Consider the following 72,089-nt stretch of genomic DNA (forward strand, 5'->3'; position numbering starts at 1 on the left):
GCCGATTTTGTAGTAGAAACTACTGCACCAATGGAAAACATTGTTGAAGAGCCAACTATACCAACCATTTGGGAAGTATATGTGGACGGTTCGAGTAATAAAGACGGAGCAAGAGCTGGAATTCTTTTGAAGAGTCCAACAGGATTCATCATTCGATATGCATTGAGATTTGCATTCGAAGCTAGCAACAATGAAGCAGAATATGAAGCCCTGATTGCTGGGCTTAGATTGTCAAAAGCATTGGCGTGTGAGATGTAACTATTTATAGTGATTCTCAGCTTATTGTCAATCAAGTTCAGGGTGAGTATGGTATTAAAGAACCTCGCTTGCAGAAATATCAAGAGATTGTGCAAGCATTGCAAAAAGAATTCAGGAATTTGAAGGTATGTCAAATTCCACGGACAGAAAACACAGTGGCAGATGAACTATCCCGATTAGCCAATGCCAAAGAGAAAAATTTAGACCCTTCGGTCTACATTGAAGAGATAACATTTCCAAGTTATCACAAGAAATAAATTTCCTACATTGAAGTAGAGCGTTGCTGGATGGATCCAATAGTGGAATACCTGAGAGATGATAAACTACCAGAGGATTCAAAAGAGGCAAGATTAGTCAAGGTACGATCGGCAAGGTTCATTATGCAAAATGGAAGGTTGTACAGAAGATCTTATTCTGGACCCCTTCTGAGATGTCTAGGTCCTGAAGGAGCAAGAATCGGCTCGGCCGAAGTACATGAAGGGATTTGTGGCCCTCACATGGGTGGATGAGCCCTGGCCCACAAAATCTTAAGACTTGGGTTATATTGGCCTAAGATCCAACAAGCTGCTATGGAATATGTTCGCCAGTGTAGCAATTGTCAAGTCCATGCTACAGTATCCAAACGCCCAACGGAAACCATGACGTCAATTCTAGATCCCATCCCTTTTGCGATGTGGGGAATCGATATCATGGGTAAATTCACCAAGGCTTTAGGCGGAAGAGAATATATAATAGTAGCAATTGACTATTTCACTAAATGGGTTGAGGCCATCGCCTTGGCAACAATCACTGAAAGAAAGGTGGAGAAGTTTATACTTTAGTCAATCATATATCGCTTTGGGATGCCGAAGATAATTGTTACTGATCATGGTACCCAATTTGACTGTCCACAATTCAAGCAATTTTGTGGAACTTACATGATCGAGCATCGTATGTCATCAGTGGCATACCCCCAGAGTAATGGACAAGTAGAGGTTACTAACCGAACGCTACTTGAGGGAATAAAGAGAAGACTTGAGGCCGATAAAGCCTTATGGGTCAAAGAACTGCATAATGTACTGTGGGCCTACCGAACTACGGTTCGAACACCCATAGGAGAAACTCCATTCAGGTTGGCTTATGGATCCGAAGCATTGGCACCTGTGGAAGTAATGGCGGGAACACTGCGGGACAGAGAGTTCAAAGAAAAAGCGAACGAGCAAGGACTGCTTGATAGTCTTGATTTGTTGGATGAAGTTCGGGCAAAGGCAATAGCACAAACTCAACATTATCAACGGAGGATAGCGTCACATTATAATACCCGAGTAAGGAATCGTCGGTACTTAGCAGGGGATTTGGTATTGAGAAATACGTTAGCTTCAGATCCACGCCATCAAAGAAAATTGGACCCTTCTTGGGAAGGACCATATATGGTTATAAAACCAGTCGGTTTGGGAGCTTACAAGCTGAAGAACATGACAACCCAGAAAGAGTTGGATCGTTTGTGGAATGCCAGGCATCTGAAAATTTTTTATCCTTGAAGATTATCAATTTTGTTCGTGATGTAAGAAATTTCAACTCAATCAATGCAATTTTTGGTTTCAACAACTATCTTTTGATTGGGGGGCATCATACACCACACTCAAGAACAGATCCAGACACAAGGCATCGAATGAGAATTCGAGTGAGTCCCTTCACGTACTTATTGTATTTTTTCGGAATTTCTTAAGTCAAGGCATCGGATGAAAATCCGAGTGAGTTCCTTCCACAAGGCATCGGTTTAACACCCGAGTAAGTTCCTTATTAGACTTATTGAATCCGGAAAATCTCTAAGTAAAGGCATCGGTTTAAAACCCGAGTGAGTTCCTTCTACAAGGCATCGGTTTAAAACTCGAGTGAGTTCCTTCTACAAGGCATCGGTTTAAAACCCGAGTGAGTTCCTTCTACAAGGCATCGGTTTAAAACCCGAGTGAGTTCCTTCTCAGACTTATTGAATTTCTCCGGAAATCTCTAAGTAAAGGCATCGGTGTAAAACCCGAGTGAGTTCCTTCTACAAGGCATCGGTTTAAAACCTAAGTGAGTTCCTTCTCAGACTTATTGAATTTCTTCGAAAATCTCTAAGTAAAGGCATTATAAGACCTACTGCAACAATGACTCAAATGACTAGCAAAGTTCAAGGATGAAGTTCAATTCTTTATTTCTTAAAACGACCAGAAGAGGCCGACCTTTACAACCAGCATATATAAAAACAAGTGCTAGGGTACAATCTTCAGTCAGTCAAATAAGAAAGACATCATCAAGAAGTTACAAGATTGAAAGAACTTTGCCAGAAGTAATACAGAGTCAAGAAGCAACACAAATTCAGGAAGAAGGAGAATAGAGTCAGGAAAAAGCATGTTATCAAAATCCTCTACAATTCCATACTCTTTATCCAGCTTGATCGGAAGAAGTTTGATCTCTGATGAAACCTGTACTTAGGCCAAGTTCTTCATAACTGAATCCTTGGAGAGGAGCATAAGGAGGGGAATCATCGAGATAATGCATGATATCAGGATCCAGGGGCGGAGGATCAATCTTATCCTTGGTCCAGTCAGGGGAAGGAAGACCCAGCTTGGCAAACACTTCAGGATGACAATCAGCACTGAAGGGAGTCGTGTCGAAATGAGGATCTTTCCTTAATATCGATTCCCATACTTCGTTTTCGCCATCCCAGTATGCTTGCAAGTTATAAGCATTCAGCATGTCAACAAAGGGCTTACTGTGCAAATACTTGAAGATGCAAGTTCTGTGAACGTCAGATGGAAGGGATTCGGGCAAGGGAATGTTAGCTTGCCTTTGTGGTAACACTTCAGATCCTTTATCCCTTGACTTTCCTACTTCTTGTTCCAACCGCCGGATCTTCTCCCTGGCATCATCCAAATCTGAGTGGAGACGCTCAATCACAGAGTTCTTTTCTCCTGCAACCTCCCAAGCAAATTTCCTAAGGCAAGCAATTTCAACGTCCTTAGCTTTGGAGTCTTCCCGAAGCCTGGAAACTTCATTACTCAGTTTACTGAGTCTAGAGGCTGCTTCCACTTGGTTGTGGAAGTTGCCAGTGAGACTCCTGCAAACAACTTCCTAGTTAGACAGGAGTAAAAGAATAATCTTCAGCATCAAAAGATAATGAAGAAAAACTTACATCACCAGTGACTTCATAAAGTCATCGTCTGGAAGTTTGGAAAGAACTCTGCTCTGGCTAGGCATTTGAGCAGCAATGCACCACTCCAACGCTTTGTCAAACTCGTTTGACACTAATTCAGACTTCCTCAAAGGAGGAGAAGGATGAGCTACATCAAGAGAAGGATGAGCTATATCATCCGCCAACTGACGGTGCTTCCTAGTGGCAAAATCCTTCGGCTCCAAAGAAGGAGAGGAAGAGGATGCCAAACAAGCACTAGAGTTGGAAATAGAAGCAGCAACTGCTGGGACCGCGCCTTCGTCAGATGCCAACATAGTTGCCTCAGATGTCTGAAGGGTCTCCTTCAAAGAATCCCGAATGGTTTCTTCAACAGTGACATCAACAGCACAGGCAACGATGGAAGGATCAAGATCTTCCTGGGAAGATCGAACGGTCTCTTCAGGTGGAGGGAGCGTAGAAGAAACATCAAAAACGTGGGAATCTTGATCTGAAGATTCACCAACAGTAGTCTCCTTACGCTTAGAAGATTCATCAGATGCAATCACCGCACTGGCAGCAACCTGCGTCGGTACTGAGATAGTCTTCTTGCAGGACTTTGCCCTAATAAAGCTCAGATCGATTCTAGGAGGCACTGCAAGTACAGAAAAGGCAGTATCAATACGAAAATCCAACAACATTAAAAAAAAGGGAAAACCCTAATTCTCAAATACCCATTAAGTGAACCCCAAGTATTACTACTGTGAAGTTCACTCAGGGAGAAGGAGAAGAGATTCGTGACATGGGCAAAGTAAAAGCTTACTTGTTCAGATGCTGATCGAAAATATTGCTGGAATACGAAAAGTACGAACGCGGCAAATGAAGACGGAATGTCGTTTTGTTCTGCAAATCTAACTTGCAGATAGCAGGATAAATGAAAAGTACCCTTGAGGAACTTAAATAGCCTCAAGAAGTGAGGCAAAAGTTAAAAGCCAAAGGCAACCGAAGGACCGGATCGAAGAAACGCTTCGAGTTCTTCAAAAAGTAAGGTCGACGGTCAGAGGAAGGCCACGTGGAAATATGCACCTGGTACGAGAATACCTCAAACCGTTGCGCCACCACTTAAATGATATTTATTTTTCCAACTCGTTGGGAGAAGTGAGTGGTACACAAAGGTAGGGAAACTTTTGGACTTCGTAATAAATGAAGGAGCAGTTGAGAATATGTAAAAGCTGGAAGCTGAAACATCTCTCCCGAACGCCTCTTCACGATATCCCAAAGGTCATCCCTCGTCAAGATACAAGGAGTTAAGTGATAAGTGATAAGTTATATCATTTATATTTTATTTCCAAGACAAGCTTTTGGAGATAGGAGGAGGAAATATTAAGGCAATCATTGGAAAAGTTCTATTTTCATTGATTATGGAGGGTCAAGCTTTACAAAAAAAAAAAAAAAAAAACCCTGACTACCTAAGACTCTTCTTCATTATTGACTAAGGAATCTTTCGCAGGATCGTCTTCATCAGTCTTCTTTTCAGCAGCAGGCTGTGAATTTTCTCTTCAAGGGGTGGGGAATCAGCAAGATATTCCTCATAATTCGGGTCAGCTGGAAAAGGATCATCCTCTCCCAAAGCCCAGTATGGGAAGGCCAACTTAAGCTTCCCAAAGACTTCTTTGTGACACACCTCACGAAATGGAGTATTGTCAAAGGAAGGATCAGATTCGAGGATCTTTTCCCAAACATCATTCTGCCCCACGCGGTAAGCTTGAAGGTTGAAGGCGCCCAGCAGTTTAGAAAAAGGAACGCTGTTCAAATACTTCCGAACACAATCCCTTCGAAGCTCTGGTTTGATGTGTTCGGGTTTGCTAAGAATGGCCATCTTCAGTATACGTTCATTCTCTATGGCCTTAAACTCAAGACTGTCACCGAATAGCGTGGCAGCTTTCTTCTGTTTCCTAGCCTTGCGCTCGGCAGCAACAGCGCAGGCCTTTGAAGAATCGAGGGCCTTTTTCAAGGAATTCATCTCCTCATCGTGCTTCACCTGCAGCTCTTCGGCTGTTGCCTTCAGCCGGTCTATTTCAGAATTGGCCTTCGCCAAATTCTCTTCACAGGTTTGCAGCAAGGAGCCATTGCGACCAAATCGGCTCAATGCCTCCATGTGTTGGTAAAAGCTCAACACAGCATTCCTGGGGACGAGGAGATCATCAGAAGAACTCATAAGAAATTATGAAAAGCAATTAATGAAAGATCAGGAGGGACGGTACCTTGTGGAGTGACTAACAAGGGCATCATCGTCCAGGGCTTCAAAGGCCTAACGATCAGCAGGCAGAAGACCAAGAGAACTCCATTCTGCAGCTTTCTCAAGGTCTTGTGTTGCCCTATCAGTCTGCTTCAGTGTCGACTGAGGGATGAAGATCTCATCACAATCTTCATTCTTTTTGGATTTTTTCTGGGAGGAGGCATCAACCGAATCGTGCTTCCTTTTAGTTCGAGTGGTGGAGGAGATACCAGACTCTTCCACCATTGGTTTTTTCCCTTTTCCCGAAGCATCAACCACGGGCTTCAAGTTCCTAATACCCTTGTAGGAAGGGTCGGGAGAGGGAATTGAAACCACTTGTTCAGTAGTCAAGGCTCGAGGCGACCGTTGCTTAGCTGTCACAATGTCCCTAGCAACCTTTGCCCGAAGATTTTCGGGGTTCATTCTTAGTGGCACTGCAAAGAAGGACAAAAATCAGGATTGCAAAAAGACATATCATTCTTAGAAATTGAAGGATGATGGTTAAGAAGCTCACGATGAGCTAGTCCCCAGTACTGGAGGATGGAGTTGTATTCCATCTCATATCCATGTATCTCTTGATACCATGGAATTGATTTGATCTTCCTGACAACCGTTTTGTCTTCTTTGGATAGGAGAAGGACCCAGTTACCCTCAAAGTATGAAGTATACTGTTTCCAGACAGTCAAGAAGTTGAGATCTGATTGAGGCGCTCGACAGAAAAAATATCGCTTGCGCCATCCTTTGTGATTGGAAGGGCAAATTCCTTTAGCAAGAATGTTGCCCCTCCAGTTAAGCTTAGTTTTGTTGCGCTTGGAAAGCACACCCCAACCGGGAGGATGGGAGATAGAAAGAAGATGAAAATGCACAAAAAGAGCAAGAGAAGGCGTAATGCCAAGTTCAAAACATAAACCCAAGAAGCCGACGATGAGACGCCAGCTATTGGGAAGGAGCATTCCAGGGCAAATATCCCAGTGATTCAGGATGGCTGCAAATAAAGGATTAAAGAAAGGAAAGCGAACCCCGCTTTCCAGTGCATCTATATATAGGGAAAATTCGCCTGGAAGGGTCGAATCAACCCTCTCATCAGGGTTTGGAGCCCTAAGTTGGTAAGAGGAAGGATAATCAAAACCCTGAATGGCCAAAAGAAGAGTTTCCTCCTTATACGAGGAGGCAACAGAATCAGGTCTACCACTAGTTTTGGAAGTTTGTTTTTACTGCCCAGAAGACTCTGCGGTCACCCTAGGAGTCATGGATGGTCCAGACTCAGGAGGAACGGAAGAAGTTTCAGCTTTTCCTTCTAATCTCTTCTGGTTAACTTCTACGAAGTCACGCCAGAGAGCAGTTAGGGTTTTATTATCACTATCCGACTGCTCAAAGGGAAGGGAAACAAAGGCCTCGTTACAATTATCACTATTACTAGCATCGGGCACAAGGAAGCTTCAGAAGAAACCCTATTGTCCTCCATTACTAAAGTCTCAGTACGGTACAAAAAGAAAATGAAAAACCTGGAGACAGGAAGTTAACTTTGCAAAGGGATCAGTAAACTTACTGATTCAATAAGGCAAAAAGCTTGAGAACGAGAAGGCGCGAAGGAGACGACGAGGTTTCAAAATTCCAAGACAAGAAGAATGAAACCTACGAAGACAACGAACCGCTTTTAAGCACCCGCACGAGTGTTCGAGGATGTGAGTGATCGAGATTGATTCAGCATCGACGATCGAGATTTAAAGACGGTTTGAAAGTTTGAACTCACGAATCCAAAACAGGCGTTCGGAAACTGTCGCTTGGGTTATGTGAGCCACGATTGTTCGACTACAAAAGGACGTGTGGCATCGCCCTCACAACGCTCGAGGAAAAAGTGACCACCGCATTAAATGTGATATGACATTTAGTGGGATATGCAAAGACTATTGCTTGACGAGGAACCCAGTTAAAAACCAAGCCCTCGGGATCGACCGAACGCTTGGTCTGGGGGGCTCGTGATGTGGAGAAAATATGATCGAACCTGGTTCATACTTGGTTTGACCTTCGACTCAAGTCGGGACGAAAGGAATTGACTCGCTTCATAGCGAGTCGGGTCCAGGAGGTAGCTTGCTGAGGAAGAAAACTAAATCAACAACAAGCACGCCCTAATCCAACTTATGGATTAGGTTGATGATGGCAAACACAACTTGGCGGCTGTCACTTATCGCTGTTGAAGGGATAATCATCAGATAACCGTGAGGTTATCTCAGGAGTCCTCTACTAGTTCAAACTAGTAGAAGTCTATCGCTCAACGGATCTAACTATTAGAATCCAACGACTATCCGAAGAAGGCTCAAATACATCCAACGAAGAAGATTCGAAGGTACACTCTATATAAACATCACTTACCTACAAGGTAAGGGAGGAGATATACACACATTTGGACATAAACACTCAGATGCTTATGATCTAAATCGTTTTCCAGTTATTCATTCCTTAGCTCTACGCTTCTAGCAGAGTGTGGTTAAGTTCATCGACTAACTTAGCCTTCGGAGGTGAACTCCCGACCCCAGTGGTCGAGCCACATCTGACGCTTTCATTTTGCAGGTCATTCTAAGGAGATCTAAGGGCTAAGTAGATTTTGGACGCATCAGAAGCAAATTTTGTTTATATGATGATTTTGATAGCCTCACAGATACTATACATATCGATGCAATAGACTCATTTAAAGATAATAATTGAAGATTTGGTTATGTTAATAGAGTTCAAATAAAAATAAAATTGATATTATATTAGTTTGTAATTCTTTTCCCCTTAAATCCCATCTCATATGTTAATTTGTCTAAAATTTGATTTTTTTTTCTATTTATTTTATATTGACTTTCCACATTTTTTTATGTGTGTGTGTGTGTGTTTTTTTTTTCCTTCATTTTGATGAATAATGTGAATATTTCCTAATGTGCTACGACGAATATTATACTGAGAGAGTAAAAATATTTCTCTTATTCAATAATGCGTAAGCCAATGTTCGTACAATAATTGGTAATGCAACATTGATTAAGAGCTCCGGAAGAACTAATCTATTATTATCTGGAGACCAAATTGGCTATAAATAGAGCATTATTTTGTAGTAAGTCTCAAAGAAACTTATTAAGTTTCAAAGATATTTATCAAAATAGTTATCATATGGAGACTATAAATAATGGTAAAAGTGAATATCTATACATTACTACAAAAGAGTTAGATCTTGTCTCTCAGTTTGTATTACATGAATATTCGTATAGTTAAAACACATGCTTTGGTAAATCAAAAGAATATTGATTCCGATAACTTTATTATTTGGCATGATCGGTTGGACCATCCCGGATCAAATATGATGTGAAAAATTATTAAAAATTCATATGATTATTCATTGAATAACCAATAGGTTTTTTCAATTCAATAAATTTTCTTATACTGCTTGTTCTTAAAGAAAATTTATTAATAGATCATCATCAGCTAAAATTAGATTGGATCCCTTATAGTTTTTGAATGTATATAAGGTGAAATATATAAGTCCATTCACCTATAATGTGGATCATTCAGATAATATATAATTTTAGTATGTGCATTTATAAAATGGTCACATGTATGTTATTATGAACTCGTAATTTGATATTTGCGAGATTGCTTACTCAAATAATTAGATTAAGGGCACAATTTATAGATTATAAGATAAAGAGAATTTGTCTTGATAATGCTGGTGAATTTATATCTCAGGCTTTATGATTCCTGTATAATAATTGAAGTTATAGTTGAATAATCTATTGCTCATTTTTATATCCAAAATGATTTAGCAAAACGATTTATTAAATGTCTCGAATTAATAGCTAAATCATTATGAGAAGAAAATCTCATGTCAACATGGGATATGTTATTTTATATGCAACATTACTTGCATGTATCAAGCCAATAAGTTGCCATAAATTGGGGAGAAAAAAATGTGGGAAAAAAAATGTGGGCCCCATTTGTAGTGGGGCGAAGGAGAAGAAAAGGAAATAAAAGGGTTCTGTAAAAAAGTGATAGTGGTGGGTCCCACTTTTAACTTTTCCAAACTTTTCTAGAAAATCCCGTCAAATTTGTGGGGTTTTAAAAAGGCTTGGGGTGAGAAAGTTGGGTTGCTACATCACCAGACAAGTTTCATTGATTCAAGGAAACTTGTCTCTCACTTCCCACCCTAAGCAACCAAACAATTTACACTTTTGGAATTTAAAAGAAAGTAAGAAAAGTTTGCTTTTTTCAAGAATTTTCCCACCCCACCTTTATTCCAACAAACAAACGTAGCCTTAAGGTCAGAAGCCAAATATTTCTACTCTTAGAATTTTTTGGACGTGCGGTTTATGTTCCAATTACTTCACCACAGAGTACAAAGATGAGTCCCCAAATAAAGTCGAGAATACATGTTGATATGAATCTCTTTATATAATTCAATATATTGTCAATGATTGATTGGAGATTTATTTAAAACTAGACTTGTTGATTATAATTTTGATGAATTAGTTTTTCCAAGATGAGGGGGAGATTCTTCACTCATGATCTTCAACAAAATGATGAATCGATGTTCATTGAATTCGTTCAAATGATAATTTGACAGATTTATTTACTGAAGCATTGCTTACTTCAAATTTTGAGAAATTGGTATATGAGATTATGATGTGCATACTCAAAGATACTCAATAATGTTATTATCAGGGGGAGTAATATACGTGTTGCATTCTTTTTCCCTTTACAGGTTTTGTCCCACTAGGTTTTCCTAGTAAGGTTTTAATGAAGGAGCTACCAATATGTGTTATTTAAATATGTATACTCTTTTTCATTCACTAGGGTTTTTTCCCATAGGGGTTTTTTTCTTCTTAATAAGGTTTTAAGAGGTACATTATCTATTAATGAACATCCAAGGGGGAGTGTTATAAATAATATTGATTATGGATATCCATCACCTCCAAAGAGATCATACTAAAAGATGTAACTTCTAAATGAAGATCTCAACCATCTCATGGTGCGATATTGGCAATCCGCATTCCCATATTAATCAAAGATCTTAGCAGTCCATCATCATTCTATATCAAGATCATCTTATTGTGTGTGAGAATCATATATTATATTTCTTTGTAGACTCGATATTTCCATATCCAGAGAAAATGCTAGTTCCATTATAAATATATAATAAATAACTCAATAGAAGAGTTGAACTCATCTTGTCTTAATTTTCTTTATTGTCTTGAATATATTTCTTCATTTTATAACAAGGTACAATTAATACAGCCTATTTTTTGAAAAAAAAAAAAGATTTAAAAAATTCAAAAGCCAAAAACAAGTTGAGACATGTTTTCAATTTTTCTAGAAAAATTATGTTCTATCTTCTTCTTTTTTTTTATTTTTTATTTTATTTTATGGTGGTGGTTCTTAAAACACATGTGACTCTAGTAGTTATAAGTGACATTAAAATAGTAATTTACTTTCTTTTATAAATTTTTTTTTTATTTTCCTCCTCTTTTTCTATTAGATTTTTAGGCTTTGTTTGCTAGAATAAAAGTGGGGTGAGAAAAATTTTGAAAAAACAAACTTTTCTATGAAATCCCAAAGTGTACTTTGTCTGGTTCACTAAGGTAAAAAAATTGAGGTGGTATGCTAACTTTTCCACCCCATGCCCTTTCAAAGCCCTACAAAATAAGAGAGATTCTGTGAAAAAAAAAGTGGAAAACAACAAAACAAGACTCACATTTAATATTTTTCCACAAAATCCCTTCATTTCCTTTCTTCTCCCCCACCCCATTACATATAGGGCCCACATGTTTATTTTTTCCACCCTTTTTTCTCACCCCACCTTTGCAAACAAATTGAGCCTTAATGTGCATCTGGTAATGGTCTTTTCTGATAAGATGTTCTTTGCGAGAATGGTTTTCTAGTGTTTTTATGAAAAACGGTGGTCTGAGCACAATTTAGACAATTTGGTAAAATTTGTGTTGATAACACTTGAGATGATGAATACTTTTTATTAAAAAAAGAATTCGTATAAAAGCGGGAAGGAGTTCGAAGTTGTGTTTGAATGAAGTTTGGGTTGAATGTCCCTCTTTGAAGGAATTTTGACTTGCTTTTTGTTTTTGAGAACAATGAAACAAGTCAAAGTTGTTTTGCAAAAAGCTTTCTTAGACATGTAAATTGGACAGATTTGTTTTTTGAAAATGAAAGAACAACAACCCAACCAAATGCTATTTTGTGCTGATCTTTAGCGTTATGAGAACGCCAAAAACTAGTCCTTGGTTTGATACCAAGCAAGCAGGAGCTATGCTATTTTTGTTTGAGATCGAAACAAGTGTCTCCGAAGCCATACCATAGCCAACCCTCCTCCATTGAGCAATTGGCGCTAGCCCTTAGGCCCCCAGCAGCCGATGCCGACTCTACTGGCCAGACAACCTTAAGGTTTCGATCCAAATTAGTTTGGACACAACCAACTCTATCTGGATTTTTCAAACACACTTGGTAATGGGAATACAATCTTTGTCAATTCTTAGTGTGAGTGCCCAGTAACTATTGGCGACTACACCCTTCAAGAATGTCGACAAAGGCTCTTAGATATAGGAAGAAAGACAAAGGAATTTTGGTTGGAAAATTAAGGTAAGCTCTCAAATGCCATATTTCCACTCCTCTTTGCTTGGCTAGAGATTTTTTGTTATAATTCTTTGGTTTTGAAGAAAGTAAAACTTTTCATCAATCAATTTAGTTGTACTGGGCTAGTCATGTTGTCAAGAACTTGCTGTTAGCCTAAATGACAAAAATTTTCATGATTACTCTACATTTGTTAATTCTGCGCTACAGGGAGAAGTTTTAATTCTTACATTTTGCACTTGGGATTTATATTATTTGCATTGTACTTGGGAACATTCTAGTCCTACAAGGCTAGGAGGTTGGGAGAATTGTGGGTTACTTGAAGATGTATCCCTAGTTCACAGTGTGTGTTGGGTATGACTCATGCTTCACATTGTGTTGCCGACAGACACGAGTAAATTTTGTATCTCTTTCTTCCTTGTTTTATGTTTGATTGTGTGTGATTGATCGCTCTAATCCTAACATTTGGTATTAGAGCACCAGGTTCTGCGATCAGGTTACTTTTCTTTTGCATATTAGAATTTGAAATAGGGTTTTCTTGGTGAAGAATAATCCGCAAATTTGTCTGTGAAAAATGTTGATTGGTCAATCACAAATCAAGGTGGAGAAGTTCAGAGGAAAGGGTTTTGAATTATGGAAGTTAAAGAGGCTTTGCTTGTAAATAGAGATTTGTGGTACGTGGTTGAAGACAATAAACCATCTGTGCTAGCAAAAACTACTGAAGATGGATCATTTGAGGCGGCTATATCTGTTGACATGAAGGAATGGATAAAGAACCATCGGAAGGTTCGTAGTCTAATCTAGATGGGCCTTGCTAATAATGTTTTGGTGAACGTGACTTCTGAGAAGACAACAAAGGATCTCTAGACGAAGCTGGGAAGCCTTTATCAAAGCAAGTCACTCGTGAATAGGCTTTTTCTGTGAAAGAAGCTACACAATATGGAGATGAGTGAAGGTGATTCATCTTCTGAGCATTTAAATGAATTTAATACTATATGTGGTCAACTTGCATCTATAGATGTTATTCAGGATGAGAAAGATAAAGCTTGTACTTTACTTTGTCACTGCCTAACTCATGGGAGCATGTAATTATTTCGATTGGTTCTGGTGCAAACTATCTTTTGAGACTGTAGTTGCAGCCATGTTGTCCAAGGAGATGAGAAAGATGGGTTCTGAAAGAACCATGAATGAGGCTCTAGTGGTTAGAGGGAGAAGCAGTGAGAAATCTAAATTTCGGTGATAGAAGTAAATCTAGGGGAAGATCTAAAATCCCAAGACAAATTTGGAGTAAAGTGTTGGAAGTGCAAAAAGGTTGGACATCTAAGGAAGGATTGCAAAAGTAAAAGTTAGGCCCAAAAAAGAGAGATGAGGTATCATCTTCTACTACAAAGAAGGACAATGACAGTAGCATAGGAGATTTGTACATGGTAGGTAGCTCATCTCAGAGTGATTGCATAATTGATACTGGAGCATATTTCCATATGATACCTCGTAGGGAATGGTTCTTTAGTTATGAGCCTGTGAAAAATGGGGTTGTGACAGAGGTGCTATCATTGAATATCAAAATCATAATCATTAACCAATTCCAACCACCTATGTTGCAGCATGTTCAACTCCTTCTAGGTGAAGAAGTACTTCAAACTTTTATGATCAGTGTAGATGGCAATTCTTTCTTCGAACAAATAATGGCGCCAAATCTGTAGAGCAAAGATTACTACTGCTAACTCCAGATCGTGAGTAGGGTAGTTTCTCTCATAGTCCTTCAGTTGCCTAGAGGCATACGCCACTACTTTTCCATGTTGCATCAGCATGCAACGCAAGCCAATCTTTGATGCGCCTATATGAACTGTCAAACCATCAGAGTCATCTGGTATAGTTAACACTGGGGCACGTGTTAGTCTATCCTTCAATTCTTGGAAGTTCTTCTCACACGCTTAGTCCAGACGAATTTCTCCCCTTTTCTAGTAAGCTTAGTCATTGGAACAACTAATCTAGAAAAGTTCTCAATAAACCTTCGATAGTAACTTGCCATTCCCATAAAACTTCTAATATCGGTCACAGTCCTTGGTCTATCCCATTCTTCAATTGCCTTGACCTTATTAGGATCAACACGAATTCCTTCTGCTAAAACCACATGGCTGAGGAAAACTACCTCAGATAACCATAAGTCACACTTGCTAAACTTGCCAAAAAGTTTCTTCTCTCTCAATCTTTGCAAGGTGAAATTAAGATGTTCAACATGTTCCTCTTCATTCTTCGAGTAGATCAAGATATTGTCTATAAATACGATCACAAATTTATCCAAGACATCATGAAATACTTGGTTCATCAGATCCATAAATACCGCAAGAGCATTTGTCAAACTAAAAGGCATAACATTGAACTCATAGTGACCATACAGAGTTCTAAAAGTTGTCTTGAAGATATCACTAGGCTTCACCTAAGTTGATGATATCCAGACCTAAGGTCTATCTTCAAGAACACCATTGCTTATTTTAGCTGATCAAAGTGATCATCTGTTATGGACAGCGGGTACTTATTCTTGAGGTCAACTTATTTAGCTCTCGGTAATCAATGCATAGACACATGCTACCATCTTTCTTCTTTACAAACAAAACTGGAACTCCCCAAAGTGAAATGCTAGGTTGGATAAATCCTTTTTCTAAAAGCTCGTTCAGTTGGTTTCGTAGTTTTTTCAGTTCAGTGGTTGTCATTCTATACTATGCTTTTGACATAGGAGTGGCTCTTGGAATCAATTCTATGGTGAACTCAAGTTCTCTTTCAGGTGGTAAACCCCACAAATCTTCTGGAAAAACATCCATGAAGTCTCTCACTACTTCGACTTCCTCAAGTTTCTTTTCTATCTTGCTTTCACTTTTGGATGAAGCATTAAGTGATACACTTTCCAGCAATGCATTCACTTGCATTGTCACATCCACCCAGCCGGTACCCTATCTGGCATACCCGAGTGTGTGATCCACAGCCCCAAAGAACAAGTATCGAGGAAATCATCCTCCCACATATGCAATAACATAATCATGAACAGAATATAATCATTGTGAAATAATATAAACAAGAGATCCAAATAAGGAAAGAAATGATAATGAAATCAGAGTGTGGAAAATAATACCAAATGTGTATATAATCAAAAAGGAGTAGAGTGAGGCGGAATCTCACTCCACAGTTACAGCGGAATGTAGCTCATAAGTCAAAGAGAAAATACAATTGTTCTCAAAGGAAAGTAAAGAAATGATAATCAAACTAAATTAAGAGTCTTCTACTTTATAAAGAATGTCTTCATAGATATAGACTTCATCAATCAAACTCGGACGTTCCCACTCTACGGTAGGGCTAATCATGGTATGTAACATGATCTGTGAAATCCAGCCCAAACCTAACCAGGACACCCTATTTGTTTTGGGTTAAAGAAAGGGTTGTTTAATGTTAGACCTTGATTTCAGTGTTTTTATCTTTGGAAGCCTTAGGAAGTCATATCCGACCTTTTTCCTTAGAGTAGACCCAATGTCCCGAAGTGAAGGAAGAAGTCCTTGTGGGCCCTCTTTATGGAAGACATGGTGTTTGACACAAAACCCATGGACATTGACGATGATACCCCTTACTTGGGTACATTGTCGGTGTTTAGTGAAAATCTGCGTATCGAAGAGGGTTGAATTAGTTGAAGTACCAAATGAACTCCCATGTACAATCCAAAGATATTTCCCAAAACTAGACTTCTTGATGGACTTGTAGGAGAAAACCCCACTCAATTTGACCCCGTATAGCCCTCCGAATCCCTGTCCGAAGTTGCTAAAGTATTTCTGGATTTTTTGCTGAAACCTGTTTTGGTTGATCCTCTTTGGTCGATGCCATCAACCGAAGAGCATCGACCAAAGTTTCCCAGATTCGAGTAAAAAATGCTGTTGGAATATTCTCTCATCTATATATTCTAGCCTCGTGTTTTGAGCCCTATTACACTCATTTAGACCACTGAGAATGAGAGTGAAGCTTCCCAAGGCATTCTCTTGGTACTTGTGAAGGATTCTTGCCCCCAATCATTGCAATCATTGTCTCTTGACCCCATTATCATCTTCTAAGGTATGAGTCTCTCTCTTGCTCTCTATTCTACTCACTTCCCTTCTTCTCTTTACTGATGAGACCATGGCCAAGGTGTTGCAACCTTGCAAACACCTTGCCATGAATGTCTCTTCCCATTTATACTTGTTTTTCCTTCATTCTTGTTATGCCTCACTTGCATCTTGATCCTTGCATATGCATTACCATGATTCTTTGCTTAACAACTTGATTTCTTATAGTAGACTGAAATGTGGAGTATGATTAGCCTAACTTTTGGCTTGCAATTGATTGTAATCTTGTTCCTAACCCATTCCCCAACTTATTCTCTAGCTTCCCTTTCAATTACATCGATTTCTCATGAATGCTAGGATTCTTGTCTTTAGAACATAGGACCTCAATTTGGGGGTTTTCATTTGGGCCATTGGATTGTGATAATACTTTCTAGGAAGTGTTCTTACATTGTTATTAATCATCCCTCCAAGTTTCGGATCGATCCGAGCCCCGGAAGACCGATTTCAGACCAAATCACCAAAATCCAACTTGCTGTCCGAAACCACTTTTGGTCAATCCTCTTTGGTCAATGCCATCAACCAAGGAGCATCGACCAAACATGCTGCTGACAGCAACCTTGCTCCGTTTTGACCTGTTCGACCTCCGATCTTCCTGATTTCTTCTCTAATCTCTTATTTATGTTTGTTTAGGGTCTTAACACTATTATTGGATCATTCCTTTGTGACTCTTGGATCGTCATCAACTCAACTTAAGGTAAGGATGGTTATCGCCATAAATACATAGGCTATGTGCTTATGTCTCGATGCTCATAACTTAGTTAACATAGCCTCTTAATTACTTTTGAATATCATAGGACTGCTATACATGTTTTAGAACAATAGTATTGTGATTTCATATACTCTTGTTATAATGATTTATTACTCTTGCTACTTGTATGTATGATGGATCACTTCGATGTTATGATTTAACTTCTATCATGATGATGTATCAAATGTATGCGATATGATGGACTTGAGTATGTGATTGCTTAGGTATAACTTGGGATTGGGGAGTGTCCTATTGACGCTTCTGTCCTTGGGCATCAGAGGGAATAGTATGGGATGTTCTCTGAAGATGCCTATCGACACTTTCCCGGGTTATTGGATGACATACATAGGATTGTCTAGTTGTTTGGCTAGGATGTCCCTGTCGTATCAAACCCGAATCGGAAGGGCATTGAGACCGAACGACCTGTGGTAGGGTATGATTTGATGGGCGTTCAAGACCAGTAACCAACCCGTGAGAGGACATAAACCATGCTACGGATACCCGAAAGGGGCCATTTATTGGTAGGGTTGCAAATAGCTAGACTTGGGCTCACGGGCGCTCAAGACCGGTAACCAATCCGTGAGAGGACGTGAGAGCTTCCCATTTACTATTTATGGATGACCAATAGGGTTGATGAGTTCGTAATCCAGGATTACGCTGACTCTAGTGTGAAGGATACCGGAAAGGATTGCCCAAGGCGAGGAATGGACGTATTTGGATCTGAGTTGATATGACGGAGTAGATGACTTGCATTGGGCCAGGCTTTACCCTGACATGCGTCAATACTTATACCAAATGGTGATGTGAGAGAGTGGTGACCGAATCCCTTACCATGGTTTGAGAGGACTTTATCCAACTACCACAGTAGACTCAAGATACGGAATGGGTTGAGGGGGAGTGATTGACGACCCAAAGAAGTATGGTGCTCTGACTTAAAGCATGTCTACCTTAGAGACTAGCATTCATAGAGTTAGAATCATACTTGCATGTGTTTCATAACATATTGCATCATGTTGTGGTTTGTATCATATGGCTTATGTTTTATGGAATAACTGCCTTGCTGAGTTCTTTTGAACTCACTCCTTTTTGCAACATCTTTGTTAGACTCTATTGCAGGTACTACTACTGTCGACTTTGACAATCAACACTCTGAAGACCAAGTTGATGACCCGTACCCCACTGGTCATGGTGTACAAGTTGATAAAGACTAGTAGTCCGAGTTTGAGGCTTATCTGGAGCAGTTCAGTTTTGTAATTATGTGTTAGGGATGGGATATCACCTCATCCCCTTTTTACCCTTTTTATTTGATTTGTCGAGACTATAGTTTAGTTTGTTCCTTGGTCATTTTGGGAGCCGATTGTAACCCTTAATTTTATTCGATCTACCTTCCGCCAATGTTGTAGAGGGAATTTCCACCTCATCTCCGCATGTTGATCATTCATTTTATTGGTATTGTCACATCCTTCCAGCCGGTACCCTATCTGGCATACCCGAGAGTGTGATCAACAGCCCAAAGATCAGGTATTGAGTAATCAACCTCCCACATAAACAATAACATAATCATGAACAATCATAATAAAAGTGCGGAAGATAAACCATAGATCCAATAAGGAAAGAATGAATCATAAATAAATCAGAATACTAGATATAATCAGAGTGTCAAAACAGATAAGTAAAGTGAGGCAAAAAAAAATCCCACTCTACAACCAGCGGAAAAGTAGCTCTAAAAGAGAATAAACTAGACAAAATCTAATCCCAGTAGCAAGTACAATGGGTAACTAAATTGTTCTCCACTTTATAGACAACATCCTTATAAGTGTAAATCTCATAAATGGCACAAGGACGCTTCCACTCAATGGTCGGACTAAGCATCGTACGGAGCATAACCACTCGCGGGATCTTCAGTGTAATTGTGGTAACCGCAATCACCTTCCTGGAGATATGCCTCTTCGCCTTGCGCTTCTTCGTAGGGACCGTCATAATACTCGGCACACAGAATAGTCTAACAAACATTGTACAATAAAGGAATGAGTTTCAAAGAAACTCAGTAAGGCAGTTAAATCCATAATAACATAAATGGCTGGATTTCAGAACAAACATAAATGCAATATGATATGAGACAAGCAATGAATGAATGAATCTAACTCTATGTATGCTGGTCTCTATTGGCAGACATGCTTTAAGTCATAGCACCGTACTTCTTTAGGAAGGTCTCAATCACTCATCATCAGTTGGTAATGGGTCCGGCATCCCTCGGGACATTCCATGGCTGGGGGTTAAGTCACCACTCTCTCACATCACCATTGGTCTAAGTACCGGCACATGTCAGGGTAAAACCTAGCCAAATGCAAGTCTTCTACTTAGTTACATCAAGTCAGATCCAGATACGTCCATTCCTCGTCCCGACGATCCTTTCCGGTATCCTTCACACTAGAGTCCTCATAGTCCCCGACTACGGACTCATCAACCCTATTGATCATCCACATATGGTAAACGGGAAGCTCTCACGTCCTCTCACGGGTTGGTTACCGGTCTTAAGCGCCCGTGAGCCCAAGTCTAACCATATGCAACCCTACCAATAAATGGCCCCCACAATGTGATTCCTGTCCTCTCACGGGTTGGTTACCGGTCTTGAGCGCCCATGAATCCCCATTGCTACCACGGGTCGTTCGGTCTCAATACCCCTCCGATTAGGGTCCGACATAACAGGACATCCTAGCCAAACACTACTAGACAATCCTAGATATGTCATCCAACAGTTTAGGAAGGTGTCCAGAGGGCATCTCCGGAAACATCCCATAATATTCCCGTAGTAGTCCAAGGACAGAAGTGTCAAAAGGACACCTCTCCTTTCCAAACCATACTTAAGCATACACATGCATCAATTCATATCATCACATATATGGTAACTTCATATATGGAAAGAAATCAATAATTACAATCACTTTGTATATAATTGATAAGTAAATCATACATGAGTCAATTCAATATGATTAAGCAATGCTACTGTAATCAAAGTTATGCAACGGTAGTATATCATTGCAAGAATCTAATTTAGGAAACAACTCAATGATATTCAAATATAGAAACTAGATTCATGCTATCTATGTAATTAAGGAAATAACCATCCTTACCTTTTATAACTCGCAAAGGAATCCTAAGAAATCAAGTAAGATCTTGGCAAACTTGAGAAGAAGGTCCTAAACAAGTGTATACAACATATTAGGAAAGATCCCTAACAGAAAAGATACCAAAACATCCAACACGGACCAATTCTGGAGTTCTTGTACTCATTGGTCGAGTGGATTGGTCGACTGGTCCAGTCGACCAATTAGTCGACCAATGCAGACCGTAGCCTAAAAAAACAGAGTTTTAAGATATGAAATCCGAATTTGGTGGTTCAAAAGGGTACTAATCAAGGGGTAAACAACATCAGTAGTATTCTAACATATAGGGGACCTCAAAACATTAATCAAATCAAGACATCAAGATCCAAATTAGGAAACAAAAAGTTACCATAATTAGATCAACCATGGATCTTGATGAATTCAAAATAGAAATCAAAGACAAGAACAATAGGAGGATGGGTCATTGCTTCAGGTAAAGGTATCATGAAAAGCATACTTAGATCTTCAAGGAAATAGGCTTAAAAGCATAAATCTAAATAAGGAAACAAAACCTACCATATATGTAACTATCATGATTCATGAAGAACACATAGTATGGTAGAAGAGAACAACTAGAGATTGATAGATCATGGATCATGAAAAGAAAACACAGCAATTAACTACTAACATGCTCAATATAGAAGATCCAAGGAGATCAGAATTCAAATCAGAAGTTTAACAAAGATTAGATCATGGTTTGATCATGATTCCTTCAAAAGCTTGCAATGATCATGGTTAAGATCATTGTTCTAGCCTTTAATCCTTAGGATGATCATGAGAGACAAGTCCAGAGATGTTTGCAACAGAGAATGCAGCATCTCCTCTACTGTCTCAACTCAAAAAGGAAAGAAAATAAGAGATAGAGGAGAAGAAGAGAGTGTAGACATACCTTTTGATGAAAAGGAAGAGTTTTGACGAAGATCCGTCAAGAAAATCACCAAGGATGCAAGGGAGATGACTTGCAGAGGTCTTTGGTTCGTTCCAAAGAGTTTGGAGGCAGCAAATACGAAGTAGACTCAAGATTGGACTTAAATAGAGCAAGAAAAACCTAATTGCCAAAGACAGCACTCATTGGTCGAGTGGATTGGTCGACTGGTCCAGTCGACCAATGCTGACAGCAATTCCAAAACAGGGAATTGAAGACCCAGATCAAATCCAATCCTAAAGGGGTTTTGCACACATGTCAAGTGACTTACCTAATAGGTAGAAATGCCTTCAAACCAAGATAGAGAGCACTCCAAGTCCATCAACTAATCCGATCTTCATCAAGATTCAGTTTCCATAAATAGAACTTCATCATCAACTCTCATGGATTCAAAGCCAGACACCAAGTCCTACACTGGGATGGCCCAAAGCTGACTTCTTACTTTACTTTGGGTCATTGGACCTACAAATAACAAGGTTTTCCGGGTCAAGGTTAGGGCTGGGTTTTACATTCCCCCCCCTTAAAGAAATTTCGTCCTCGAAATTGAAAGCGTACATGTGCTTCCAAAGAGGTAAGGAAACATCTCCTTCATGTCTTCTTCCTTCTCCCAAGAAGCTTCTTCAGGGGTATGGTTCTTCCACCGAATCTTCACCAAAGGGATGGTGCGATTCCGCAGCTGCTTGTCCTTCCTATCCAAGATTTCTGCCGGTTCTTCATCGTAGGTCAAATCAGCACTAAGTCCTTCAGGTGCTTGCTGCAAAATGTGTTCCGGATTCTCTATGTATTTTCGGAGCATCGAAATATGAAACACATTGTGAACACCAGCAAGAGGCGGAGGTAATGCTAATCGATACGCAACAGGTCCAACCTTTTCTAAAATCTCGAAAGGTCCAATGTAACGAGGGCTAAGCTTTCCCTTAACATTGAATCTCATCACACCCTTCATTGGTGAAACCTTCAGAAATACTTTCTCTCCAACTTGAAATTCCAAATCGGTCCTTCTCTTATCAAGCATAAGATTCCTTGTCTTGACTGGGCGAGACTTAATCCTTTCTCTTATCATATCTACCATAGCACTCGTAGCTTCAATCATTTCGGGACCTAAGACTTTTCTTTCACCTGTCTCGATCCAAGTACAAAGGTGTCCTACAAGTACTGCCATACAAAGCCTTGAATGGAGCCATGCCCATTGTTGCTTGATAACTGATGTTATAGGCAAACTCAACCAAAGCTAGGTGTTCATCCCAATTACCACCCATATCCACCACACAAGATCCGAGCATGTCTTCCAATGTCTGAATTGTCCGCTCGGATTGTCCATCGACCGTGGATGATGAGCTGTACTCAAGTTCAATTGGGTTCCCAAGGCCTTCGCAAACTATTCCAAAACCTTGAGGTGAACCTAGGATCACGATCCGAAACAATACTCAATGGCACACCATGCAGACGAACCACATTATCCACGTAAAGCCTTGCTAGCTTATCCGCAGTATGAGTGATCTTCATAGGAATGAAGTGGGCTGATTTGGTCAACCTATCAACAATCACCCACACAAGTGTCATTGCCTTTACTTGTCCGAGGCAAGCTAGTCACAAAGTCCATGGAGATATCCTCCCACTTCCAACTAGGAATAGGAAGAGGTCGAAGTAATCCAGATGGAGGTTGTCGAACGGCTTTCACACGTTGGCAAGTCTCACACTTGGCAACAAAATCATCAACATCAGCCTTCAGACCAATCCACCAAAAATGTTCCTTCAAGTCCTTGTACATCTTGGTGCTTCCGGGTGTATAGTAAAGACCGACCGGTGTGCTTCCTTCAATATTTCTTTCTTAATTTCTTCGTTTGCAGGCACACACAGTCTTCCTCTAAACAACAAAGCACCATCCATGGATATACCAAAGTCGGGGTCCGACTCAGTATTCGAAGAAATCTTCTCAACTTTGATCAAAAGCTCTTGATCAGAACTCTGCAGAGCAACAATCTTATCTCTAAGACCAGATCTTGCCGTCATGGCAGAAAGAATAAAATCAGAATTCTCAGGGACGATTTCCAAATCAAAACTCTCAATAGAAGACCACAATGGTAAACTCAAAGCATTCAAATCCAAAGTCTTCTTCTCCGGTTCTTCCTACTAAGAGCATCAGCAACAACGTTTGCTTTCCCAGGGTGATCCCGAATATCACAATCATAATCGGAGACTAGTTCCAACCATCTCCTTTGTCTCATGTTCAACTCCTTTTGGGTAAAGAAGTATTTCAAACTCTTATGATCCGTGAAAATGGCAATCTTCTCACCGTAGAGGTAATGTCTCCAAATCTTCAAAGCAAAGACAACAGCGGCAAGTTCTAGATCGTGAGTGGGGTAATTCCGCTCATAATCTTTCAATTGCCGAGAAGCATAGGCTACGACCTTGCCATGTTGCATCGAGACGCAACCCAATCCAATCTTTGACGCATCGGTATAAACTGTCATACCACCGGAACTATCGGGTATAGTCAAAACCGGGGCACTTGTCAATCTATCTTTCAACTCTTGGAAATTCTTCTCGCAAGCGTCAGACCAAACAAACTTTTCTTCTTTCCTGGTCAACTTAGTCATAGGAGCAGCCAACCGAGAAAAGTTCTCAATAAATCTTCTGTAGTAACCCGCCAATCCAAGAAAACTTCTTATTTCCGTTACTGACTTCGGTCTTTCCCAATCAGCCACAGCTTGAACCTTTTCAGGATCGACACGAATACCTTCGGCTGAAACTACATGACCAAGGAATACCACTCTCTTAAGCCGTAAATCACACTTGCTAAACTTAGCGAACAACTTCTTTTCTCGCAACCTTTGCAAAGTGAAACTTAGATGACTCGCATGCTCTTCTTCGCTCTTGGAATAGATCAAGATGTCATCAATGAAAACAATCACAAACTTATCAAGCACATCGTGAAATACTCGGTTCTTGAGGTCCATGAACATCGCAGGAGCATTGGTCAATCCGAAGGGCATGACTCTAAACTCGTAGTGACCATACCGCGTTCGGAAAGCTGTCTTGAAGATATCACTAGACTTCACTTTCAATTGGTGATATCCGGACCTTAAGTCAATCTTTGAGAACACAACTGCACCCTTCAACTGATCGAAGAGATCATCAATTCTGGGCAGTGGGTATCTATTCTTGATAGTCAGCTTATTCAACTCACGGTAGTCGATGCACAAGCGCATACTACCGTCTTTCTTCTTGACAAACAAGACCGGAGCTCCCCAAGGTGACACACTAGGCTGTACGAAACCTCTATCAATGAGCTCATTCAACTGATTTTGCAACTCTTTCAACTCAGTAGGAGCCATCCTATACGGAGCTTTAAATACCGGAGCGGCACCAGGGACGAGATCAATAGAAAACTCAACATCCCTGTCTGGAGGCACTCCCAATAGATCATCAGGGAAGACATCAATAAAGTCACAGACAACCCTGACTTCATCGACTCTTTTCTCCACTTTACCCTTGCCTTCAGATGAAGCATCATCCACTAGGGCATAGACTTGCATCAGTGCGGACAACACCTTCTTACAAACCCTTCTCTTTTCCCCCTGAAATTCCAAGACCGGACTTCCACAAATATGGAACTGAATCTTCTTTGAGGAACAAAGGAACTCAGCTTTGTGGGCTGTTAACCAATCGATTCCCAAAATAATATCGAAGTCCTTCATGTCAAGAATTACAAAATTGGCTTCCAAGTTCTTCTCACCAATCAACACAGGACATTTAGATAACCCCTTATCTAGTTTCACAACAGGACCAGTAGGTGTACTAATCAATAAACAACTAGACAACTTCTCAGGGATTAGGTTAGTCTTCTTGATGAATGCGAGATGACATGAACGAATGAGATGCACCCGTATCAAATAAGACAAATGCGGAAATAGAAGCAACTAACAATGTACCTATAATCACTTCATGGCTTGGATCCTGCTCAAGATCGGAAATACTGAAAACTCTACCGAGAGGGGAGGAGTAGGAGCACTCTTAACCACCGGAGCAGCTCGTTGGGCGGGCCGCTTCGGACGAGCACGAGCGAAATGACCAGCTTGCTTGCGGTAGAAGCAAACAGGATTGCTTGGATCCAACAGGGGTGGCTGCAACAGAGGGCTTTTGAACAAAAGGCCTTGCACTTGCACTTGCACTTGTTGGTGGTCGGTTTCCGCCATACTGTCTAAACTGGCCGGGCTGCTGAAAACCCGTGTTCTGACCTGCACTCTTAGGCTGAAAGGTAGGAGTGGGGTAGGGTGTAGGTCTCACAAAACGACGGTCATTACGATCCACCAAACCAGAATTCCTTGATCGCCAGGGCTTTTGCACACGAGCACTTTCCTTCTCTGTTTCTTCCAACTTCTTCGAGTTCGCACCACTTGAGCATAGCTCACTATAGGCTGGACTATGAGGTAAGCTTTAATGGCGGGCGCAGTCCTTTGAAGAACTTCTTTGCTTTGGCGAGGTCATCCTTCGGAGAATCTAGAGCAAAGAAATGAAGCTCCTCGAACTTCGTTGGTACTCCAACACGGACAGAGATCCTTGTGTAAGAATCATGAACTCGGCTTCCTTCGCATCTTTTACCGCCTCGGGAAAGTAATTCATACAAAAAGCCTCTTTGAACAACTCCCAAGTTACAACTCCCGCATGCAAACCTTCCAAAACAGGCCGAGTGGAGATCCACCATGCATCAGCTTCTTGTTGCAACTTCTATTCAGCAAACAGGATCTTCTGAGCTTCCGAGCATTGCAGATGTCGGAAAGCCTTCTCCAACTCACGAAGCCACTTATTAGGAAACAAGGGGTCCTTGGTAACTCCGGTGAAAGTGGGTACTTGCATCTTCGGAAAACTCTCCATCAAAGGAGTATGAGGAGTTCCAGCTAAACCTCCCGCGGATCGGCCGGGCATTATGCGAGAGTCATGAAACCCACCAACATCTCGGTTGAACCGAGCTGCTTGCTGCTGCATCATATTGCCCATAATATTGGCAATATCTCGGAAACTTCCAACATTCGGGGCACCAGGTATCTCATGGGTACCCTGATCAACATTAGGTATCTCACCACCTCCATGAGGTATTTCACCACCTCCTTGAGGTATTTCACCACCTCCTTGACCACTTTGGATTCACCACGCCCACTTCTCGGAGTAACCATTCTCGCAAAACCGAGAACATCAAAATACCGAGTTTCGAAGTTTCAACATAAACCACAAGTCCAAATGATTTGAAAACTTAAATCATGCTTAAATATATCCATATAGTCATCAAACAATAATCCATAAGGCAAAAATCACTTTTCCAAAAATTCAACAGCAAAAGAGGTCTTTGTGACCATTGGTCGAGTGATTGGTCGACTGACCCAGTCGACCAATGAGTCGACCAATGCGACATGCAATGCGAAAATTCGCATTATAAGCCTCATTTCCACATTCCAACTTCATTCTAACTTCTTTCAAAGGTGAGAGAGCTCTAGGGAAAGTCTCCAAAAGTTCTCACAAGTGTTCTTGAGGTGTTTTGGTGCTTCAACAACAACACAACAACACACAATCATCACAAACAAGGTAAATCTCTTATTCTTTCTTCCATTTTCATCTTCTCATGCTTGCATTTCAATCAAAACCATGCTTTGCTTGTATCCAATGCTAGAAATCATGCTTAGGAATGCTTAGAAACATATTCCCTAGGTTTTAAACACAATGCCATGCATAGACAACAAGTTTTAACATATTGGTGTTCATCTCGCAACGTTTTCATACCGAAATCGTTATCTTTAGAAAAATTTTGTTTTCTCTCAAACCGCTTGAAATTTTCGCACGAGATCAAATGCTACATGCTCAAGATGACATTGTATAGGTCCATACAATTTGATTTAACCAATTTCAACTTTTCAAAAATCCAATTTTGACCTAAATTGCAAAATCCCCAAATTTCCTTCTTGCTGAATTTTTCGCTTTAATCCAAGTTTCGATCGATTTTCATCAAACAAACTTCATAGACATGAAATTCCAAGTATTGCGCACATGCTAGTATGTTCAAATCAAATTTCCCCCAAATTTGAAATTTTCCGAAAAATTACGAAAATACCCTTTTGGCTCAAATCTTAAGGTAGCACTAACTGGAATTGTCTCTTGTTTCTTTCACAGATACACACTATGCAGAGGGGAGGGCAAGGACGAGGTAGAGGTCGTGGTCGCATTGTAGGTGCTCTTAGGGGGGCAGAGGTCGGGTTCCTTCGAGCCTAGACGGGAGGTTAGGAGACCGGACATGTTTGACACACCTCGGGCCGAGTTCCTGTACGAGGCCTACTTCGAGTCATCTGCAATATCGAGATGGGACGTCTACTTCACTTACGCCAGCTCGAGTCTTTAGGATTCGGCAGAGATTCGACACATTGCAGTGGACTCATCTCTTCACAAAGGATCTGCCGGTATACCCGGAGCTAGTGAGGTTGTTCTTCAGCAACCTTACCTACACAGAGGAGGCTCGAGGCCAAGGACATCCACTTAGACTTGTCCTAAGGAGCGGGGTCTTCCGGACTCGGATTCGCTTCTCCACCCGGGCACCGGCTGAGATCTTGCGGGTTCCTTACTATCCACCAATGTGTGTGGATACCTGCAGGAGCAGATCCGGACAGCCATCCGATGTCGTACGAGCTTCGCGAGATATGCTCTACGCTATGGGATAGCCGTCGATGCTTCACTCCGTGGACCAGCGGACGGATGACGGATTCTCGCACGGATTATCGGTCGCATAGTCGGCCGAAACATTATGCCGAAAGCCGGACATCACCATCGGGTCACGGTGATGGAGGCCTTAGTCATCTACCGCATCTACATGGGCTTCGAGATCGATCTCTCCTACATCATTCAGCAGGTCATGCTTGGACTTAGTTCTGCGGCCTAGCATGCGGAACCTTTGCTATGGGAGGCTACCGACCTTGATCTTCGGGCATTTCGGGGTGAGCTTCGAGGATACACCGGTGGACACCGGTTCACGGGGATACTCTATTGGGACTCGGACCATTCGTCGGATGAGACTGCAGCGATCGAGAGAGATCTCCTGGTCCGGAGGGTGAGGATGATGAGGAATCGGAGGATGAGGATCGGGAGTCGGAGGATGGAGGAGAGGATATCGGTCCCGATAGTGATGATCAGGCCGGAGATGATGCAGATATGCACGAGGCTGAGCCGGTGCATCACAAGTTTCCTTCATCACACTTCGAGGCGGGTGGCCCTTCACACGCAGTTCCGGAGACTTCGGATCTTGGGGCACAGATGAGATCGATGACTTCCATGCTAGAGAGGATGGAGGTCGGACAGAGCAGATGTATGAGAGGATGGAGTCACGACAGGATAGGATAGAGCATCGGGTGACTCGGCTAGCGGAGGAGTTCGAGAGCATACAAAGATCGGAGAAGATCACCTAGATAGACTGTACCCTAGGATTTCCATTTATGCATTTCGGATGTAATCGTTGTAAAAACTTTTGAAATTAATGAAGTTCATTTTGTTTCACTTAATTATTGTATATTATGCACCTTTCTTTTCCTTGCATTAGTGACATTTGTTCAAGTATAATTATGGTATGTTATTCGGAAATGTTCTGTTATGCCTCAAAGGTTAAGTTTCTAATTAAGTGTTCTATTATTCACTTCTAAGAGTAGAAGAGTCATTTCAGATCAATGACTCAGGAATGTTCAGTTATTGTCTTTTGTGGTTAGGATCTCCTCGAACCTTGGGCTCTCGATACCAATCATCACATCCTCCCAGCCGGTACCCTATCCGGCATACCCGAGAGTGTGATCCACAGCCCGAAGATCGGGTATCGAGTAATCAACCTCCCACATAAACAATAACATAATCATGAACAATCATAATAAAAGTGCGGAAGATAAACCATAGATCCAATAAGGAAAGAATGAATCATAAATAAATCAGAATACTAGATATAATCAGAGTGTCAAAACAGATAAGTAAAGTGAGGCAAAAAAAAATCCCACTCTACAACCAGCGGAAAAGTAGCTCTAAAAGAGAATAAACTAGACAAAATCTAATCCCAGTAGCAAGTACAATGGGTAACTAAATTGTTCTCCACTTTATAGACAACATCCTTATAAGTGTAAATCTCATAAATGGCACAAGGACGCTTCCACTCAATGGTCGGACTAAGCATCGTACCGAGCATAACCACTCGCGGGATCTTCAGTGTAATTGTGGTAACCGCAATCACCTTCCTGGAGATATGCCTCTTCGCCTTGCGCTTCTTCGTAGGGACCGTCATAATACTCGGGCACTGCAGAATAGTCTAACAAACATTGTACAATAAAGGAATGAGTTTCAAAGAAACTCGGTAAAGGCGATTAAATCCATAATAACATAAATGGCTGGATTTCAGAACAAACATAAATGCAATATGATATGAGACAAACAATGAATGAATGAATCTAACTCTATGTATGCTGGTCTCTATTGGCAGACATGCTTTAAGTCATAGCACCGTACTTCTTTAGGAAGGTCTCAATCACTCATCATCAGTTGGTAATGGGTCCGGCATCCCTCGGGACATTCCATGGCTGGGGGTTAAGTCACCACTCTCTCACATCACCATTGGTCTAAGTACCGGCGCATGTCGGGGTAAAACCTAGCCAAATGCAAGTCTTCTACTTAGTTACATCAAGTCGGATCCAGATACGTCCATTCCTCGTCCCTGACGATCCTTTCCGGTATCCTTCACACTAGAGTCCTCATAGTCCCTGACTACAGACTCATCAACCCTATTGATCATCCACATATGGTAAACGGGAAGCTCTCACGTCCTCTCACGGGTTGGTTACCGGTCTTAAGCGCCCGTGAGCCCAATCTAACCATATGCAACCCTACCAATAAATGGCCCCCACAATGTGATTCCTGTCCTCTCACGGGTTGGTTACCGGTCTTGAGCGCCCATGAATCCCCATTGCTACCACGGGTCGTTCGGTCTCAATACCCCTCCGATTAGGGTCTGACATAACAGGACATCCTAGCCAAACACTACTAGACAATCCTAGATATGTCATCCAACAGTTTAGGAAGGTGTCCAGAGGGCATCTCCGTAAACATCCCATAATATTCCCGTAGTAGTCCAAGGACAGAAATGTCAAAAGGACACCTCTCCTTTCCAAACCATACTTAAGCATACACATGCATCAATTCATATCATCACATATATGGTAACTTCATATATGGAAAGAAATCAATAATTACAATCACTTTGTATATAATTGGTAAGTAAATCATACATGAATCAATTCAATATGAATAAGTAATGCTACTGTAATCAAAGTTATGCAACGGTAGTATATCATTGCAAGAATCTAATTTAGGAAACAACTCAATGATATTCAAATATAGAAACTAGATTCATGCTATCTATGTAATTAAGGAAATAACCATCCTTACCTTTTATAACTTGCAAAGGAATCCTAAGAAATCAAGTAAGATCTTGGCAAACTTGAGAAGAAGGTCCTAAACAAGTGTATACAACATATTAGGAAAGATCCCTAACAGAAAAGATACCAAAACATCCAACACAGACCAATTCTGGAGTTGCTGTACTCATTGGTCGAGTGGATTGGTCGACTGGTCCAGTCGACCAATCAGTCGAACAATGCAGACTGTAGCCTAAAAAACAGAGTTTTAAGATATGAAATCCTAATTTGGTGGTTCAAAAGGGTGCTAATCAAGGGGTAAACTACATCAGTAGTATTCTAACATATAGGGGACCTCAAAACATTAATCCAAACAAGACATCAAGATCCAAATTAGGAAACAAAAAGTTACCATAATTAGATCAACCATGGATCTTGATGAATTCAAAATAGAAATCAAAGACAAGAACAATAGGAGGATGGATCATTGCTTCAGGTAAAGGTATCATGAAAAGCATACTTAGATCTTCAAGGAAATAGGCTTAAAAGCATAAATCTAAATAAGGAAACAAAACCTACCATATATGTAACTATCATGATTCATGAAGAACACATAGTATGGTAGAAGAGAACAACTAGAGATTGATAGATCATGGATCATGAAAAGAAAACACAGCAATTAACTACTAACATGCTCAATATAGAAGATCCAAGGAGATCAGAATTCAAATCAGAAGTTTAACAAAGATTAGATCATGGTTTGATCATGATTCCTTCAAAAGCTTGCAATGATCATGGTTAAGATCATTGTTCTAGCCTTTAATCCTTAGGATGATCATGAGAGACAAGTCCAGAGATGTTTGCAACAGAGAATGCAGCATCTCCTCTACTGTCTCAACTCAAAAAGGAAAGAAAATAAGAGATAGAGGAGAAGAAGAGAGTGTAGACATACCTTTTGATGAAAAGGAAGAGTTTTGACGAAGATCCGTCAAGAAAATCACCAAGGATGCAAGGGAGATGACTTGCAGAGGTCTTTGGTTCTTTCCAAAGAATTTGGAGGCAGCAAATACGAAGTAGACTCGAGATTGGACTTAAATAGAGCAAGAAAAACCTAATTGCCAAAGACAGCACTCATTGGTCGAGTGGATTGGTCGACTGGTCCAGTCGACCAATCAGTCGACCAATGCCGACAAAGAATTCCAAAACAGGGACATGAAGACCCAGATCAAATCCAATCCTAAAGGGGTTTTGCACACATGTCAAGTGACTTACCTAATAGGTAGAAATGCCTTCAAACCAAGATAGAGAGCACTCCAAGTCCATCAACTAATCCGATCTTCATCAAGATTCAGTTTCCATAAATAGAACTTCATCATCAACTCTCATGGATTCAAAGCCAGACACCAAGTCCTCCACTGGGATGGCCCAAAGCTGACTTCTTACTTTACTTCGGGTCATCGGACCTACAAATAACAAGGTTTTCCGGGTCAAGGTTAGGGCTGGGTTTTACAGGTATCTTTTCCGCACTCTGATGTCTTTTGTGATCCTTCTGAGATCCTCTCTTGACTTTTATTATTAAATTATTTGAATACAAAGAATTGTTCTTGCTTTTGATTATATTATTGTGCTAAGTGGCTATGATCGTTCCTAAACTTGATAGGCGGGACTGTGGATCACTTCCCCGAGTAATCCAGATAGGGTACCCCCTGAGTCGATTAGGACGGGATGTGACATGATCACACGAGGAATCATCAACATGATCTTCATAGTTGCCAACACCTTGCGTGTAGTACGCTTCTTAAGCTTGCACTTCCTCATATTGGCCTTCATAATACTCAGTACCTATAGAGTAATCTAACAAAAGATATTGTACAAAAAGGAGTGAGTTCAAAAGAACTCAGCAAGGCAAGTTAATCCATGACAACATAAATAACATGATTGCAGAACATAGCATGATGTAATGTGATATGAAACAGACAATGAATGTATGAATCTAACTCTATGTATGTTGGTCTCTATAGGTAGACATGCTTTAAGTCATAGCACCATACTTCTTTAGGAAGGTCTCAATCACACAACATCGTTTGGTAGTGGGTCCAACATCCCTTGGGACAATCTATGGCTGGGGTATAAGTCACCGCTCTCTCACATCACCATTGGTCTAAGTATCGGTGCATGTCAAGGTAAAACCTAGCCAAATACAAATCATCTACTTATTAATATCAACTCAAATCCATATACGTCCATTCCTCGCCCCTAGCGATCCTATCTGGTATCCTTCACACTAGAGTCAGCAAAGTCCTTGACTACGGACTCATCAACCCTACTAGTCATCCACAAATAATAGACGGGAAGCTCTCATGTCCCCTCATGGATTGGTTACCGGTCTTGAGCGCCCATGAGCCCAAGTCTAGTATTTGCAACCCTACCAATAAATGGCCCCCACAATGTGATTCCTGTCCTCTCACGGGTTGGTTACAAGTCTTGAGAGCCCATGAATCCCCATTACTACCATGGGTCGTTCGGTCTCAATACCATTCCCAATCGGGTCTGATATAACAGGGACATCCTAGCCAAACACTGCTAGACAAGCCCTAGGTATGACAATCAATAATTCAGGAAAGTGTCAAAGGGCACCATCGGAAATATCCCATACTATTCCCACTGATGTCCAAGGACAGAAATGTCAAAAGGACACTTCCCAATCTCAAATCATACCTATTCAATCACATCCTCAAATCAGTCATAACAAACACAATCGATATCTCATCATATAGAAAGATATACATAAACATGATCAATCGCATATGTAACTAATAATAATAAGTATTCATAATCAAAAGAATACTTGAACATGATATTGCTGTACAAAGTACTTGCATTAGTAATAGAATAATAAGAAAATACATTTATGGTAGTGAATCTAATAGAATCCAAAAATAGAAACTAAGATTCATGCAATCTATGTAATTATGGAAATAACTATCCTTACCTTAAATAGCTTTGATGAATATCCAAAGATCAAAGAGAGTGGTTCCAAACTTAGCAAAAAAACCTTAAACAATCATAGATACATCATTAGGAAAGAGGCCTAAAAGATCGAAGATCAAACGAATCAAATCGAGCAAAAAACAGAGCTACTGTCTTGCTTGTTCGATTGGGTGGTAGCTTGGTCCAGTCGACCAAGCAATCGACCACCTGAGACAGTACGAAGCAAAATTGTGGTTTTTTATTCGAAACTCAATCTACAAGATCCGAAACACTACGAAACTTGGAGGAAACCTCTAGAACAGTAATCTAACACTAAAGTAGTATAGATTAGCCACTAATAATGATCAAAAACACTACTTACTAATTTGGAATCATGACTTTCTAATTTGGTAAAATTCATAGTTTTCGATGAAAACATGCTATGAATTCAAAAGAAAGACTAGAGATGATCAGATCTCATTCTAGTAGATGATAAGCAAGAGATCATACATGAAAACATCATGCAAAACAGATCTACCATGCTTAAGAAATCGAATCTAGAGAATGATCACGGTTTCATGAAGATTTCACAAGGATCATGGCGAAGATCAATATGAACATCATGAAACCTTAAGAATGAAAAGAGGTTATAGAAGAGATGGTTGCAAGGATGTAGCATCTTCTTCATAGTCTCAATCATAAGAATAAGATACAGTAGGAGTAGATCAATACATCATAAGAGTGATTACTAACCTTTGATTGAAGAATCGAAGATGAGAAGGTTGAAGTCTTGTAATGTTCTTCACAAACTCCAAGGAGAAGCTTTGAGAGAGTCTTCCCACGTTCTCTGAGGATTTTAGAAAAAAAGGAGGCTATGAAACACGTACTTCTATTATATAGAGCACCAACAGACCTAAACAGAAGATTCTGCTAGATTCTGACCTGTTGGTCGATTGGTTGGTCGATTGGCCCAATCGACCACCCAGTCGACCAAGCCAGTCAGCAAGGCCAAGATGGGGAATTGAAGGCCCAACTCAAGTCCAAACCTAATGAGCTTCTCCCAACACAACATATGACTTACCTAGTATAGAGAAATGCCTTCGAATCATGTCTAACTATACTTCAAGTCCATCAACTAGACTCATCTTCAACAAGGTGCAGTTTCCTTTCTAGTTCTGAACAAGCTTCCAAGTATGGAACACCATTATCAACTTCCATGGGTTTTGGGTCAAACACCATCCCTTCCACTGAGATGGCCCATAGTTGGCTTCCTCCTTTACTTTGGCTCTTCGGACCTACAAACAATAGGGTTTCCAAGTCAAGGTTAGGGTTAGGATAGGGCTGGATTTCACATGCATCACCGCAATTAAGATCTTTCTACTAAGTCTTCCTTGGTCACCTTGAAATTCAAAAGTTGAATTTCTGTCAAGCTAATACTGTACTCTTCTCAAAGAGTAGAGGATAACCGCTTTCTGTGCAGTTAACCAATCCATTCCCAAAATTACATCAAAGTTCTTCATATCTAAGTTAGCTCCCAAGTTTCTTCCACAAATGGTAACAAGACAAGCTTCTATCACTTGATTTAGCTGAACTATTGATCTAGTGGGTGTACTAATCATCAGTCATCTAGGCAATTTCTTTAATGTTGCAGTAGTTCTTCTTACAAATGCAAATGATATGAAAGAATGAGATGCACTAGTATCGAACAAAACAAATGCAGGAACTGAAGTGACGAGTAGCATACCTGTCACAACATCGTGACTCTGATCTTGCTTAGTCCTAGAGATGCTAAACACTTTTCTAGCTGGAGGAGTTTGTGCTAGTTTAGCTACAACTGTTGTTGATTGACTATTCCTTCGAGGGTAGGTGTGAGCATAATATCTAGTCTGATGGCAAAGGAAACAAATAGGCTCTTTCGGTGCCACAATAGTCGCTGCCACCAGAGGTCTTTGGTTCACAGGCCTTGGGTTTGCATAAACTAGCCTGGAAGCTTGAGCATTCCCAGCTAGTCAATTTCCACCGTTTTGACTACCCTGTCCATTTTGAGTATTTCCATAACCTTGCTCCACATTCCTGGGCTGAAATGACAGAGTAGGGTATGGTGTAGGTCTAGTAAACTTCCTGTCAGTTCTATCAACATAGCTTAAACTCTTGTTCTGCAGGGATTGTTGGAGTCGATAGTTCTCTTTCTCAGATTCTTCTATATTCTTAGCATTTTGCATCATATGAGCATAACTCTCAACAAGTAAGATGAAATGTCTTGATAGATGGTCTAAGTCCCTTGAAAATTTTCTTTGCCTTCTCTCTTTCTGCTTTCATTGATTCAGGGGCAAAGAAAAACAGTTCTTCAAATTTCTACTAGTACTTCAACACAGAAAAAGGTCCTTGAGCAAGAGCCATGAACTCAGACTCCTTAGTTGTGAAATCCAACCCTAACCTTTACCCTGAAAACCCTATTGTTTGTAGGTCCAAAGACCCAAAGTGAAGGAAGAAGTCAACTATGGGCCATCTCAATGGAAGACATGGTGTTTGACCCAGAACCCATGGAAGTTGATGATTGTGTTCCATACTTGGAAACTTTGGCAGAATTGGAAATGAAACTACACCTTGATGAATAAGAGATTAATTAATGGACCTAAAGCCTAGTTGGACATGATTTGAAGGCATTCCTCTATACTAGGTAAGTCACATGTTGAGTTGGGAGACGCCCATTGGATTTGGAAGAGGTTTGGACCTTAATGTCCCTAGTTTGGCCTTGCTGTCATGCTTGGTCGACTGGGCCAGTCGACCAGCCAATCGACCAACAAGGATAGAATCTGAGAAGATCCTCTGTTTAGGTCTTTTGGTGCTTTATATATTAGAACTTTGAGTCTCTTAGCCTCTTTTGTTTCTAAAAACCCTAGAGAACATAGAGAACCCCTCTCAAAGCGTTTCTTGGTGTTGTGGAAGATCTACTTGCAAGTTTTCAAGTTTTCATCTCTTGTTCCTCAATCAAGGTTAGTAATCTCTCAAACTTGCTATTGAATTTACTCTTGCCATGATCTAATTCCTGTACTGTGATTATGAAGAAGGTATTGTATCCTTGCAAGCACCTAAGACTTTTCTTTCACCAGTCTCAGTCCAATACAAGGGCGTTCTACAAGTATTACCATACAAAGCCTTAAACGGAGCCATGCCTATTGTTGCTTGATAACTGTTGTTATAGGCAAACTCAACTAAGGCTAGGTGTTCATCCCAATTTCCACCCATGTCAACCACACAAGACCTAAGCATGTCTTCAAGAATATGAATTGTCCGGTCAGATTGTCCATCAGACTGTGGGTGATTAGCTGTACTCAGATTCAATTGGGTTCCCAAGGCTTTCTGCAGTCCATTCCAAAACCTTGAGGTGAACCTAGGATCACGGTCCGAAACAATACTCACTGGCACTCCGTGTAGACGAACTACATTGTCCACATAAAGTCTAGCTAGCTTATCCAAAGAGTAGGTGATCTTCATAGGAATGAAATGGGCTGATTTAGTCAACCTATCAACAATCACCCACACAGTGTCATTTCCCTTACTCGTCCGCGGCAAGCTAGTCACAAAGTCCATTGAGATATCTTCCCACTTCCAACTAGGAATAGGAAGGGGCTGAAGTAATCCAGATGGGGGTTGGCGAACAGCTTTCACACGTTGGCAAGTTTCACACCTGGCAACAAAGTCTTCAACGTCTGCTTTCAAACCATTCCACCAAAAATGTTCCCTTAAGTCCTTGTACATTTTGGTACTCCCAGGGTGTACTGTAAAGATGGACTGGTGTGCTTCTTTCAATATTTCCTTCTTGATTTCATCAACAGCGGGCACACAGAGTCTACCTCTAAACAATAAGGTACCATCCATAGATGTACTAAAAGCAAGGTCCATTTCTGAATTCGAGGCAATTTTATCAATCTTCTCTTTCAACTCTTGATCAGAACTTTGCAAGGCAACAATTCTATCTCTAAGGGAGGACCTAGCAGTCATGGCATAGAGAATACAATCCAAACCCTTAGGGACCACTTCCAAACCAAATCTTTCAATCGAGGACAACAAAGGCCGACTCAAAGCATTTAAATCCAACTCTTTTCTTTGATTCTTTCTACTAAGAGCATCCGCCACTACATTTGCTTTACTCGGGTGGTACTGGATGTCACAATCATAGTCAGAGACCAACTCCAACCATCTTCTCTGTCTCATATTCAGCTCCTTCTGGGTGAAGAAGTATTTCAAACTTTTATGATCCATAAAGATGGCGATCTTCTCACCGTATAGATAGTGTCTCCAAATTTTCAAAGCAAATACAACAGCTACAAGCTCTAAGTCATGAGTGGGGTAGTTCCGCTCATAATCCTTTAGTTGTCGAGAGGCATAAGCCACTACCTTTCCGTGTTGCATCAACACGCAGCCCAAACCGATTTTAGAAGCATCAGTGTAGACCGTCAACCCACCGGAACTATCAGGTATAGTTAGAACCGAGGCGCTTGTCAATCTAACTTTCAGCTCTTCGAAGTTCTTCTCACAAGAATCGGTCCAGACAAACTTTTCTTCTTTTCTAGTTAGCTTAGTCATAGGGGCAGCCAACCTAGAAAAGTTTTCAATGAATCTCCGGTAGTATCCTGCTAATCCAAGAAAACTTCTTATCTCAGTCACGGTCTTCGGTCTTTCCCAATCAGTAACAATTTGGACTTTCTCTGGGTCAACACGAATACCCTTGGCTGAAACAACATGGCCAAGAAATACTACACTTGAGAGCCAGAAGTCACACTTGCTAAATTTAGCATAGAGTTTCTTTTCTCTCAACCTTTGCAACGTGCAGTTCAGGTGCTCCACATGCTCTTCCTCATTCTTTGAGTAAATCAAGATGTCATCAATGAAAACAATTACAAATTTATCGAGTACATCGTGAAATACTCGGTTCATGAGGTCCATGAACACAGCAGGGGCATTAGTTAAGCCGAAAGGCATCACTTTAAATTCATAATGTCCGTACCTTGTTCTGAACGCTGTCTTAAGGATGTCACTTGACTTCACCTTCAGCTGGTGATATCCCGATCTCAAATCAATCTTTGAAAAGACAGCAGCACCCTTCAACTGATCAAAAAGGTCATCAATCCGAGGCAAAGGGTATCTGTTCTTGATTGTCAGCTTGTTCAATTTCCGGTAGTCAATGCACAGACGCATACTACCATCTTTCTTCTTTACAAACAAGACCGGGGCTCCCCAAGGCGACACACTTGGCTGCACGGAACCTCTCTCTAAGAGTTCATTTAATTGAGTTTGCAACTCTTCGAGTTCGGTAGGTGCCATTCGTAAGGGGCCTTGGATACAGGAGCCGCCTCCGAGAATTAAGTCTATAGAAAACTCAACTTCCCTATCGAGAGGCAAACCGGACAAGTCATCCGAAAAAACATCGGGGAATTCACTAACAACTCGACTTCTTCAAGTCTCTTCTTCTCTCGACCTTGCTTCCGCACGAAGCATCTCCCAAAAAAGCATGGACTTGCATTAGAGTGGACAAGGTCTTCTTGCTAAATCTTCCCTTCTCTCCTTGAAATTCGAAAACTGAATTCTCTTCTACACGGAACTGAATCTTCTTTTAGGAGCATAAGATCACGGCATTGTAGAAGGTCAACCAGATGATTCCCAAGATTACATCAAAATCTCTCATGTCAAACAATACAAGGTTTGCCTTCAGATTCCTTCCACAAATCAAAATAGAACAATCTTCTAACACTTTATCTAGTTTAACACAGCACTAGACCCAACGAGGGTACAAATAGATAAATGACTAGATAAACATCTAGGTGTCAAGTTAGTTCTCAAGGCAAAAGTAGATGATATGAATGAATGTGATACACCCATATCAAATAATACAAATGCGGGAAGAGAAGCTACTAACAGTAGCACTGTTACAACATCGTGGCGGGGGTCTTGCTCAGCATCGGATATGCTAAACACTCGCCGGAGGGAGGGGCAGAAGTAGCAGCAGGAGTACCCTTCACTACAGGAGCTTGAGGTTGCACAGACTTCTTGGGGCAGGAATGAGCATAATGGCCTGCTTGCTTGCTGAGGAAGCAAGTAGTATCTTTTGGTCCAATAGGAGCTGCAGCAGGGGGAGGTCTCTGATAAGCTGGTCTAGGATTCACCATCCCAGGCCTAGGAGGGTAAGTAGCTCCCTGAGGTCTGGCTCCACTGGACTGACCATAATAGCTCACAGGAAGGGAATTAGGATTCTGACCAAAATTTCTCGGCTGAAAGGCGGGTGCAGGATAAGGAGTAGGTCTAGCAAAACGCCGATCAATGCGGTCCACAAATCCAGATGGTCTAGGTTGCCAGGGTTTCTGAACTCGAGCATTTTCCTTTTCATTTTCTTCAAGCTTCTTCGAGTTTTGAACCACCCGAGCATATCCTTCAAGAGGCAAGACAAGTGAGGTATGCCTTAATAGAAGGTCGCAAACCCTTGAAAAACTTTTTCGCCTTGGCTTCTTCGGACTTAATAGACTCGGGGCGAAGAAGAAAAGTTCTTCAAATTTCGCCGATACTCAAGCACGGACAAAGTACCTTGTACTAAGGCCATGAACTCGGCCTCCTTTGCATCCTTTACAGCTTCCGGAAAGTAGTTCTTGCAAAAAGCTTCCTTAAACTTCTCCCAGGTAACAACACCACCATTCAAGGTCTCAAGGATAGGCCTAGTGGAAGCCCACCATGCATCAACTTCTTGCTGAAGCTTCTGCTCGGCAAACAACACTTTCTGAGCATCAAAACATTGCAAATGTCTGAAGGCCTTCTCCAACTCACGAAGCCACTTGTTTGGAAAGAGGGTGTCCTTGGTCACACCAGTAAAAGAAGGTACTTGTAACTTTAGGAAACTTTCCATCAAACGGGTGTGGGGTGTCCCGGTGAATCTTTCCATAAGAGGGGCTGCGGCTCCAGAAGTTCCAATTCCGGCACGGTTCTCATTGCGAAGGGTAGCAAAACCAGTCATCATTTGATTAAATTGGGCAGCCTGCTGTTGCATCATGTTGGTCATGACGCTGGCGATATCTCTAAAGCTTCCGATATCGGGGGCACCAGGAATGCCATTCGTGGTGTGGCTATCGTCCTGTGTCTGTTGATCAGAGCCCCTAGCAGGGGTTTCTTCGTTTCCGTTGCTTCCGGATCTGACGAAACGATTTCTAAGTAAGACCATTCTGCAAGGATCAAAGATAAGGATACCAAAACTTCAAATTTGACAAAGACAACTTGGCGAACAAATAGGATAACCAAATCATGGTTAGAATTATCAATATAACAGTCAAATAAATCAGCATTGATCAAAATCCAAAGGAAATGAGTCAAAGAATCAAAAATTCCCAAAATAACCCAATGCAGAAAAATGATGAATTTTGGTCGATGCTTGTTGGTCGATGGTATCGACCAAAAGGATCGACCAAAATAAATTCTGCGCGAAAATCAGATTTAAAGGGCCCACTTCTCATTTCATTTTCATTTCTCACTCAACCATTTCGAGTTTAGCTCTGGAGAAAGCGATTTTCTAGGGTTTTCAAAAGTGCTAGGACTTGATTCAAGGCTTCAATCATTCTTGATAATCTCACTTGATCATCTACACAAGTAAGTTCTCTTTCTTTTTTCTCTTTTCTTGTAAACTTCATTCACCATTGTTGTGTTCTTCAATAAAACTGAATAATACTTGTAGCTAATGGTTAGAATCATACATATAAATGATTAGAAACATGTTTTCATAACTTTTCAAGTAAGATTAAGTTCCAAACACAAGATTGCATCTATTTTGGTTACCAAAACATATTCATTTCACAAAAACTCAACTTTACAAGCACTTGTCTCATTTTCAAACCAAAAGGAATTTTGACATGAAACAAATTTCTACAACACTGACCTACTAGGGGAAAAGTGTTCCCACTCTCCATTCGGTCAAATTCCAATTTTTCAAAAATCACAAATGCAAGCCAAAAGAGGGATTTTTCTCTCTCTTACTTGCTGAATTTTCACTTTGAATATGCCAAAAAGATGGATTTTCACCAAATAAAGTATTCTAGCATGCTTGTACAGGTCTTATGCATATGTTAGAATGATCAAATCAAAATTCCACCAAAATCGAATTTTCTGAAAATTTACGAAAATGCCCTTCATCTAACAACCACACACTAAGACTAATCCAAATGAGTTTCTTTCCTTGTTTCAACAGATCCACCATGCCTAGAGGAGGGAGACGAGTGGACAGGGGTAGAGGACTTGTTCCCCGGGCTGAGGTCATAGACGAGGAGCATTTCACTACTCCTATGGCGGAGTATCTATACGAGCATTATTTCCATGATATACCGATCGAGCACGGACGATTGGTGGATGTGGATGATTTAGAGGTATTTCGCATCCGAGAGAGATTAGAGGCTATGGATTGGCTTCACTTATACACTACGGCACAGCCAGTCTACCCAGATCTTATCAGATACTTCTATAGTAATCTGACTTACCGTATAGAGGATGATCTGAGGGATGGTTCTAGGATTGTCATGGATTCCATGGTCGGAGGTAGAGAGATCAGTTTCACTACGAGGACACTGGCTCGCATCTTAGATGTACCGATCGTATGAGATTCCCGTTGGTGGATTCCCGTTGGCACAGATATCACAGAGGTGCTTCTTCCCTATGAGGTATACGAGGTGTGCATGACTCTATGGGATGACATTGACTGCTATATGCCCCGGTGTGGTACCGCGATGCGTCCTTCAGCTAGAGTTATCGCTCGCATCGTCGGGCGAAACATCCTTCCGAAGGCAGGGCATCATAGCAAAGTGTCGGCGATGGAGGCACTGGTCATTTATAGTATGTATACTGGAGTACAAATCGATTTAGTATACATCATGCAAAATGTCATGATTGATCGGATCGAGTTTCCTGGGGATAGGAACTTGGCTTTCGGTCGACTCTTGACTCGTATCTTTGAGTACTTTGGTGTGGACTTGGAGCATACACCTATGATTCAGGGTCGAGATTTAGGTGAGCCCATTGGTACATGGTTGATCAGGAAGATGGGGCTCCAGGATGCAGTTAGATCAGAGGATGAGGATGATATCGATGATGCATCAGGAGATGACGACTCGGAGGATGATAATACTGATGATGATGATGGTGGTGACGATGATGAGCATAGTGAGGATGATGATCAGGGTCATGAGGAGGTTCCCGCTCCACGATTTACTGAGGTCGGAGGCCCATCACGCATAACTTCTGAGGCTCCAGATGTGGCTTCTCATCAGTCATCGATTTACTCTATTCTTGAGAGGATCGAGGCTCGGCAGGAGAGGATGGAGTTACACATGTGCACCCTTAGTGAGAGGTTTGCACGACTGGAGGAGGAGTTCAGATCTAGGAGGGATCAGACAAATCGCAGGAGTCGTTCACCTACATAGACAGCACTAGGAATTTTCTTTTATGTCATCATGGATGTATTTCTCTTTTTCAAACTTGTAAAAATTTCCCTATGAAATCAATGAAGTTCAGTTATTTTGTCTATATTATTGTGTCTTATTCATGAGTCAAATTATGTTTAAATATTTTGGTTTCTAGTCCAGGTTATCTATTATTCACTTCTAGGAGTACTTGAGTCACTTTCGGATCTGTGACTCGGAATGTTTCGTCACCGTTTCTGTGGTCGGGGTTCCACTTGATCTTGGGCTCTGATACCAATCTGTCACATCCACCCAGTCGGTACCCCATTTGGAATACCCGGGATGTGATCCACAGTCCAAGGATCAATGATCTGAGGTCCATGCCTCCCACATACACGGTAACACAATCATGAACAGTAATAATCAATGGTAAAAACAGCTAATACTAAGTATCATAAATAAGATAAGATTAACTAAATCGGAGTGCGGAATATAGATAATAATATAGAGTGTGATCAAAATCATAAAGGGCGAGAAGGTGTGGTAGCCACCCTCTCAGAGTAGCGGAAAAGAAGTAAATCAAGTTAGTTACATATCCAAGTGTCACCAGAATAATCCAAAAACAAGTTAATTACAAGATCTAAGGTTCCAAAAATACACCAGGGGAATTGGGCACTATGCTAGGGTTTCTTCTATACTAATGGTAGTCTCCTCAACAGTACGGATGAAGTAAACCCAACGCTGCCGCTCCCGCACAACTGTGGGGCTAACCCTGGTGCGGATAGTAATCCTCCTCGGCTCCAATATACGGATCCTCACCGACGCCACTACCCGGAGGGTAGTATGTGGAATCATAGTCCGCCTCATAGGAGGTGCCATCGTAATCTTCAGTACCTAGAATGTAATCTAAAACATTTGCACAAAAAGGAATGAGTTCAAAGAACTCAGCAAGGAAGTTATTCCATAATTAGAAATCATACACATTTAAAACATATAATAATGCAATGCGATATGGAACATATGATGCAGATATGAGCCTAACTCTATGAATGCCGGTCTCTAGGGTAGACATGCTTTAAGTCATAGAACCGTACTTCTCTGGGTCGTCAGTCACTCTCCCATTTCCATATCTTGGGAATGCCCGGGGAAGATCGGTAAAGTCATCAAAAAGTTGTGGTAAGGGGATCGGTCACCACTCTCTCACATCACCATTTGGTCAAGTACTGGCGCATGTCACAGCAAAGCCTAGCCCAATGCAAGTCATCTACTCAGTCGGTCAAGTCAGATTCAGATACGTCCATTCCTCGCCCCTAGCTATCCTTTCCGCTATCCTTCACACTAGAGTCAGCAAAATCCCAGATTTCAGACTCATCAACCCTATTGGTCATCCACATATAGTAAACGGGAAGCTCTCACGTCCTCTCACAGATTGGTTACCGGTCTTGAGCGCCCGTGAGCCCAAGTCTATCCATATGCAACTCTACCAATAAATGGCCCCTTTCAGGTATCCGTAGCATGGTTTATGTCCCCTACCGGATTGGCTACCGGCCTAGAGCGCCCATCAAACCATACACTACCACGGGTTGTTCGGTCTCAATGCCCTTCCGATTCGGGTCTGACACGACAAGGATGAACCTAGCCACACAACTAGATAATCCTATGTATGTCATCCAATAACTCGGGAGAGTGTCGATAGGCACCATCGGAGAACATCCCATACTATTCCCTCCGATGCCCAAGGACAGAAGTGTCAGTGGGACACCCCCCAAATCCCAAGTCATACGTAAGCAATCACACATCCAATCTCATCATTTCTCATGCATCCAATGCATATTCATAATAGTAATCAAATCATGATATTGAAACGAATTATTATAAACATAAGCAAATCAAAATGATAAAGTAACACAACAAGAGTATAAAGATTTAAATGCTACTGTTCTAACACATATGTAACAGTCTCATAATGATTGAAAGGAAATTTAGGGATTTCATTCTTTAAATAAAGCACAGTTCAATATTTGATGACTTATATGTTTATGGATATAACCATCCTTACCTTGGATGAATTGATGATGAATTGAGAATACCAAGAATAGTCCAATAGAATTGTTAAGGCCCTAAACAAACATCAATAATAAGTTAGAAAAGAAGTCGGGAAGATCGGATGTCATTTGGGTCAAAACTGACCAAGGTTGCTGTCAGCAACAACTTTGGTCGATGGTATCGACCAAAAGGATCGACCAAAATTGTCTTCGGGGCAGAATAGTGGATTTTGGGGATTTTGGTCCGAAATGAGTCTTCCGGTGTTCGGATCAATCTGAAACTTGGAGGCATACTTAACAACAGTAGTAGGACACTATAAATCAAGTAATTAACCCAATCCAATGGTCTAATTGAAAAGCCCCAATTTGAACTATCAAATTCAAGTGATAAACATCATGGCACGAGTTGGAATTGATTGCATTGATGAGGAATAGCATGCAATAGTTAGAGGAACTAATAGAAATTCGATTGGAATCATATGGCAATGTTAAACATGAACATAATACATTCTATAGCTCAGTTTGATATCAAATGGCATGATGTTAATAGGTAAATCATGGAAGACATATGTTAGGCATGAGATATAAGCATAGCATCAATGAATAGCCAAGGAAATCATGGATTGAACATGAGTAGGCACTTGGAGTGGTGGTTGCAAGGTTGCAGCACCATTCCAAATGTCTCATCAGCAAGGTGACAATAGAAAAGAGTAGAAAATGGTAGGGTAGAGAGTGGAATGAGGAGTCATACCTTAGTGTGGAAGATGAAGACAAGAATCAATGATAAACTAAGTGTCTTTCATGAGATACCCTTCACACTAACCAAGGAGCTGCTTTGGGAAGCTCTCCCCACGTTCCCAGGTGAGAAAAATGATTGCAAAAGGCTCAAGGCTCGAGGTTATATTAAATAGAAAAGGAATATTCCATGGAATCATTAACTTGGCAGACTGGGATATTTTGGTCGATGGTCCTTGGTCAATGGTATCGACCAAAAGGATCGACCAAAATATTTTCAGCAGAAAACTCAGGTTTAGAACAGCAACTTCAAGTAGGGATTTGAAAGGCTATACAAGGTCAAATTTAATGAGGTTTTCTTCCACAATTCAATCAAGAAGTCTAGTTTCGGGGAATACCTTCGGATTGTGCACAGGAGGTCATTTGGTACATTAACCATATTAATCTTCTCCGATGCGCAGACTTTCCTTAAACACTAACAATGCATTTAAGCAAGGGGTATCATTGTCAATGTCCATGGGCTCGGTCTCCGGATCATGATCATCAATCAGAATGGTCCATAAATCTCTTCTTCCACTGCTTCGGGTCTTCGGACCTGAATACAACAGTGGATCCGGGTTAGGGTCAAGGTTAGAATAGGGCTGGATATTACAACCTTTGAATCCAGAAGATGAGTTTCGAATCTTTGAATTCTGCTGCGTACTGTTCATCTGGTTGATTGCTTAGTCGATTGGACCAAGCTACCACCCAATCGACCAAGGCTAATAGCTTTGGTTTTCTTCGTCCGATTTGATCCGTTTGACTTCTAATCTTCTAGGTCTTTTTTCTAATGATGTATTTATGCTTGTTTAGGGTTTATTTGCTAACTTTGGAACCATTCCCTTTGATCTCCAGATTTTCATAGAAGCTAATTAAGGTAAGGACGGGTGTTTCCATAATAACCTAGATTGCATGATCTTAGTTTCTAATTTGGGAATTTCATGAAAATATTGTTGTTCTTATAGTTTCCTATCATGATGCTACTGCTGTAGGTACCTTAAGTACAGTAGGATCTTAATCATGTATTTCTTAGATTGCTTTGATCATGTATGGATACTTGTTCATGCGATGTTACTTATTCATTTGATCATGTTCTATGTATCATTCTATATTATGGAATATTAGTTGCGTATGTTATGACTGAATTGGGATTGTGATTGATTAGGTATGATTTGGGATTGGGGAATGTCCTTTTGACATTTCTGTCCTTGGACATCAGTGGGAATGGTATAGGACATTTCCTATGGTGCCCTTTGACACTTTCTCGGATTATTGGTTGTCATACCTAGGGCTTGTCTAGCGGTGTTTGGCTAGGATGTCCCTGTTATATCAAACCCGATTTGGAATGGTATTGAGACCCAGTAACCTGCGGCAGCAATGTGGGTTTGTGGGCACTCAAGACTGGTAACCAACCCATGAGAGGACATGGATCACATTGTGGGGGCCATTGATTGGTAGGGTCGCAATTAGTAGACTTGGGCTCATGGGCACTCGAGATCGGTGAGTTATATCCATGAGAGGACATAAGAGCTTCCTGTCTATTATTTGTGGATGTCCAATAGGGTTGATGAATCCGTAGTCTGAGTTGGTTGTAGCCATAGGATACGCTGACTCTAGTAAGAAGGATACCGGAAAGGATCTCGAGAGGGGAGGAATGGAAGTATATGACTCTGAGTTGATATAACTAAGTAGATGACTTGCATTTGGCTAGGTTTGACCTTGACATGCACCAGTATTTAGACCAAACGATGGAATGAGAGAGTGGTGACCTAAACCCCAACCATGGAATGTCCGAGAGGGATGCAGGACCCATTACTAACCGGAGAACCCAAGATACCGAGATGACTAAGGGAGTGATTTGGACCTTACCTAGAGGAGTATGGTGCTATGACTTAAAGCATGTCTGCCAATAAAGACCAGCATACATAGAGTTAGATTCATACAAGCATTGTCTGTCTCATTTAATTTTGCATCATGCTATGTTGTGTTATCATGTTTTACTAAGTTGCTATGGATATAACTTGCCTTGCTGAGTTCTCTTGAACTCATTCCTTTTTGTGCAAATATCTTTGTTAGATTATCCTGCAGGTTCTGATGAATATGATGGCCAGTACTATGAAGCACAAGCCAATGATGCATATTACTCCCAAGGTGCTAGCAGTTATGAAGATTATGGTGAAGGTTCCTTGTGTGATCATGCTGCGTACCAAGATTAGCCCTATCTTAGAGTGGAAGCGGCAATGTCTGATTTCTAAAGTTTATGTTTATGTTTATGAAGACGAAATTTATAAGTTAGAAGAGGTCGTAGTGTAGTTGATAGAACAATCTTCCTCTTTCTTTTAGCTTTTGTTTCCCAGATGTAATAGCTTAGTTTTGACTTTCGATCTACTTTCCGCTGTATTATGTGGAGTGATTTACTACACACTCTACATGTGATTACTCTTTTGATTAATATATTGGTATCATTCTTTCCGCACTTTGATCATGTTGTTATTCTCTTGTACCTTATCTTGACTTCTCTTATTATTGTGGTTTAACATTTGATTTAGTCTTGTTAATGATTATATTATTGTATATGTGGGTGGATGATTTCCTCGATACTTGATCTTCGGGGTTGTGGATCACACACTCGGGTATGCCAGGTAGGGTACCGACTGGGTGGATGTGACATTAGTTCTTTTCACAGCTTCAAGGAAATAGTTCTTGCAAAATGCTTCCTTGGAAATTTTCCATGTAATTCCATTCACATGCAGAGATTCCAGAATAGGGCGAGTTGCGTTCCACCACACATTCGCTTCATGTTGGAGCTTATGCTCATCAAATATCTTCTGAACCTCAGTACACTGTACACGGAAAATTCCTGAAGGTTTTCTCCAATTCCTGTAGCCATTTGTTGGGAAAAAGAGTACCCTTCTTCACGCCAGTAAAGTTTGGCACTTGAAGTCCCAGAAAACTCTCCATCATCTTTGAATGAGGTAAACCGCATTCCTTTTTGCAGCAAGTATACCAGTTGCATCAGGGTTCACTTGAGAAGCATGATTCTCATTGTGCATGGTCATAAACCTAGTCATCATCTGGTTGAATTGGTTGCTCAGCTACTGCATGATGTTCCCCATGATATTCAGAACATCTTGCAAGTTAACAATATGGGGAGCACCAAGTGGATTCCCAACAGGTTGATCATTCAAAGGATTCTAATTTCTAGCATTTCCAGGAGGTGCAACTCCATTAAGCACACTATCATTCCAATTATGACTAGAAGAGGCTCTTTGGTTCTTTGTGTTAACCATCTTGTTAATCTATCACCAAGGCAACCAGTCAAAAATTTTGTTAGAACTCAATTCCATACTTCAAACATGCATATAACACTTAATTCATCCATATAGGTCATTACAAAATCAAACATATGCATCAAAATCTAAATTTTCTCCAAACAGGCCAAAATCCAACATTTTGTGACTGTTGGTCGCTTTGCTTGGTGGGTTGGAGCAACCAACGCGAGCAACCAAAGGTAACCTATACAAAAATTGGATTAAAAGGGCCCACAATGGCTCACTTCTCTCATTTCCAATCTTCACCAATTCGTGTTTGGGCCTCTTGCATTCTAAGGGTGTTTGGGCCTCTTGCTCACTTCTCTCATTTCCAATGTAAAGGTTCCTCTTGCATTCTAAGGGTTTTTGGGTCTCCTTTAGGCTTCCACAACATCAACCACCAACCACAAGTGTGTGATGATGTAATTCTCAGATGGCTCAACCACCTTGTTGTTTTTGCTTCTAACCATGTAATAGGTAATGGTTTAGGTTAGAAACATGTCTAGGAGTACTTTTCTTTACATTACTAGTATTTTACACTCAATGCCATGCTTCAACATCAAGATCTTGCTCTCTTTGGTTGCAATTTCACTATTCACCTCAAAATAAAGCCTAAGTTGGGATTTTTCTTCCAAACTACAAATGCCAAGGGATTTTTTTAAAAACCACACTACACACTTGATTACTACAAATCAAGTTCCCAAACTTTCCATTCAATTTAAAGTTCAAGAATTACAAAATTTTCCCACAATTTCATAATAGGGTTTTTGCAAAAATTACCCTCTTGCTGAATTTTCTTGCAAATCCAAAGATTTTGGTGAGTTTTTCTCAAGTGAACAATCTTAACTCACTAATCCAACTATTATGCAAAGTCCAACTCATCAAAATCGCATTTTTCACCAAAACTACAGTTTTTTTTAAATTACCAAAATTCCCCTTTTTTTTTAAATTAGGTCAGCTAAACTTCCTTTTACTAATGCAATGCAAGTCTTGTCTTGTCTTTTCAAATTTACACCATGCCACGCCAAGGTAGATGCTTAGGTGCCATGAAAGGTAGAGGCTATGCACAGTTCCCCCGTCAGGAGGTCGAACGGTTGGATCTATTTGACACACCTGAGGCAGAGTTCCTCTTCCACTCATACTTTGAGGAGTCTCAGATGGAGTACGGCCGTCTGGTCGTAATGGACAATTAGAGGCCTTTTGAATTCAGGAGAGGTTTCACCTTTATAGTGGGCTCATCTCCTCACTGATGACTTGCCGGTTTACCTGAATCTCGCCAGGTACTTCTTTAGTAACCTAACCTGCCACACTTAGGGCGACAGCCGCGGAGGTACTAGACCGATCATCTCCACACGAGTCAAGGAGACTGAGATCCGCTTCTCCACTAGGGTGTTGGCTTGCATTCTTCGAGTACCACATGTTTCGGATGGATGTTGGATTCTAGTTGGTATTGATAGCTACGAGACTCTACTTCCCTATGAGCTTCACAAGATATGTTCCACACTTTGGAGTGACGAGCGCTGCTTAAGCCCTAGGTGTGGTAAACAGATGCTTCCCTCAGCTAGGGTCATTGCTCGCATCATCAATAGGAACATCATGCCAAAGGGAGGTCATCACAGTAGGGTTACAGTGATGGAGGCACTTATGATCTACTCTGTGTACATGGGTCTCCCTATAAATTTGGCCTACATCATCCAGCACGTGATGATCGATAGAGTAGAGTACCCTGGGGTCAGGAATCTCGCTTTTAGTCAACTTCTTAAACTTCTCTTCCGCTACTTTGTGGTTAGCCTGGAGAACACTCCAGTACTTTACCATGACATGGGGGAGGTTATAGGAGCTCGACTGATATTGATGATGAGTCTCCAGGGATATGCAGGATCCAAGGATGAGGATGAAGAGGATGAGGGTCAGACACATGCCTAGGCACAGGGTCAAGCACAGGAGGATGATATTCTGCCTCGGCAATTCGAGGTAGGGGGTCCTTCGCATCAGACTTCGGAGATAGCACCTTTAGATTCATAGTAGTCCTAGATTGCTAATACCCTAAAGAGAATCGAGGCTTGACAAGAGAGGATAAAGACTCAGCTGACGACAATGGATGGCAGATTAGCACGAGTAGAGGATGAGATTCGTGCTCTCACATATCGTCGCAGTACATGATCATAGAGACGATCATCTAGATAGATAGTTCTATGATTTTGATTTATGCTAACTTTAGATGTACTTATTTAGTTTCATCTTGTAAACTTTTCTAATCAATTAATGAAATTCAAATGTTTCACTTGACTTATTGTACCTTATGAATTTCCTTTATTGAAATATAATGTATGTTTGTTTCACCATTGTTATTGTTCATTATCCATACTTGATGTATTATGCTTTTTTTGTTCAAGTATCTAGATTGATGTTTTTTATTATTCACTCTAAGAGAGTTCGGTCACTTTTGGATCTATGACTCAAAGATGCTCCACTACTGTGTTTTGTGGTTAGGATTGTGTGAAACTTTGGGCTCTGATACCACTCTGTCACATCCCCCTAGACAGTTTCCTAACTGCAATACTCAGAGGTGTGACCACAGCCTCGAAGATCAAGTCTCAACAATCATCCTCCCACATAACACAATAGTATAATCATGAGCAAGGAAATAATCATTGTATTATTGTATTTAAAAGAAGAATCAATGAATGGATCTCAAAAGGATCTCAAAACATAATCAGAGTGCAGAAAAATGATACCAATATGATCAGAGTAAGAGAGTATTACAACTAGAGTAAGCGGAAGTAAACTCTATAGTCAAATGCGGAAGAATAGTCAACTAAAGTATTACAACTAGAAGAATTAAAGAAGTGTATCAAAATAATCTATATCTTCAAAGGTTCTTCTTCTATTCTAGCCTTCTTCTCAGTAAGCTTGTGTTCTTGCATCTTGAGATCCATATCAAGCTCATTGTCCCATATGTGGGCAAGACAATGTCTATCATTATTAATCAATGCCGTGATAGTACTCCATATTGGTCATCGGGGCGTACCATGGACCACTATCATCTCCCATTGCTTCCTCAGCTGCATAATATAAAGAAGGGTCCTCCGCACAGGGTGAGCTCAAAAGAACTCAGCAAGTAGTTCAAATACAAACAACCATTTCAATCAATATTCAAGAACAAAGTATGATGCAATATGATATAAGATAATGTGCAAGTATACATCTAACTCTAACATATTCTAGTCTCTAGTGGCGGACACGCATTAAGATAGAACACCATACTCCTTTGGGCAATCTCAGTCACTCTCCCTCACAGCTCTTAAGCATATCTTTTGGGTTCTCAACGGTAGTTGGGTCAAGGCATCCATCTTAGAAAATCACCATGGCTAAGGTTTAGTTCACCACTCTCTCACGCCACCATTGGTATAAGTATTGACATGTGTCAGGGTTATACCTAGCCCAATGCACATCATCTACTGAGTCATATCAATCTTAGGGTCAAATACTTCCCTTCCTTGCCCCTGGCAATCTATTCCAGTACCTTTTCCCCTAGAGTCATCGTATCCTATGGCTCCAACCAACTCGGACTACGGACTCTTAACCCTTTTGGTCATCTACATATAATAAACGGAAAGCTCTCATGTCCTCTCATAGGTTGTCTACTGGTCATGAGCGCCCATGAGCCCAAGCTTATTATAATGCGACCCTACCAATGAATGGCCCCCCCATATGTGATTGTGTCCTCTCACAGATTGGATTCCGCATGGTCCATTCACAATAGAATCAATCACATTCTTATACGTATGCAAATGAACATATGAATCACATTCTGAAATTATAGAGATAACAATAATGAATAAGTCCTAAGACAGTGGTTAAATCATGCATACAAGTTCTATCATAAGTAAGAATGTATTCATGTCAATTGTGAGTGAACGTACTCACCTTAAGTTTGTTTCGAAAACTCTGGAGAATAGATCAAAGGGTAGGTCCAAAGAAACCCTAATCATACAAGAATTAATTATTAGGAACAAACCCTAAGGCTGCGTTTGTTTGTTGGAATAAAGGTGGAGTGGGAAAATTCTTGAGAAGAGTGTAGATTTCTTACTTTTCCCTTAAATCCCAAAATGGTAGATTGTTTGGTTGCTTGGGGTGGGAAAGTGAGAGACAAGTTTCCTTGAATCAAGGAAACTTGTCTGCTGATGTGGAACTCCAACTTTCCCACCCCAAGCCATTTTAAAACCCCACATATTTGGTGGGACTTTGTGGGAAAGTTGGGAAAGGTAAAAAGTGGGACCCACCACCATTACTTTTCCACAAAACCCTTTCCTTTCCTTTTCTTCTCCCTCACCCCACTACACATGGGACCCACATGTTTTTTTTTTTCCCACCCCACCTTTGCAAACAAACTGTCACATTCACCCAGACGGTACCCTATCTGGCATACCCGAGTGTGTGATCCATAGTCCACAAGATCCAGTATCTAGTAAATCAACCTCCCACATTCACAACAATATAATCAAGAACAAGACTAAATCAAGGTTAACAATATTATTCAAATGAATCAAAGTAAAGTAACGAGATAATCATCAGAGTGCGGAAATGATACCAATAGATATATAAAATCAAATGTAGAGTGAGGCGGAATCCCACTCCATGAGTACAGCGGAATGTAGATCGAAAGTCAAAGGAAATTACAACTGGTTCTAAAGACAAGAAAGAAAGATATAATCTAACTAAGGTAGAGTATATTATACTTTATAAAGAACGTCTTCATAGACATAGACTTCATCAATCAAGCTCAGACGCTCCCACTCCACATTAGGGCTAATCTTGGTAACAAGTAAGACCACTCGAGGAATCCTCAATGTGATCTTCATAGTTGCCAACACCTTGCGTATGGTACGCTTCTTCATCTTGTGCTTCTTCATATTGGCCTTCATAGTCATCAATGCTTGTAGAATAGTCTAACAAAAGATGTTGTACAAAAGGAGTGAGTTTCAAAAGAAACCCAGTAAGGCAAGTAATTCCACAGTAGCATAAATAACATGATAACATAAGCAAAGCATAATGTGATATGATATGAAACAGACAATGCATGTATGAATCTAACTCTATGTATGCTGGTCTCTATAGGCATACATGCTTTAAGTCATAGCACCATACTTCTTTGGGTAGGTCTCAATTCACTCATCCTCGGTTGGCAAAGGGTCTTTCATCCCTCTAAGACAATCCATGGTTGGGGGTTAAGTCACCTCTCTCTCACATCACCATTTGGTCTAAGTACTGGCGCATGTCAGGGTAAAGCCTAGCCCAATGCAAGTCTTCTACTTAGTTACATCAACTCAGATCCAGATACGTCCATTCCTCCCCTCTCGGGATCTTTTCTGGTATCCTTCACACTAGAGTCAGCGTATCCGACTCTCTCAAATACGGACTCATCAACCCTATAGGTCATCCACATATAGTAAACGGGAAGCTCTCATGTCCTCTCACGGGTTGGTTATCGGTCTTGAACGCCCATGAGCCCAAGTCCATCCATATGCAACTCTACCCATAAATGGCCCCCACAATGTGATTTATGTCCCCTCATGGGTTAGTTACCGGTCTTTAGCACCCATAAATCCCCATTGCTACCACGGGTCATTCGGTCTCAATACCCTTCCGAATCGGGTCTGATATAACAGGGAATATCCTAGCCAAACACTGCTAGACAAGTCCTAGGTATGAAAACCAATAATTCGGGAAAGTGTCAAAGGGCAACATTGGAAATATCCCATACTACTCCCAATGATGTCCAAGGACAGAAATGTCAAAAGGACATTCCCCAATCCCAAATCATACCTAAACAATCACAATCATAATTCAGTCATATCATCCACGACAGATATCTCATCATATGAAAGAGTATAATAAGACAATATCGAAATAATGAGTAACATACATGAATAAGTATTCATACATGATCAAGTACATAAATTAAATAAGGAAATAAGAACCTACTGTACTTACAACATTCATATCATAATAGAAACTAACATAACAGTAGCAAATCTAAGTAGTTCCCAAATTAGAAACTAAATCAATGCAATCTATGTTAATATGGTAACAACTTTCCTTACCTTAAATAGATTCGAATATATTCCAGACGGACAAGAGGATGAATCCAAAGTTAGCAAATAAACCCTAGAATAACATCATACAGTCATTAGGAAGTAGTCCTAAAAGAATAAGCATCAATCGAATCGAAACAGACGAAGAAATCCAATTCTGTCATTGCGGGTTGATTTGCTGGGTTGATTGAGTCAGTCGACCCAGGCAGTCTACCCAAGAGCACATCCGAATTCAAAAATAGAATCTTGATCTGAAACCTATGCTATACAATCCGGAATGCTACGAAACTTGGAGAAAATGTCTAACAAAATAGTATAAGACTAAAAAGCATAATTTAGACATCAAACAACGATTAAAACCATTACTTACTAATTTGAAATCATAGTTTTCTATTTTGGTAAAAATCATAGTTTTCATTGGAAACATGCTATGAATGAAAGAGATGAACTAGAGATGAAAAGGTCTCATTCTAGTACAAGAACACAGTAAATCAGAGGTATGAATAATCATGGAGAGGCATCTATAATGCTAGAATAAAACAAAATAGGAATATGATCATAGTTTAAGAAGAAATCATAAAAATCATATTAAGAATGAATAAGATGATCATGGCATAAAAGAATGAAAAGAGATTGTAAAGATATGACTACAAGGTTGCAGCATCTTCATCATAATCTCAGTTCAGAGATGAGAGTGATCATGGAAAGAATGAATGAATAACACAAAAGATTGAATACTAACTTTTGATTGAAGAACAAGAGAGAGAACTAGCAAGATTGCAAGATTAGGTCTTCTTCAACACTTTTGGAGGCTTGGAGATGAGTCCCTTCGTTCTCTAAGTGTTTTGGAGGCTAGGAATACTAAAATCACGAAGTCATGGGGTATATATGGCAATATAACCTAAATAGAAGATTCTGCTTGAGTTCAGCATCTCTGGGTCGATTGGCTGGGTAGCCTGGCCCAGTCGACCCAAGCAGTCGACCCAGGCAGACAACAAAGTCAAAGTCAGGGATTTGAGGGCCTTCCACTACTCGGAATCAAACGAAACTTTAAACACATATTCTATAACTCACATAGCATGGAAAAATGGCTTTAAATCATATCCCACCAAGCTCTATGGTCATCAACCAATTTTCTCTTCATCAAGGCATAGTCTCTTCTCTATATCCAACATTGTCTTCAAGTATGGGGCATCATCTTCAATCTCCATAGGTTCGGAGTTGAACACTATATCTTCTACTGATATGGCCCATAGTTGACTTCCACTTCTACTTTGGGTCTTCGGACCTACAGACAAAAGAGTATCCGGGTTAAGGTTAGGGCCGGGTTTCACACAAACGCAACCTAAAGGATCAAAGATGAAACAAGGTCAAACAGAGCAACCTTGCTGTCATAGGACCCCTTGGTCACTTGGGATGACCAAGGAGGTCGACCAAGCTTTCTATGTACGGACAAAAAACCACAACGTTGATCGAAAACTCATCATTTGAGTTTCAAACACTCCAAAATTAATAGAAAATTTCTGAAATAGTATAAGGAGACTATCTATCATGATCTAAGCATCAAACATGGTCTTTAGAATGAAGATCTAATAATTCACATAATAGGCTCAATCCGCAGATTTCACGGATAGACTAGATTAAATGGGAATTCACTCTAGGAATAAGAAAAAAAATTAGATCATGGTCATAAAATAACCTAGGAATAGATCTACCATGGATTGAAATTAGTAAGATTAAAAGGAATACAATCATGACAGTCAAGCTAGGCTTTTACCAAAAACATACCGTGTTGTCCACGCAAAGGATAGAGTGGATGGAGATTCACTCTAAGAATATGAGGATAGAAGAATGGGTCATTACAGTAGCATAAGACCCTGCTCACAATCATAACAATGGGTAGAAATAGAAGAGAGAATAGATCTAGAGATAATGAGAGCGATTACTAACCTTGAAGAAGGAGATTCGATGGAGGAAACTCTCACGGATGCTTGGGGATCTTCCTTGGCCTTGGAGAGAGTGCTCTAGGGTTCTTCTCACGTTCTCCATAAACTTAGAGGCAAAGTGGCTTGAATTAGATCAAAGTTTGAATATATAGGGCTTCAAAAATACCAAATCTGTCTCGGGGAAGCTTTGGTCACCTGGGGTGACCAAGGCAATCGACCAACCAATACCTTTTGGTCAAAATTTGGTTTTTGGTCTCTGAAAGCCACAAGCTCCTCTTGGGTCCTTTTCCAACTTATGAAAGAGTCTTACCTGGTTCTATAGGACCTTCCAATTGTTTCAGCACTGTACTCATTGTCCATCTTCTAAGTCCATCATCATTCAAGTTGCATCTTCTTCCAAAGTCAGTCAAGGTTTCCATAATAGGATCTTCATCATCAACATCCATTGGTTCTAGGTCAGACCCAATAGGTTCAAATGAGATGGCCCACAACTGTCTTCTGCCTTCACTTCGGGTCTTTGGACCTACAATATAGATTTTCGGGATAGGGTTGTGATGGATTTCATAGAACACATGTCTAGAGGTGAAGAACGCTTGATTTGCAGAGAAGCTTCGATCCTTGATCTGTTCTATGAATTGATTGGAGGTAAGATGATCTTACACTCTTCCTAGCTACTTCTCCTCATTAGTAGTGTGATTCTTTCTTCCATAATTCTGTAGATGGTGAATTGTGATGGTTAGGACCTTCCCATCAATGATCGTGATTAGATCATACCCGAAAACAAATTCTCATATCCGAATCAAGGGTTGAGGGTTGATTTAATTGACGGAGATGACATGATTTCTAAACCATTTGTCTTCGTGGTTTTTAATTTAAGATTGACCCTTTAGCAGGTTAAGAATGAAATTTGGATTTGAATCATTCCAAAATCAGATTGAGGATGGGTGATCCAAAGTCATTTCGGACTTCAGAGTCTACCTGAAGAAGAGTGGTCGCTCAGGGTGGTTGATTGACCCAACCAACCGCCATAAGCGACCATTGTGTCACAGAAGCCCTGTCAGCTTGGCTATTGCTCTGTTTTGACTTTTGTTCTAAATGTATTTTTGTAACCCTATATAGGTGACCTCTGAGGTTCTCTAGACTTGTTAATTGTGAGGTTTGATTGCACTTTCAATATCTTTTACGCTTCAACAAGTAAGGTTACATTTGTAAATTTTCATTGACATGTATTGTGATGAATTGTGAATAACTCAAATTGTATAAGTGATTGTATGACTTGCTGCTACAATTGTATAGATGATTCATTGATTATAATATGTTGTGAATGATGACTCATTGTACACAATTTAATATATGATGTTGGATGACTTGTTATAAGGTAATGAATGATGGGATGTTGTGACTATGACTGAGGGTTTCCTAGCTTATTGGGTATCCCTAGCTTGGGATATCATGGATTGTGGTATGGGACACTATTCTCTTATGCCCCCAACACTATCATGATTATTGGATGTCATACCTAGGAGGTCTAGATTGCATGGTTAGAAACCCATAAATGCTACTACCCTTTCGGCGGGGGTATTAAAGTCGAATGACCCGTGATAACAATGATGTGACTTTGTTTCATCCTACAGTGGTAGCCAGTTCGTGCGAAGAATCAGTGGTCCACTGTTGATCATGCATTGGTAGGGTTGCATATGTTAGGGTTGGGCTCATGAGCATTCATTAAGTGGCTTGGGAGTCGTGAGGGGGGACATGAGAGCATCCGCCTGAATAATATGTGTCCGACCATAGGGTTAGGGAATGGAGTTGAACAAAGGTAGCCAGTCCGTGAGGATTCCCATTCCTAGGTGGGGAAGGATATTGAACCGAGTTAGTTGGTGCCATAGGGGAAGTATGTGGACCACATGTAGCATGTCACTGTATGATCTCACATTGGATTAGAACCACTGTACCTTGTGTCGGCGATTTATCACCGACACGAGGTGATTTTTGGCCGACACGGGGCGATTTTTCACCGTGTCGTTGAGGGGCGACACGAAACCCCCCAGCGACACCGAGATTTCGACCGTTCACGATATATCGCCGACTTCTGGCAATAACTAGGTGAATTTGGGCTATTTTTGCCCAAATTTCCAACTTGATTTTTTTGAATTTCTCTCTCCTATCTCACTTCTCCAAAGCTTCTCTCTCATTTTTTGCACTTTTCACCATATTTTGGTCCGATCTTCAACATATACGAGTACATCTTGGTTCGTTATTGCAGGATATCACATTGTTTTTGTCAATCAGGCGGGCTTTCTCACAGATCTAGGAGTTTTTTCATCAAACAGGTAACCATTCTTCTCCAAGTAATTTTTGACAAAATGCATCCTATAATGATATTGGATGTTTATGAGATTAATATATGTTGAATACCATGAGCTGATCTACGATCTCATGGAATTGGAATTTTTTTCGCAAAGTAATTTATTTTTTATTTTTGTGAGTAAAAAATTATATTTTGATTATCTTGTATGATTACTTTTTAAGTGATATAAATGTTGTATGATGATAGAAAAAACATATGTGAACTCCGTGAGCCGATCTACGGACTCACAGAGTTGAAATATTTTTTGACCCAATAAATAATTTTTTTATTTTTAAAAAATTATTAAAATATCAATAATTATGAAGAAAAAAAATGGGGGGAAATATTTTGAAAATTATGGAATAATTATGTAAGTATTTTTCAACTGTTGGTTGTGTTACCCATGTGGCTTCATCGCTGGTTTTGATATGGGCAGCCTATTTTTTTTCCCGATAAAATTGTAAAAATTCATTTTGTATTTAAAAGTAACATGAAGAATTGCTAGTTAATACTTAATAGTTAGTATTTAATACTTAATAGTTATATACTTATATAGTTATGCACTTATGTAGTTATGCACTTATGCTTAGGTATATCAGTACATGATTACTATTTACATCATACATGCAATATTCATAATTTCATATATGATTGTTTATTTTTGTATAAAAAATTATTTTTGATGTTGTTATTTGTTAAGTGACTTATGCGGTTATGCCATCATTTTGAATGCAACAGTCATCATGTCTGCTAGTGGGAGTCAGAGGGGAGCTGGGCCTTCCTAGGGTGGACGGGGACAGTCACAGGGACGGGGACAGACATAGCCACAGGGACAGCCTGAGAGATCAGCAGTAGGAGGGAGGACTGACCTAGCATGGCAATACTGTGTGGCTATTGATGGAGACAAAAATAAAAAAACAGTGTAATTTTTGTGGGAAGAGAATTTACTCAGGTGGCATCAGTAGGTTCAAGGGTCACATCACTGGGAGTTCAAATGATGTGACTACATGCATAGAGGCCCATCCAGATGTAGTGAAGGCACTTAGGGATTTACAAAAACAGAAGGGGAAGAAGAAAGATGATTGGAGGAGAGTCAACAGAGCACTAGATGATGCAGTGTGGGGACCATCATCATATGGATTAGATGATTCATATGATGATAGGGATGTTGATCCTGTTGATGTGGATAGAGATCAGGAGGAGAGAGACATGCAGCAGGCCATGGCAGAGAGCAGACGATTACACCATCAAGAGCAGGATATGGCTAGAGCTAGAACTTCAAGAGCTGGTCCTTCTAGGCCTGTAGGGGCTAGACCTTCTGATTCTGGGGGGAGAGGGTGGTGTATTTGGCATGTTTGGCAGATCACAGAGTCAGCGGCCCCCTCAAACATCAGGTTCAGTGCCACCATCTGATTATCCACGCCGTTGGGACCCGATCATGGAGCAGGATCTTGATATATTTAGGAGGAAGGGGGCCAAGCAGCCCAAGATATCTAGTGCATGGAAAGGTATGGCAAAGAAGGTAAAAAAAAACAATATCAAAGTGGATATATTTCAATCACATCCTAGCAAACACAGCACAGGGTCCATACTCAGGCATATGATTGATACTATTGTAAACGCCGGCCCTGGATATGATGGTCCCAACCCTATAGAGTTGATGATGTAACAGCCCCCGTATTTCTAACCCGGGATCCGTATTTCAGGTTCGAGAACCCGGAGGTCTAGTCGGGTAAATTTGTGGAGTGTCTGGATAGAAGCCCATGATCCATACCCTGAACCCATGGATCTGGATTCTCTTGATGAAGAGCTTGCCTTGCTTGGTAGTTGGACTTCTGGAAGGCAAGTGATGTCCGGAGATGTCCGGATTGAAGGTAAGATCTCCCCCATGTCTTCATTAGGGTTAGGTTGTACTTGGACATCAACCCCATGAGCAAAGCACCCTTGTATAGCAATATACATGGGGGCGGTTGCTAGTGGCGGTCGATTGAACCAAGCGACCGCCTGGTTCTGGTTGCGGGGTTTTGCCCTAATTTGCCCCCTGACTTCTATAAATAGTATCCTCGCCTCTTTTACGAATATTTTATTTAGGATTACTGTTTTTGGAGGTTAGACGGCCGTGGAGACGTGCTAGATTCAAATCTAAAGTGATGTTCGAGTCCCAAAAGGTTCTATTGTCCTTCATAGCTGATCTGGTTGAGGTAAGTGATTCCTTGTTCACTCAATCTCCACCACTTGCTATGATAAAGGTAGTTTAGTGATCATCTTTGGTTGTTCATAATCCTTCTGGTGTATTGTCTACCATTCTGATGATCTTGGTGAGATCAGATCCGAAAATGAAACCCTGCTTTCGTGAAAAGGGTTGATCTAATCAAGGGAAGGTTTCTAGTTAACCAATTTGATGTCATTGTTTAGGTTTTGTTTCACCTTCGACTATAGGAGTGTTAGATTTGAGATTCAGACTATGATCATTCGAAATTCGGATTGAAAATGGATGATCAAAAGCCTAAGTTTCGGATCTGAAACTCACTATTTTTGGGGCTGTCACTAGTGGCGGTCGCTCAGCCTAAGCGACCGGCTGGTTTCCAATGACCAATTGACTACTGGTTTTGATCCGATTTGATTCATTCAACTTATACCTTATTGTAACCATGTATATAGGTGTCCTCTGTTTGAAGAGAAAGTTTTATAATTGTTTACGGATTCCTTTTTACGGACGATTACTCATATGCACGTAAGGACATATAATCCTGTCTTTATGAATTGACTTGAACATGCTTGTCCAGTGTCTTTCATGACTGTTCTTTTATTCTATATACTACTGTAACCATGTTTCACATGCTGATCTTGTTATATGATTGTTGTTTGTATTGTTTATACATACACTTTGTCGAATATGAATGTGATATGATGATGGTTGATAGTACGTGGTTCTGATGGAATAGGTATTCTATTTGGATATCTTAGCTTGGGATATCAAAAGACTGTGGTATGGGACACATGCCTGCTGATGTCTCTAGCACTGTCATAACTACTGGATGACATACTTAGGTAGAGTCTAGAGTTGCATGGCTAGGTACCCCACATGCTACTACCCTTTCGGTAGGGGAATTGAAGCCGGATTGTCACATCCACCCAGCCGGTACCCTACCTGGCATACCTGAGTGTTTGATCCACAGCCTCGAAGATCAAGTATCGAGGTAATCAACCTCCCACATAGACAATAACATAATCATGAACAATAATAATCAATGTACAAGTATAATCCAAAAGATCCAAATAAGGAAGGAATAAATCATATATCATCAGAGTACGAAAGACAATCAAAATGTTTAAATCAATAAGTAAAGTAGGCAAAATCTCACTCTACAACCAGCAGAAAAGTAGATCGTAAGTCAAAAGAAAGATTACATCCGGTTCTAAGATAAGAAAGAAAGATATAACAAACTAAATTAAAGTCTATTCTACTTTATAGAGAATGTCTTCATAAACATAGACTTCATCAATGACGCTCAGACCGTCAGACGTTCCCACTCCACAGTAGGGCTAATCTTGGTAACAAGTAAGACCACTTGAGGAATCCTCAATGTAATCTTCATGGTTGCCAGCACCTTGCGTGAAGTACGCTTCTTCAGTTTGCGCTTCCTCATATTGACCTTCATAGTCATCAATACCTGTAGAGTAATCTAACAAAAGATATTGTACAAAAAGGAATGAGTTTCAATGAAACCCAGTAAGGCAGTTAATCCATAACAACATAAATAACAGGATTTCAAAACAAAGTAAAATGCTATATGATATGAAACACATGATGCAATATGATTCTAACTCTATGTATGCTGATCTCTATTGGCAGACATGCTTTAAGCCATAGCACCGTACTTCTTTAGGAAGGTCTCAATCACACAACTCCTTTTGGTAGTGGGTTCGGCATCCCTCGGGACATTCCATGGCTGGGGGTTAAGTCACCACTCTCTCACATCACCATTGGTCTAACTACTGGCGCATGTCAGGGTCAAAGCCTAGCCAAATGCAAGTCTCCTACTTAGTTACATCAAGTCAGATCCAGATACGTCCATTCCTCGCCCCTGGTGATCCTTTTCGGTATCCTTCACACTAGAGTCCTCATAGTCCCTGACTACGGACTCATCAACCCTATAGGTCATCCACATATGGTAAACGGGAAGCTCTCACGTCCCCTCACGGGTTGGTTACCGGTTTTGAGTGCCCGTGAGCCCAAATCTATCCATATGCAACCCTACCAATAAATGGCCCCCACAATGTGATTCCTGTCCTCTCACGGGTTGGTTACCGGTCTTGAGCGCCCATGAATCCCCATTGCTACCATGGGTCGTTCGGTCTCAATACCCCTCCGATTAGGGTCTGACATAACAGGACATCCTAGCCAAACACTACTGGACAGCCCTAAATATGTCATCCAACAGTTTAGGAAGGTGTCCGAAGGGCATCCCCGGAAACATCCCATAATATTCTCGTAGTTGTCCAAGGACAGAAGTGTCAAAAGGACACCTCTCCTTTCCAAACCATACTTAATCATTCACAAACATAAATCCATCATATCACATATATGGTAACTTATTATATGGAAAGAAATCAATAACAACATCCAACTTGTATATAATTAGTAAGTAAATCATACATGAATCAATTTAGCATAACCAAGTAATGCTACTGTAATCAAGGTAGTTGCATCAGTAGTATATCATTGTAAGAATCTAATTAACGAAATAAATCAAAGATTCAAATATAGAAACTAGAACATGCAATCTATGTAGTTAAGGAAATAACCATCCTTACCTTATATAACTCGCAAAGGAATCTTAGGGAATCAAGTAAGACCTTGACTAAACTTGGGAAGAAAGTCCTAAACAAGTGTATTTAACATATTAGGAAAGATACTAAAAAGGAAAGATATCAAAACATCCAAAACAGACCAAATATGAAGTTGTTGTCTTCATTGGTCGATTGATTGGTCGACTGAGATTGGTCTATTGCCTCAGTCGACCAATGAGTCAACCAACAGAGACAGTGGCCTTCAAAATCAGAAATTTTAGAATATGAAACCGAATTTGGTGGTTCAAAAAGGTACTAAATAAGGGGGAAACTACTATGACAGTATACTAGGATATAGAGGACTTCAAAACACTAATCATATCAAGTTTTCAAGTTACAAATTAGGAAACAAAAAGTTACCATAATTAGATCAATCATGGTTCTTGAAGAATTCATAGTAAAAATCATGGACAAGAACAATAGGATGATGGATCACTAATCGTGATAAAGAAATCATGAATAGCATGCATAGATCTTCGAGAAAAATAGATCTAAGACTGATGAACATCAATCTAAATAAGGAAAGTGAATAGATGCATGTTTTCCTTCAAAAGCGAGTGATGATCTTGATGAAGATCATCCATCAAGCTTTAGATCCTTAGGAAAAGAGAGGGAAAGAGTATAGTGATAGTTGCAACAGAGATACAACATCACTTCTACTGTCCTCAATCAGAAAATGAAAGAAAAGTAATGAAGAATCAAAGATGAAACATAGAAGAGGATGATCACATACCTTTTTGTGAAAATGCACGAGATTTGACGAAGATCCGTCAAGAAAATCACTAGGGATGCAAGGGAGATGACTTGCAAAGGACTCTGGTATGTTCCAAAGAGTTTGGAGGCAGAAAATACGAAGTAGACTCGAGATTGGACTTAAATAGAGCAAGCAAAGACCTAATTAGAAAAATCAGATTTCATTGGTCGATTGATTGGTCGACTGGCCCAGTCGACCAATGAGTCGACCAATCAGACCAGCAAGTCCAAAACAGGGAAATGAAGGCTCAGATCAAATCCAAGCCAGAGAGTACTCCAAGTCTATCAACTAATTCCATCTTCATCAGGGTGCAATTTCTATAAATGGAACACTGACATCAACTCTCATGGATTCTAAGCCAGCCACCAAGTCTTCCACTGGAATGGCCCATAGCTGACTTCTTGCTTTACTTTGGGTTGTCAGACCTACAAACAACAGGGTTTCTGGGTCAAGGTTAGGGCTGGGTTTCACACGGATGACCCGTGATGACAGTGATGTGACGTTGGTCCACTGTTGTCATATAAATGGTAGGGTTGCATATGTTAGGGTTGGGCTCATGGACGTCTAAGGAACGGACCGAGTGTCGTGAGGAGTCATGAGAGCATTCCGCCCCAACAATATGTGGATGACTATAGGGTTATGGAATGGAGTCCAATAGCGGTAGCCAGTCCGTGAGGGTTCTCATTCCTAGGTTCGTGAGGGTTCTCATTCCTAGGTCCGTGAGGGTTCTCATTCCTTTAACTTATTTATTGAACATACTCTTGCTCTTGATTGTCTTTATTTGTATTTATTATTGTTGATAGACTAAAACCGTGGATCTTGTGACGGATCACTCCCACGGGTTGTCGGGCGGGTAACCAAGACCAGCGGATGGGGTGTGACAAATGACCACCCTCCTTCATGAGGAGAAGCAAGAGCTGTAGCAGTATATTGATGGTATAAGACCCTTTTGGGAAGCTTATGGATGGACAGGCCCGACGAGAAAGTCCATCATCAACTTTATAGTATACTGTGATCGAAGAACCGTTTTCTGAAATTAGTGGATGCTACTAGTGATATACATATATATATATACATATATGGGGGTTCATGTCGTAATTATGTAATGCAAAACTACTACTTACACAGAGATATCTCTACACCATAGATGAAAGATTTCAATTCAAGGTTTTACTTGAAGTTGAAGAAGAAGATAGAACAATTTTAGATAATCTTTGGATTTCTCACCATCAGAGTGTCCAAGAACCAGCAGATAAGAACAAACGTGACTACTTCAGTTCAGTCATGAATTGCTTAAATTATCAGATGAGTATGGCTTACTCCAAGTCTAAATCCAGCTACAAATATTACGTTGTGTTTAAGGGAAAGCTTCCCGGAATTTACACACAATGGTCAGATGTCTCTGTTTGTATCAGGAATTTTGACAAGCCTCTATACAAAGGTTATGTTGATCTTTCTGAAGCTCTAAAGGATGCTAGGAAAACCCTTGGTATCAACTCTACAAAGATCCCAAGATTGAGAAAGTTGACCAAAAAGATTTTAAAGGCGCACTCATGGCATGTGATGAGTGTTCCATCACAAAGATGGAAATGAAAGATTTAACAGAACAGTGTGAGATATACAAGACAGGCTCGCTCCGTCTTGTTGAAGAAGTTAACAGCTTAAGGCTTGCAAACCGCAAGCTTGACAGTGAAAAGACAGAGTTAATAGCCCATTTACTTCGTGCCAAAGACCTCTTAGGCATGAATGAGACAGAGATTATGACATCATTTGTCAATAAGCACAAGAAAAAGACAAATGAAGTTCCCAAAGATAATCTCACTACAGATAAACAGATTGTAGAAGCTCTAGAGCCTCCCATCCAGCAATATGTCAGATCCATTGATGAAATGCTGGTGCAGGTTAAAAGGCTACTATCAGCGGAAGATGGTGGACCCAGTTCATCCAGTTCTACAAGATCAGATGGCTCGTAGAAGGCCTTCCAGAAGAAGTGAACACAACAGAAGAATAATCATTGCCGAACTTGGAGATCGTCCTATTCCAAGATGGGTAAACAGATATGGACAAATACTTGGACGAAGATTCAAGAAAAAGAAAGCTGCTTGTTTTCTGAAAAAATATGAAAAGAAGCATGATGAGAAAGTTATTACAAAGGCTAAAAGAAGATGGAGGTCCAACATCATGGAGATGATGGACGATGAACCCCTGAGATACAATGAGACTATTGCTGAAGTCATTAGCCTCACAAATGAAGATTTCAAGTAGGAACAGAATTGTCCGAAAATCGCCTACACACAAATGACGTCATGCTGACGCCACAAAAGATGCTGTTACTAAGCAAAGATACTACTGACGCAATGCTGACGTCATCAAGCACTATGTAAACAGTAAAAGAAGATTCTTTTTATCTTTTGCCAAACTATGTTTAATAGTTTTTGAATTCCGTTCTATCTTTTATTAAGTTATGTTTTATAAACTTTGAAGTCCGGAGTCTATAAATAAGACTTCTTGTTACTAGAAATGTATCGAGAGAGAAAGAAAGAAGGAGAAAGAGAGAAGCTCTGTAATAGTAAGAGCTCTAGTTTGTAAAAGTTAGATACTAATGAAGTATTATTCTCCAATATTGCACTTGTCTTAAGAAGATCCAAGCGTAGGAAGACTGCTTCCTCCCAAGTAAGTTTTTTTCTTTAGTCGTTTCAAAGATATGGGATGCAGGTCCAACATCATGGAGATGATGGACGATGAACCCCTGAGATACAATGAGACTATTGCTGAAGTCATTAGCCTCACAAATGAAGATTTCAAGTAGGAACAAGAATTGTGCGAAAATACGCCTACACAGCTGCTGACGTCATGCTGCCGTCACAAAAGATGCTGTGACTATGCAAAGATACTACTGACGCAATGCTGATGTCATCAAGCACTATGTAAACAGTAAAAGAAGATTCTTTTTATCTTTTGCCAAACTATGTTTAATAGTTTTTGAATTCCGTTCTATCTTTTATTAAGTTATGTTTTATAAACTTTGAAGTCCGGAGTCTATAAATAAGACTTCTTGTTACTAGAAATGTATCGAGAGAGAAAGAAAGAAGGAGAAAGAGAGAAGCTCTGTAATAGTAAGAGCTCTAGTTTGTAAAAGTTAGATATTAATGAAGTATTATTCTCCAATATTGCACTTGTCTTAAGAAGATCCAAGCGTAGGAAGACTGCTTCCTCCCAAGTAAGTTTTTTTCTTTAGTCGTTTCAAAGATATGGGATGCAGGTCCAACATCATGGAGATGATGGACGATGAACCCCTGAGATACAATGAGACTATTGCTGAAGTCATTAGCCTCACAAATGAAGATTTCGAAGTAGGAACAGTAATTGTCTGAAAATACTGCCTACACAGCTGCTGACGTCATGCTGACGCCACAAAAGATGCTGTTACTATGCAAAGATACTACTGACGCAATGCTGACGTCATCAAGCACTATGTAAACAGTAAAAGAAGATTCTTTTTATCTTTTGCCAAACTATGTTTAATAGTTTTTGAATTCCGTTCTATCTTTTATTAAGTTATGTTTTATAAACTTTGAAGTCCGGAGTCTATAAATAAGACTTCTTGTTACTAGAAATGTATCGAGAGAGAAAGAAAGAAGGAGAAAGAGAGAAGCTCTGTAATAGTAAGAGCTCTAGTTTGTAAAAGTTAGATATTAATGAAGTATTATTCTCCAATATTGCACTTGTCTTAAGAAGATCCAAGCGTAGGAAGACTGCTTCCTCCCAAGTAAGTTTTTTTCTTTAGTCGTTTCAAAGATATGGGCTTGCAGTAGTGGAGTAATTATGTATTTCATGTCATTTGCATGCATATTCGAGGTGGATAACCGTGGAACATGCCTACAGTAGTGCCTCTGTTCTTGGTGACGACCACCACTGCATTCATGTAGGATCATCTGCATCAATAATCCCAGATGAGTAGTTTCAGTGGATAACCGAAACTAGATGTATGCTCGATGAGTACAGGTTGAAAGAGACCCAACTCCAGCGCTGTCTAGAATTGGTGAAAAACTGTTACGAAAACTGATGTTAAATAATCCTAAGAATTATTCAGAAGTTCAAATGACTGTTTATAACCCCGTGAAATAGTCGGTGAGGTGCCTGACGGTCTGAAAGTCTGTTTAAATCTTAAAGAATGAGTAGAGTTAAAGGACCCTATCTGATAAAACCAGAGGAATAGGCTATGACAGTCAAGGACTGGGTAAAGGCCTCAGCAGAGCCGTGAAGGGCAGTGAGTGTAAGTCCCGTTGTGCCGGCAAGATTGCAGAGGTGCCAGATGAGTCTGTTCATGGAAGCCTCTCTTGGCCTAAAGAGACAAAGATCATTAATTTTGTTGGGTAACTCCTCGAAAATTTGAAATTTTCACTTGACCTTGCATACCATTCTAGTTTGCATCCAAGCATTTAGAACTCAAAAAGAGTTGAAATCCGGTTGAGAGTAAACAGAAATGCATTCCTTGGCCCAAAAGGAAATGCAGAAAGCATCCCTGCTTTGCAGTGCAACTTCCAGAGCGGGCTTGGCCATAAGTCTCGGTTGGTACGATGTAAGTATGCAGGAGCCCTGTAGGCCTTGTGTTTTGCGTCTGTTTATTTCAGATATCCTTGGTTAAAATACTCGAGAGTATAGGTCATATTTGCATATAGGGTTGCATAGTTCGACCCAACGAACTTAAAACTTTCTGGAAAATACCAATCCCCCCATATATGGTATCAGAGCAGTTACTTTCTCTGTGACTGTGTAAGTAGTAGTTTTGCATTACATAATTACGACATGAACCAAGCCCACAGTTTATTTGATGTATTTCATCTATCAGATGTTTTTCGTATTAATAGATAGATTGGCCCAATATGAAAAATTTGGCTTACAGACAAGTTTTAATGGTACTTTACAAATCAATAAGCACTATGTTCTCAGATTAGTAGGCAGAGTATTATGATCCCAACTCTTCCTTATTCAGATCATCAGAGTAGCAAGCGAACCGTGGTGGATAAGGATAGGAATAATAACCACCCTTACCTTTACACCCCAGATTGCAAATGCAAAATTCCAGGATCTTGCAAAATTGCTTTAGGGTCTGTTTGGTTACATGAATCTAGAGATTTCAAATCTCTAGATTCATGAATCTGAGAATTATACCCGTTTGGTTGTAAAAATCTCTAGATTCATGAAATCTACAGATTCACGTTTTTAGTGTAAAAAGGTGAATCTGTAGATTTATGGGTAAGGGGTGAAATCCAGAGATTTCAAAAAAGCTATACAATTGTACATTCACAAAAATCACGTCGATCAAATAATTTTTTAGGATGAATCCACTGATTTCATTCCACAACCAAACACTTAATTTTATAAATTATGACTCCATAGATTTGAAGTCTATAGATTTGAAATCTCTAAATATTTGAAATCTCCAGACTCATGTAACCAAACAGGCCCTTAGATATTGAAGAAGATGACAACTTTTGAGTTCAGAATAGAACAAGAATTATTAGAAGAAGAATATGAGTTTAGTTCTTGTTATGAGATAGAACAGGATTATTTAGATTTTAGAAGATTTGAACATAACTTCCATGACCTCACTATACAGAAAGTCTTGGAAAAGTTAGAAAAGTCAAAGATCATACAAGATAAGAATCCTCTAGAATTTTGGCATATAGATAAGCCAATAATTGAGCTGAAGATAAAAAACCAAGATATGAGGATTATTACAGGAAACACGAAGTATAATCCCAAAGATGACGAAGAGTTTGATATGCATCTTAAAGAGCTCAAAGAACTTAGATTAATACAGGATTCAAATAGTCCCCACAGATCAACTGCTTTTATAGTAGTCAAAGAATCAGAAAAGAAGAGAGGAAAAAGTAGAATGGTGATAAACTACAAAAGATTAAATGATAATACTGAGGATGATGCATATAACATCCCCAGTAGAGATTTCCTTGTCACACTAATTGACAAAGCAAAGATATTTAGTAAGTTTGACCTCAAGTCTGGATTTCACCAGATAAAGGTCCATGAAGATTCTATTCCATGGACTGTTTTCACAACAAGTAGAGGACATTACGAATGGAATGTAATGCCCTTTGGATTAAAGAATGCCCCTTCTGTGTTCCAACGCAGAATGGACCAGATATTCTTAGATTACAGAGATTTTAATGCAGTTTATATAGATGACATCTTAGTTTTCAGTAAAAATGAAAAAGAACATGTTGAGCATCTGCTCACTGCTTTCAAATTGTTTGCTAAGCATGGTCTAGTTATTTCTAAAAAGAAATTAGAAATAGCAAAAGAACAGATTAACTTCTTAGGATTAATTTTGGGGAAAGATTTGATTTCTCTACAGGATCATATCTCAAAGAAAATCCTAGAATTTCCAGATGTCCTCGAAGGAGTGACTCAGATTAAGTCTTTTGTTGGGGGGATTGGTATTTTCCAGAAAGTTTTAAGTTCGCTGGGTTTGGATCACTATCTATTTTAGCATTGAGAAGTGCCAGTTCATCTTGTAATAATTCTATCTTAGTAGAATCTCTTTTTTCTTGCAATTCTGGGATAGTAATTTTACTTTCCCTTTCTTCAACAAGAATTACTGATTTATCTAGACAGAATGCACATCTTTCATCAAGACAATTTCTGCACTGGTATCTTAAATCTAATCCAGGGTATTTTCTACAACCTGAACAAGCTATATGGTATCTTCCACCTTTGTGTTTTCAAAGATGCTTATCTTTCTCGCACTGGGTTCTAACCATTCTAATATACAAATCTGTAGGGTTAACCAACTGGTTAATCAAATCTGGGTATGGTTTAGTATCTTCTTCTTGGGTAT

The 72,089-nt window shown here is 40.3% G+C and overlaps 1 protein-coding gene across 1 annotated transcript; it reads right to left on the bottom strand.

Moving 5' to 3' along the window:
* Positions 1-5,702: 5,702 nt before the first annotated feature.
* Positions 5,703-48,900, bottom strand: LOC149011321 (uncharacterized). The gene is given in 9 exon segments (XM_089162622.1): positions 5,703-6,103; positions 14,072-14,127; positions 14,294-14,558; positions 22,519-22,590; positions 22,593-22,635; positions 23,420-24,327; positions 24,547-24,743; positions 24,816-25,038; positions 48,699-48,900. Coding segments are annotated over 9 exon segments (2,367 nt in total).
* Positions 48,901-72,089: the final 23,189 nt, after the last annotated feature.

Source organism: Hakea prostrata, chromosome 7 (genome assembly GCF_041222555.1).
Source record: "Hakea prostrata isolate BN-2017 chromosome 7, UWA_Hpros_2, whole genome shotgun sequence".
In the NCBI taxonomy this organism is placed as follows: Eukaryota; Viridiplantae; Streptophyta; class Magnoliopsida; order Proteales; family Proteaceae; genus Hakea; species Hakea prostrata.